The sequence below is a fragment of the Pelodiscus sinensis genome, chromosome 9, assembly GCF_052426305.1.
Source record: "Pelodiscus sinensis isolate ZL-2025 chromosome 9, ASM5242630v1, whole genome shotgun sequence".
Taxonomy (NCBI): Eukaryota; Metazoa; Chordata; order Testudines; family Trionychidae; genus Pelodiscus; species Pelodiscus sinensis.
This window is the reverse complement of record NC_143060.1, coordinates 21,363,929-21,419,565: the sequence shown is the minus strand read 5'-3', so window position 1 is coordinate 21,419,565 and position 55,637 is coordinate 21,363,929. Positions and strand designations below refer to the sequence as shown.

At 41.2% G+C, this 55,637-nt stretch overlaps 1 protein-coding gene across 3 annotated transcripts; it reads right to left on the bottom strand.

The window, feature by feature from the left end:
- Positions 1-9,361: 9,361 nt before the first annotated feature.
- IL12RB2 (interleukin 12 receptor subunit beta 2) lies at positions 9,362-55,284 on the bottom strand. 3 transcript variants are annotated; one of them, XR_016350253.1, is made up of 18 exons: positions 54,664-55,284; positions 54,240-54,401; positions 47,141-47,231; positions 44,892-45,107; positions 43,315-43,429; positions 40,438-40,616; positions 40,014-40,156; positions 36,854-36,998; positions 34,625-34,704; positions 29,684-29,891; positions 27,097-27,288; positions 23,562-23,663; positions 23,319-23,474; positions 17,864-18,001; positions 15,812-15,899; positions 13,283-13,376; positions 10,086-12,967; positions 9,362-9,787 (listed from the first exon to the last, which is right to left on the bottom strand). XR_016350253.1 is itself a non-coding variant. In XM_075936190.2 (17 exons), the coding sequence occupies exons 3-17, from the start codon at positions 47,196-47,198 to the stop codon at positions 12,434-12,436; spliced, it is 2,448 nt and encodes an 815-aa protein (XP_075792305.2). In that variant the 5' UTR covers positions 47,199-47,231; positions 54,240-54,401; positions 54,664-55,284; the 3' UTR covers positions 9,999-12,433. The 3 variants fall into 3 exon arrangements, 1 of the variants encoding a protein (XP_075792305.2); XR_016350254.1 differs by lacking the exon at positions 54,664-55,284 and having other exon boundaries at positions 54,240-54,489; XM_075936190.2 differs by lacking the exon at positions 9,362-9,787 and having other exon boundaries at positions 9,999-12,967.
- Between the last annotated feature and the right edge of the window lie 353 nt (positions 55,285-55,637).

Below are 55,637 nucleotides of genomic sequence, written 5' to 3'. Positions count from 1 at the left end.
TGGTAAATTTTTTTTGTTCCTGGGTCAGATCTTCTGACACTAAACATGTTTTATACAGGTGCTTAGCATTGAGGTATTCCTGTTCCTGGCACCATGAGGGAATCCTTCATTAATTACTTTTGCTCCCTTGCAGTTGTACATTTCACACCATGGAATGTGTTGAAGATTATAATAGCATCTGTCAATTAGGAACATCCCTGCTAATACAGCTGTGCAAATACCTTGATGTCCAGAATCACCTTTATTGAAAAGTTTTTGCTGTAATGAATCCCTTCCACTTAAACTATATATGTGTGTTCTTCACCATGAATCTTAGCTCTTTATTCAGACTACTCCTGTGCCAGTCAAGCATTTTCAGCCTTGCTACTGACTTTGTCACAAAAGTTGTCTGCTTCTTTGCATATCAGAGTATAAAGCAATACCTTGAATAACATGTCAGATATAATACACCTTTTCAAGACAGCCTGTACATAAAGTTGGTCCATTTGCCGTTCTTCTGATAGATGTAAATTTGCCTTTTAGTTCATTTGTCAAAAACTAAAACTGTGAACTTCTCTCTAATAGTATTGGGTGTTGACTGACTTAAAGGTTTATTTTCATGCTCTTTTTTTTTTTTTTTTTTTTTTTAAATGTTGAAAACAGATATTATATTAGAATCCATTTAAGTTGAGACATCTCTTCTGGTTTCTGTCCCAAGTATTCTAAGTCTTACGGTAGTAATGCCCTGGCATATCCATTGTCAGCAATGGATTTTGCTCTGGGTAAATGTCTCCCTCCATTGATTGATTCCAGTATTTGCTGTTGATGAGCTTCTTTTTGGTAATGTCTTGTCCTCTTGCTCATCATGTTATCATGCTAAGACCAGAACTTGTTCAAAATTTAAAAAGATGGGTCAGAACAGAAGAGTTCACTCAGTGTTTGTGGAAGGAAATGAACAGATTCTCACACAATACAAATTGGCTTATGATTATACAAATTCATAGGCTTGAGCATGAAAGTTCATCTTATAAACTGAATACCATTGATCCTGGTAGAAAATATTAAAGATTGATAGTTAAATGCAAGTGTTGGCCTCATGGAAAAGGGCATAAACTATTTTAAAGAAAATTAAACAAGGATAAAAAGCCTGTGTGGATATGGTGTTTGCACCTGTTACTTTCAAAGAGAGGAGATTACTGTCATTTGACCTTTTGCTCATTGACATTTGATTCGTATACTCATATCCATTAGTAAGTGCAGTATCTATGCTTAGGGCTGAAACTTTTAAGCATATAGTGTCAATCTCATTAACTTAGTATCCCTCCCATCTCTACATTTACTTGAAAAATTGCTAGTTGTAAAGTTAAAAGCTGCCGCTTTTGTGTGATGTGGTAACACACAATGCAAGTCTGCATAATGCTCTACAACAGCACTAATAGATTAACAAATTCCTACTGAAGTCTTACGAACCTGGTACATTGCTCCATAAGCCAAGACAGCTGTGTTGGCTTCTTCAATAAAAACGGCAAAGTAACGTTGCTTGTGAAATACAGAGAAGTTGAGGAAAGAAATATTATATTCTCACTTGAGCATTTCTGCAGACTATGGAGTTTATGTACTTTATCTCTGGGTCTGAATGTGGAGTTTATGATTGATGCCAATCAATTTTTCAAGCTTGAATTGAGACTTTTTAAGCAAGTTTCACATTGAAACTGACTACTGGGTCAACAGACTTCATAGATCTAAAATTCTATAATATCAAAGAATATATTAGCTGATTAATTACAATTATTGATGCTGAACTTCTAGAATCAGCTAGCTGTCCGTAAATTATGTGCAGCAGTATGTAAAGCCTAGGTGCAGGAAGAATGGAAGTCCAAACACAGTTTATTCAAGTGATTTATGATAGAGGCATCTAATTTGGTTATGGGAAGATGCCATAAGATACTTAAAAGGTGCTAATTTTAATTTGATAAAACCCTACCAGAATTTCTAACGAAGTTATGTGCAGTTAGATGAAATATGTGGCTCTTGAAAAAGGGAGATTTCTTAGCTGGCATAGCCAAATAGGTTGTAATGTATGACTATCGAATCTAATGAGAAACCATTGGACCTATACAACTGATGATGATGATGATGTTTGCATGTGCTTCAGGCTCTGTGTTGCTGGCAGTCATAGTAGAGCAATAAGCTTCTGGGACCTGAAAATTAGGCAGAATAGAAAGCCAGTAGTATTTTCTTAGGGAGAAAAAATGTTGGCAGTGTTTTGCTGAGCACTTTCATTAGGAAGTGGCCCTGTATAAATCTGATAAAATTCATATATATTATTGGCTGCCTGAAGCCCATGTGGCATGACAGTTCAGTCTTTGTTCACAAGTGAATTTTCAGTTCCACTGGAAACATTGCTCTTTGTCCCTTTAGAACAAATTTTTCTCATGACTTAAAGCTAGCTTCACTTTGTCTTCAGCAAGCTTTCACGTTTACATACAGTAAGAGTACAAGAGCAGTGATTTCTGTTCTTGTCATTGGTGAAGCCTAGTAAGCACTGCTCTGATAAACAACTGACCATCTACTTGGACTCCCTGGGACTGATACTAGAGCTCCTCAAGGGTAAGGTGCATTGGCAGTCAGAAGAGGCTTGCAGAATACCACACGCTAGGGATGTTAATGACTAGTTGCTCTCCCCTCCCCCCGGCTGCCTCCATCAGAAAGAGGCAGCAAGGGATGGGGGAAATGAGAATGCTTCAAAGCGCCTTCTCGGGCCCAGGCTGCACACAGAGTTTCAAAGCAGCAGTGCGGCATGGAGCCTAAGGTCAGCTGGGGACTTTCCCGCTGACCACCGGGTTCCATGCAGTGCTGCCGCTTTGAAATGCCGTGGGGAGCACAGGGTCAGCGGGGGACTGTTTGGCCCTGTGCTCCTGGCAGCACTTTCTCCTTTGAAGTGTAGCAACAGCCCTGGCAGAGGCTCCCATCGACTATTTGATTAGCCAATTAATCTAAATTTAACATCCCTACCACACACCTGTGCTGCTAAGGCTACAAAAAGCTTGGACTTGCTGTAGCCTGACAGCACTTTCGTGTGAGAAATCCGTGCACTCTATCCAAATTTCCGTTTAGTACTGGCAGGAGAGTCAGTGGAAGCTGTGGGTGCTTAGTGTCTATGATACGCATTTCAGGCACCCATATATGAAAATTTTGACCTCCGGTTGAGACTTACATTTCAAACACCTAGGTTAACACACAACAACTTCCTTTCATGGATCAAATCCTGTTTTCTGGCTGCTGTGCCTTTGAGCTGAAAAACAACTTTAATGTGCTGTGTCTTCATATACTTGTCTTTAAACTATTTAGCAGTGACAAATACTAAATATTTTTTCCAGCTCTGCTGCAAATAGTGCTGGGTGTACCTGTTCGTATGTAAACAGTTTAGTATTAAATTAAGCCATTCTTTATTAGATAGAATGATAGAAAATCACTGCTTTGTCAGAACTTGTCTATGCACTAAATTCAGTAAACATATTTGAATTGAGATTGGCCCTCTTTTTTAGTGCCAAGTGTGGGTGGCTTTATTCTTGCCAATGTTAGCAGTTTCACTTTTCATAAATGCTGGATTTTTGCCGGTTTTAATGGTGGGGAGTATGCTGTTGACATGGAATTGGTCACAGTATATTGCAGTTGAATTTAATTCAGAGAGTTCACATTTCCTTGTAACTTACTCTTTATACAGAACACTGAATAAAAATAAAGACTTCACTGTTCTCTCTCTAATCACAAGGAGAGATTCTCCCAGTTTTTAAAGTCAAATTCAAAATGAAAACAGAAATGAGAAGGTAAAATTGGCACCACCTTCTACAAAATGGAGCACTGAAACTTACATTGCTGCATAGAAAATTAACTTTAGCCGTAGATGGTTCAGGCAAGTGAAGAGAAGAGACTCAATTGTCCATTGCTGGTGGTAGTAGTAAAAACATGATTTTTTTTAAATTTAAATAAAAAATTCTCCTTGAAGGTTCTTCCACGTAGTATCATCACATGTTGCCATCGTTTTGTTTTCTGTGTGTGTGTATTAAAATGGGCTCCTGCTCCTTTACTTGGTTTCATAGGTGATGATACAAATATGCCCCAGAGTTCAAACAACTTTATACTATACTCTACCAACTATGCATCAGTAGCAGCACAAAGGTGAGAATGGTACTCTTTCTCATTACAAGTATTTGAAAATTCATGAGCAAGCAAATTCTTTGGGAACAAAATGACTAGTTTATTGCTACTTTCATTTTCAGTTGCTTTATCTCCATCCTTAGCAATGTTTTGGCCATGCTAACTACAACAGTAAAATTAATAATGAAAGTGCTCCTAGAGATCCTAAAAAACACTTGCCAATCGACTCCCAGGATCAAATGGTTTGGAAGTGGGGTGGGGAGAGGAACTGTTCCTCCCACTGATATTTGTGGGGATTAGAGAGTATATTCTGATCAATACTAATTGGTTTTGTGCATAACTACCTTGAATGTGAGTGGGAGTATATACCCCAATACAAATGGTGGGCCAGTAGTAACTAAGTGGATACAGTGAAATAGTTGGGAAAAATTGTATACTGTGGATAATTTATACATGTTTCATGACTGAAGTGTTTCGATAACAAGGGTAAGTAGCAACACTGTCTTGATACTAATAGCCCTTGCAACAACTGTGAAGTGTAGAAATAATCCAATTCTACCATGCAGAAACTGGCTAAGGGACTTAGCCAAGGTGACATGAGTTTGGGATAGAACTCATCTCCTACCTCCCAACACTTGACTTTAAGTTAGTCTTAACAGATTTAAACTCTGTGAAGCCCTTGTCACAGAAAATTAATGTCAAGTTGCATAATTCCTTTGCTAAGGCTTGTGATTGCAAATGAGCCTGAGTGCATTGAGATTTTTGTATTGGAGTGATGATGGAACTATGACACAGTTTTGTGAAGATTTCCCCAGCAATAAAGCAAATCACTTTTATTTTCACATTAAAAAGCAGACTGGAATAATTTTTTAAAACTGGCCTGCCCCCATTTTTTATTGTAGAACAACATACAAATGCATAGGAAAGGCTTGTTTGTATTTAGTTTAACAACTCCACACTATTCCAATGTGCCTTTTTGTAGTAGTTATTTTACTGAAAAGGCTCTGGAGCGTCTAACTTTTATAATCCATTTTCCTGTTCTCAGACTTCCTTCTAGCTCTGAAATTGCTTCTTCAAATGACATACAATCCTACCTGTTAAAGGGCAGAAGACTTCAGATATCCTGAATATCCACTTACACACAAATTAGGTGTAGAAGGGAGACGAGGACAAGATTACTTATTTTTGCTTCAATGGCAATTGACTGATGCTCAAAATAGGCTTTAGAGTTGCTAGATAAGCTTTGTAATATATTGGATTCAGTTGTCATTCGTAGATCAGGTATTAAAATCTTAGCTCAAGTGTCTATGGGTAGAAAAGATTACAAGTAACTTAAAGAGGCTTTCAATATTGGGGGGTGGGAAACTAAATCACGCATTCTAATTTTAGAAATTCAGTGACTTATTTCTCTATTGCAGAATAGAGAAAATAGCTACTACTTGTAATGCTTGAGAAGAGATTGGTTATTTGTGAGTAGGCTTACATATTTTAGAGATGGAAAATACCTCATGGAATCATTCAGGCCACCCACTGGAAAGGTAGGTGATAGGATAAAACAAACTGATGTAAAAAATTAAATCGAATGTATCTAAACATCTGGGCGTCATGCTTGAAATACCTAAAATTTAAAAAATCTCGCTTAAAAAGTCACACGATACAGTACATAATCAGCATTGTCCCAGTACAGTTTAGCTATTAATGAACAAGCATTTGGGTACATCACTCGTGGGAAGTTTTGGAAAAGCAGGTATGTTAATGAGTAGACATAGCCCCTCAATTTGTTAGGATTTGGGGTAGGCTGTTGAAAAATAGTCAAAGTATTTGGGCTACTTCCCTGTCTGCATCCCTCATTGATGGTCCTCATTTTTCTTGGTACTGTTGTCCCATGCATTCTGCTAGCCAGAGGGCCAAGGAGGAACAACTGTTGAGGTAGTCAGCTTGGTCACATTATACCTTCCCTACACAAGGGAATTACTGATTTAATTAAATAGGGTTAACTCCCTTGCAGACACACATTTATTTCAGAGTTCAGACCTAGAACCCTGTAGGAACCATTTTAGAGGTGATCACAATTTGGCTTTTTAAAATTCTAAGACCAAAAAGAACCATTTAAAATGTTTTAGAATAAATATATATATAAAATCTGGATAGAACATCATTTTATTGTTTTGATGCTTAACTACAGGAGAATGTGATTGTATTTTATAGAAAATCCACAGGAATGTCATGATAGTCGTAGACAAAGGGTTTTCTCCCAGATCTATAAGAGTTACTTGAGTTTAAGTCCTCTGCTTCTGAGTACAAGACCCTATGTTGCTCTGTGAAAAAAGCTATGGCCAAATGCAGCAGTCTTGTGCAATAATGGTACTTTTCTCCTACATGGAGAGTGTGTTCTCATTGTTTTGAGAGTATAGATATTAGGGTTGCCAGATGATTTGAACAAAAATACCAGACACACTTGACATTACATCGCAATCTACATTACATCTTATTTAGAAAATACCGGACATTTATATTTCCTCATTTATATTTTCTCAATTTGTTTCCTGAACAGAGAGCTCAAATACTGAACTGTCTGGTTCAAAACCGGACACCTGGCAACCCTAATAGATATGTGTTTATATTCATTGAGGATCATTACATCAAGAAGTTAGAAAATAGCATTTCAACAGAGGCAGTTTGGGATATTATTGAAATGGTGCATTGCTACTAGCTAATAGTTGAATACATTTACTGGAGTTTTATCTGCCTTGAAAGAAACTGTCATATATGGTAAGTAAAGAAGGAAGGAACCCAATCCAGGTAAGTTCAAAATCTGATTTTTTCACATCGGTTTGAAATGCTTACATTTTAAAAACCAAATGCCTCGTGTTAAATGTGTGATTGCAGCCTAGCCCCTCAGATCGATCGTATAGTAGCTAATAAATCAATCTTTTCCATTGGGTACTATGTGAACAAAACAATTTAGTTGTCAAATTCCAAGACGTTAAGTCAATAAAATCATAGAATGTATAGAAAATATTTAAATACTTGAAAACTGTATCTAGACTATTTTAATAAAAAGTCAAAAGATTTTGCTCTTGCAGATTCTTGTTGCCTGCTGCTTCATTCCTGGCAACTATTCTTGTCTGTTTTCCTGCCGATGTTTCTCCCAAAAAGGCAGGCTCATTTTTGCTTAGTGATCTGTATAACCTACTGCAAAAATGTACTAGGGTGTTCTCTCTGGCTATTACAGATGTGTACATGAATATAATGGGCAAGAGCACCACTGTAGTTGCATTCTGCTTGACTGGGGCAGAAGAAAAAATCAGCTAAATGTTCTCAAATCCACATGCATAATTAGTGACCTGTGTCTCTGCCACATATCAGAGTATGGTCTAAAGCTGGAGTTTGAATGTGGCATTTTAATGTCCCTTAAAAAAATTAAATGTAGCCTCAATTTTAGTTTTTTTTTTTTTTTCTTCCTCTTGGGCTCAAAATGGTGACTGAGTCTCAGTCTGGTCTCTGCTAGTGTCAGGCACTCTTCTGGCCCTTTGGCCAAGGAAGCTATTCAGGGAAAAAGTTAAATTTCAGGTGGCAGCAGCCAAGTTGAGATGCCAGTCATTTTGTGCATGGCGCAGCAGGACAGGGATTCTTCTGCAAATATGTCACCAGGCTCTTGACACCTGAGTATTTTGCTCATGGTGACGTGCTGCTGCCATTGAACCTGAGCAACACCCATATAGTGAGTTCTTGTCCAGTTGATGTGACTAGTCTGCCTATATTCTAAATAAAGGGCTCCTCCTGCACTGGGAGCTTTAATAGTCTCATTTTTCAAAATGAGGGGCTCTGCAGAAGACAACGCCCAGCCCAGTCCTGTCTACATCAGTTAGGGTGGAATAGGTTCTGAAGCTAAAATAGGGAAAGAACAAGTTAAAACTTAGATGTCTTCAAGTTGCCAGGGCCTGATGAAATGCATCCTAGTATACTCAAGGAGCTGATTGAGGCAGTATCTGAGCCGTTATAGTCATGGAACACGGGAGAGAGTCCAAAAGACGGGAAAGGGCAAATACTGTGTCCATTTACAAAAGGAAAATAAGGACGCCCCAGGGAATTGCAGTTCAGTCAGCTTATCTTCTGTACCAAGAAAAGATCATGGAAGAAATAATCCATTTGCAAATATCTAGAAAAGGTGTTAAGTAACAGTCTGCATAAATTTGTAAAGAACAAATGTCAAAGCAACCTGATAGCTGTCTTTGACAGGGTATCAAGCCTTGTGGATGGGACAGGGAGTGTTAAGTGGTAGATGTGGTATGTCTAGACTTTAGTAAGGCTTTTGATACAGTCTTGCATGACCTTAATAAACTAGGGAAATACAACTTAGATGGAGCTTCTATAAGATGGGTGCATAACTGGTTTGATAACCATTCCCACGGAGTAGTTATCAATGGTTAAGTCATGCTAGAAGGGCATAATAAGTAAGGTTCCCCAGAGATAAGTTGTCAAGTTCTGTTCAATATTTTCATCAATGATTTGATAACGACAGAGTATATTAATAAAGTTTGGACGATACCAAACTGGGAAGGGTTGGAAGTGCTTTGAAGAACACAATTCTACTCAAAATGATCTGGACAAACTGGAGAAATAGTCTGAGGTATATAGGATGAATTTAAATAAAAAATACCAAGTACTCCAATTAGGAAGGAACAAATCAGTTCTCCCCACACAAAATGGTGAAATGGCTGCCTAGGACGGAGTACTGTGGAAAGGGATCTGAGTCACAGTGGACCACAAGCTTAATATGAGTCAGTGAGACAACTGCAAAAATAAAGCAAACCTCATTTTGAGATGTATTAATCGGAGTGTCCTAAGCAAGACATAAGTAATTCTGTTGTGCTCTGCTCTGATTAAGCATCTACAGGAGTATTATGTACAATTCTGGGCTCACTGATAGACGTAACCTCCATGAATCTATTTAGTGCTTTTTGCAACCCTGTTAAAGTCCTAGCCTTCACAACATCCTCTGGCAAGAAGTTCCACAGGTTGACAGTGAGCTGTGTGAAGAAAAACTTCCTTTTGTTTGTTTTAAACCTGCTGCCTATTAATTTCATTTGGTGACCCCTAGTTCTTATACTGTGGGAAAAATAAATAACTTTTCCTTATTCACTTTTTTCCACACCAATCCTGATTTTATAGACCTCTATGATATCTCTTCTCCCCTCCCCCCCCCCCCCCCGTCTCCTCTTCTAAAATGAAAAGTCCAAGTCTTTTTAATCTTTTAATATTAAATATGGGACTCGTTCCAAACCCCTAATAATTTTTCATTCAATCTTACCCCCCAATCATTGCCCTTTTCTGAATCTTTTCCAATACCAATATATCTTTTTTGAGATGAGGGGACTACATCTGTACGCAATTGTCACATTATTGGATTTTAAAGTGAGCAGTCACTGTTGCACCCACGGGTGGTGTTTGCCCCAAATTCTACAAAGGGGTCCATGTGAGGTGTCAAATGAAAGCTTTATGCTCCGGTGATTCTATGTATGATACTCATGTACTTGTATGAGAGGTTATGAATGTGGGCTCTGTTCTTGTATTGTAAATGTTCTCTGGGAGGGAGCAATGGGCCTGGACTGCCTTTTGTGAGGAAGGATTGTTCAGTGAATAGCTGTGCTAATTAGCACTGTTCCATGGACAATGGGGGGAGTTATAATTGGAGATCAAAGCCAATCAGCACTCAAGTAGCAAGAAGCTATAAAATAGGAAGATGAGATCGTGAATGATCCTGATGAGATGATAGAGCTCCCCCTATCTTCCCCTGCCCTGTCCTCCCTCCTCTCCCTCCCCCCCCCCCCCCAAATCCAACAACTTGCTCTGTCACGTTCTGGGATGCAATCCAGGTCAGTGAGGCATTGGCTCCTCCTACCCTGTAGTGTGGGTGCCTCATGATGCCTTGCTACTGTCACTCCCAACCTTGGAGGTCAATGAATATCTGAGCATGATTGCAGCTGGTCCAGCAGTTCTGACTTCAGCAACCTGCCAATAACATTCCAGTCATTCTCTGGCTTCCACCAGCCTTAGTTACTACCCCCCCCCCCCACACACACACACACAAACAAACACACCATCCTGCCAGTCCTGGATTTTCCGCAAAACATGTTCTACAATGACCAGCCCTCTCCTGTGCTATTCAGATACTGCAGTCTGTTGCGCTCTGTAAAGAGTCAGTACTCAAAAGTTAAACTGGAAGCCACCAGGTAGTTCAGTTTACATGCAGCACCAGATTGGTTTAGATTAAAAATAAAACAAGCTTATTCACAAAAGATATGATTTTAAATGAATTCAAGTATGTAATAAAGTTAGACACAGAAGCAAAAAAATGAAACCCTGTGTCTAAAACTTAATCTAGCAAATTGTGGTTGAAGGCTGTGTGTTAAGGTAGCCTTTTTCACCTCCAGGATTGAATGAAGTTTTATTGGTTAAGCTCTCTCTGAGAGGACCAAAAGTACTGGTGCCTTTGTTGTCTTAGGTGGAACATATAGCTTGGGCATATCTGCCCCATTCTCCTACAGTCTGATGAACCTTTTGAAGTGGATTCTTCCAAGAAAAGTTTATCCAATCGGTGAAGGTGAGATGGAGTCTGGTGGCAAAAGAGGCTCTCTGCTTTCTTTCCCTACTTGTTTTTGATAAAATCCAAATTATTTCCTGCCCCTTCCTTCCCCTTCTATCTTGAGGACCCTATTTACATCTGATACATAAACCATGGTAAACTCACTCTTCTTTACTTAAGACAGGCTTGTTTAACAACTTTTGCCTAGGGCCTAGGCGGAGCTGGCCGGTTTTGAACATGTGCTAATATTAGTCAGAGGGAATTCACAACTTTACATATAATATAGCTACATATTTCACCATATTTGACCAGTGAGTTATTAATTTTCAAGTGACACCTCATATGTTATTATTTTGTACACAGATTACTCCAGTGATATGTAGAGTAGGAATATAGGGACCCTTGGTCATGCTTTCCCTCCTCTAAAATAGTCTGAGCCCTCAAGGGCAGAAGAGGTACCGGCTATTGGATCTGCCCTTTGAAGTTATTTGCTTTCAAAGGGTTCTATTTAGCCACTCCCCATGTTTTGCAAGAGAACAAGGCAGTGATTCTTAGATTTATTTGATCACTTCCCCCCCCCTCCAATTGCTTTTTCTGTAGACATTCTCCCACACCCATATACTGATTTTAAAAAAATGCAATTCTCATTCAATATTAAAAACAGTAAGGCACTGATTCAAACCATTCCATTTAAGAATAGAGTAATCATCCCATGACACCCATACTTCAGGGCTGTGTCTAGACTAGCCAGTTTTTCTGGAAAATCAGCCGCTTTTCCAGAAAAACTTGCCAGCTGTCTACACTGGCCGCTTGAATTTCCGCAAAAGCACCAACTTCCTACTGTAAGAAATCAGTGCTTCTTGCAGAAATACTATTCTGCTCCCGTTGAGGCAAAAGTCCCTTTTGCGCAAAGCTTTTGCACAAAAGGGCCAGTGTAGACAGCTGAGATTTGTTTTCCGCAAAAAAGCCCCGATCGCAAAAATGGTGATCGGGGCTTTTTTGCGGAAAAGTGCATCTAGATTGGCACGGATGCTTTTCCGCAAAAATTGCTTTTGTGGAAAAGCGTCCGTGCCAATCTAGACGCTCTGTTCCGAAAATGCTTTTAACGGAAAACTTTTCCATTAAAAGCATATCCGGAAAATCATGCCAATCTAGACACAGCCCTATTCTAAGGCAGTGCTGCCACCAGCAGCAGCGCAGAAAAGTATCATACTGAACAGCTGACAGAGTGTAAGATAGATGCCCTGTCTCCCTCAAATCTCAAGAGTTATTCATTTCTGTGGTAAAATGTGCACAGTAATGTTTTTTACTAAAGCTACTCGTGTCCCCTCCTGCCTGCCAAATACATTCAGTGCCAACACCACCCCTAGTCTGAGAATCTCTGGTCTAGATTAAAATAAAGCTCTTGGCAGTTAATATACAAGTATGCTCCACTGTAAGAACTCTAACTTCTTATTAGTAGGAACATAGCCCCTACTTCAAGAGTAAGTTCTCATAAGATCCACACAAGAAAGAGATGCAAACATACTGTCTCACAAAGACAGACACAAAACACAATTCTAACTCTTCTAATGGTGTTTGGAATTACACTTAAATTGAGAGCTGGTAACATCAAACAAATAATAATGTTGTGGTTTGTGTATGTGACTAAAGTGCACAGAACCTGGCTCAAAAACAAAAGCGCAGATCTTCAAGCTTGACAGTTTACTCTGTGAAACAACTGCCGTCAATTTTAACTGCATCCAAGGTAAGTTTTCCTCCATAAGAAAACACTGGCATCAGAAGAGAAGTTGTTGGGAAAATGGAGAAGGATTTACATTCAAATTCATTGCCTTCTTCATTCGTGTCCATAATGGGAGACAGTATGTTTGAAGGCAAATAGTTCACAGTCATGTCCGTCAGTGGATTGGCAAGGTACTCAGAAATTTGTTCTGTTTCCTCCACTATTACTTTTTTGTACAAGTAAGGCAAGTGACACTTATAATTGTCTCCATCCTCTGGTGTGCTGGCAACTAAAGGTTTGTACTCAGAGTTCTGTTCACCAGACTCGGGTTTCTCAAAGCTGTTTCCTATTGTTGGCCAGTGGTGATCTTCACTGCTTTTAATATTGAAGATGGATATGTCCTTGAAAGCTGCTGGTTCACTTTTTATGAAGACTTCTTCTACTTCTATAGTTTCAGGCTCTTCAAAACTGCTCAAGTAGCTTACGAACTGATTGGAATGCAAGTTCAGCTCATCCTAATAGATGAGGGAAAATATTCATTATTCAAGTAGTATCTTCTACCATGTCAAATACAAATGACTTTCACGCCACATCCTTTTTAATACTGCTACTCTTAAAAGCAAGTTTCTAGACCGTCCTTATATCCGGAAGATATACGATGATCTTAATAGGCCATAAGATTCACTAAGTAGTTTGCTATCATCCCACTGACCATAAATTCAACTTTTTTTTTTTTTTTTGGTTCTGACAGTTTAGACATGTATGGCCAAAATCATTTTTAAGGTGAAGATGACAAGCTTAGTATAAAATAATTTTAAAAGGTGACTTACCGCTACGGAGGAGTACTTTTTAGCCCATGTAGAGTTAGCTGGATCTGGAATGGCTTTTCTGTACCACTTGGGTACAAGGACAGCAAGGAGGAAGCTTAATTTACAAACAAATTAGCATTAAAATCAGAATTGCTAATAAAATGGCTTCAAACTATAGTGCGTACCTCCTCATAATTAAATCTGGCATTAAACTGGGATGCCCAACAATGCAGATTAAACTAAATACAAGTTCAGCCTCTGTGGTCCAGTTTAGAGGAGTCCCAGCAGCCCTGAGCCCCAGTGGCCCCACAGCCCTAGCATACAAAGGGAGCCAGATCAGCTGGCAGCAGAGCTGGGTGGGAATCCCAGTGCGGTCTGTTGATGGACCCTGGGAGAGCCTGGAGGTGACCTCTCCTGGTATGGAAAAATCCCTCCGACCAGTCTCGAGGGTACCAGATCAGGAATGTCCCACCTGTAGAATTTAGCGGAGTGTAGACTGCTTTAGTTGGGACCAGTAGAAATTCTAGCCTGGCAGTATTTGGTAGCTTGCAAATTACTTCATTGGACCCTGTACTAAAGCAATTTAGTTTAATATCTGGATAAAACTGCTGTGACGTTGACTGGTAGTTTCTCATAATGCTTCCTTTTGCTAACATCTATGGCTGCACCTTCAGGTGAGGGCACCTGACAGCCTACCTTCAGATGGTTTGCAGACTCGGGCTTGAGATTACATATAATATAATTAATTAATATATATATTGCTGCTCCTGGATTCTCCGGTTGGCAACAGTGATAGGAAGTCTTATTTAGCTCGCCAAGATGTGCACTTTCCCCTCTCTGACATGGACCACAAGTATTCACATCTATCTGCTTCAAAAGAGGACTACGGCAGAATGCTCTTCCTTGAGTTAGCCTGGAAGAAGCTAGTCTGAAATACAGCTGCTTGACTTGTCAGGAAGAAAGACAAGCAGGAGCACTCCTCCACCTATGTTCTACCCCAACTGCCAGTGACTTTCTAAACCCATCTATGATTACATTTAACCCAACGGAAGATACCTCTGCCTAGGCTTTCCATTAGCTGGACTCTCAATCTAAACCATGCCCAGTGTACATGAATACTGAATGACATACACTTCTACAAGCCAATACACAGTCTCTTTCTAGCCCTGCTCCCCTTCTGGTTTTAAAAAAAAAGGTCCTCAAGCATGTTTTTCTTAGCCCCAGTGACTGGAGCACCTGACACAGCTTAATTTTCACCTTATTACAATAGCTTGCAGAGGTTCCGATCAGGGAGTGAGGGCCCCCGGTGCCAGGCTCTGCAGGTGGGTGTGCGTGTGCGCCCATACAAAGAAAAGACTATTTTTGCCCCCAAAAGTTTAGAATCTAAACTTCTGGCTAGTTCTTCCAAGGATGGCAACTCAACTCTACATTCTGGGCTGCTGTTTTTATAGCCTATCCAAATTCTTCATAGCTGCAAATGCTACTCTCGCTCCAGTGGCCAAGAGGGCAATGACTGTTTGAGACACTGATTCTACATCATAATTTACCATTACTGTGGCCAAAGCACAGCAAGTAGCTCCTACCTGTATTGTCTCACCTCTGTGATGCTGCTCCATTAGCTCTGTGGGAACTGCCATACTGCGTCAGACCAGAGGTCTGTCTAGCCTAGTGTCCTGAGTCTGACAGCAGCCACACCAGATGTTTCAACAGAGAATCATGCAGTAAGCAATAATGGAATAGTCTGTCCTTAGGAAGTTTCTTCCTAACTCTGATACTAACAGGTCAGCTAATGCTCCGAAGCATGAGGATTACATCCCTTCCACAGCTCTTTTCTTAAAAAATCTTTACTAAGGTAATGCTGAATATTTTTGTTAACCATGTAGACTGAAACTTGCTAAGCTGGAGGCTCAGATAATGACTCTTCTGATGGAGCTCCCAAATGTATCTGCTGTTAGCATTTTGTGATGGTCTCTGAGTCAACAGCCTAGTACATAATCTACTTTTACCCTTTTAAATATGTCAAAGTCCCCTCATGTTATTAAATCTGGAAAGTAGCTAATATACCTTGTGGTATCAAAACTGTGTTCTGTAATAGCTGATAATTAGAAAGCACTTCTGCTCTATGTACTATATTTTGTTCTGGTTTTTAGAAATCCATTTCCGTTGAATGTGTTCCTTATGAAGATAAATCCTTGCTCTTAAGAGTTTTCAGTCTAAAGGGCCTGATTTTGTTTTCAGAGAAGTTAGCAGGAGTCATTTCAATGAAAGACAGAGTAGGCACTAAGAGTTAAACTTAAAAATATTTTATATAAATATACAGGGAGTGTGTGCTTATTTTTGATTAGTGTACTTCTGAACTTGCATCTATAATGTTCAAAACCTCACGCTGTGCTCTATTTTTATTTAATATCATTTATATACTTTGGCATCTTATACATTTAGGTAAAATTTCAAAGACATTTATAACAAGTTACAAAAATATATTATACATGCTAAAGAAAAATCTACTTTATTTTTGGAGTTCAGATATGATAAAAATAATTCACTTACTCTTTTTGAGCAGATTGCACCAAGCAAATGAAGACTGAAATACCGAAGAAGATGCAAGCAGCTAAAACAATAATCCATTCAGAAGAACCTGTAAATCCAGCAAAACATGTTGAGAAATAGCAATAATCAGGTTTTAAATATGCTAAGACAACTGTGTACTGGTTGAGCTATGACAGTTCTGGGGTATACTTTCTTACCCGTAAACTAAAAAGAACTGAGTACATTTAAGAACTGGAATTTGGCATTGCTGAAATTCTAAGAAAAAAAGAGTACTTTATAACATGGGACTTTCACCATTTGGCAACTCTACCCATGACTGACTGACTCTAATATGTCAGCCCCTTAACCTTTCTTTTGGGCCACTGCGCTTAAGATCAACATATGCAGCAAATAAACCTACAGTCAGAAAGATGACAGTGGCAGTGAGCCCTAATCAAGACAGAAAAGCTTTTAGACAGTAGGTCTGTCTCTACATTGGCATGATTTTGCGCAAAAGCATGCTGCCTGTCTACACCGGTGGGGAGTTCTTGCGCAAGAACACTGACGTTCTAATGTATGAAATCAGTGCTTCTTGCGCAAGAACTATGATGTTCCCGCTCAGGAAAAAGCCCTCTTGCGCAACTGTTCTTGTGCAAGAGGCCAGTGTAGACAGGAAACATGAATTTCTTGCGCAAGAAAGCCCGATGGCTAAAATAGCCCTCGGAGCTTTCTTGTGCAAGAGAGCGTCTACACTGGAACGGATGCTTTTGCGCAAAAGCACATCTCTTGCGCAAAAGCACATGCCAGTGTAGACGCTCTCTTGCGCAAATATTTTAACGCAAACACTCTTGCGTTAAAAGCATTTGTGTAAAATCTTGCCAGTGTAGACGTAGCCGAGATGTACTATGTTGTATCTGTGAAATAATCAAAATTAGAGCTGGTCAGGAATTTTTCAAAGTTTTTTTGACAGACAATTCAATTTCTGCAAAATCAAAACTCACTGTGGGAACATTTTGATTTTGTTAGTTTCAAATTTTTTGTCAATGAAACAAAATATTTTGGTTTAGATCGACCCAAATCTGGAGACTTCAGTTTGTTAACCTGAATCAAAATAGTTTATTTGGGGTCAATTCACCATGCATTTGTGTCTGCCTCAGATGCCATAGTGCCTCATGGGAACTCTACTTGGGGAGCTAAATACCCCCATTCTCTACAGGCCAGGCTCCCTACCTGGATTTCTCCCATGATGCATCATGGCCTCTCCGCTGAACTGCTGTAGTGCATGATGGAAGTCACATGACCACTATGCTTTCTAGGAGAGTGAGTGGACAAGGCTAAAGGAAATGTTTTGATATTTTCTAACCAAACATTTTCCGAACTTTCTGTTTTGTAAAATTTTATTCTTTGACTTTGCCCCAATTTGGAATGAAAAGAAATTTCAAACTATGGGGATTCCCCAGGGGTTGTAAATTCTGATTCTCTACTAGCTCTAGTAAAAAAATTTAGAAAAGGGTCTGACCTTGTAACTGATATTACAGGCATAATTGTGTGGAATTCTCCCATTGTGTGTGTAACTTTAGAATATAGGAAACATCAGAAATAGCTGAGAATTACCAAATGCAGGAATAATACTATCTTACTTGGGAGTCACTGGGAATTTTGCCATTTGTTTCAATGGGAACGTGATCAGGCCCCATTTTATACCTAGCTTAAATATGTAAGTAGTAATTTGAGACCCAAGGGACTGTTCACATTGAAGTCTGTGCCAAACTCCTATTGCCTTCAGTGAGGTCAAACACTGCTTGCCTTACTCATGTGAACAGTCCCGTTTGCCTCAAATTACTGCTTGCATATACTACTTGTTTATACAGATGGCTTGGGGGAAGGTGGGCAATTGGAAGGAAAAAAAATGCACAATTTTATAATCGGCAGAAAATGTTCAATTATTTTCTCCTTAAGTATTAAAGAGTAGGCACACTCCAAATCTGTGCAAGGGGCTAGGGTAGGCGATATGCTAAGGTATCTTTCTGCTGGCTCCTCACACAAAGGTCTTAAGATGAAGTTATACGTTACTTTCTAGGTAAACCAGTTCCTCATTCCCCTTAGGGCTTTCTCCAGCCATGGTTGAAGCTGTCATCCATAAAACATAGTTCACGTCATGCTGTAGATCTGTGATTAAAAATGAATTTCTGGAAGTCTCTATGGGGATGTCTGAAAGGAAACAAAGAAGATGAAATCAACAACTAATCCAGTGTTTTTATTTTCTTGTTTAATTCTGAAGAATTGAACCCTCAATACAACATCTCTCTTCCTTCCCTTCCTTATTCTTCAATTCTTGTTTTCACCACTTTCGGCTGTTCATGTTTTTTTTTTTATTTTACTTCATGCCCTGTGCTCTGAATAGTCTTTTCCTTTACCAAATGCCCTACCTTCTCCCCTTTAAATATCCATGCATCTTCTCTCATGAAGCTTTTCCAACCTGGGTCTGAGCCTTTTCTTGTTACTCTATTTGTCAGAATTAGATCATACCCTGCTCAGGGTAGGGACTGAGATTGCCATGTTTGCTTAAAGAGCTTTGCAAATAACCATGTCCTCTACATAAAGAATTTAACAGCACCACCTTCTGCCCTACTTTAACTGGTGTGATTTCTAAATTGTAAAGGAACCCTACGCATAGATAAGTAGTGTTCCTATTTTAGCAGCTACTTTTACTTTCTAGGGGTTGCTCCTTGCAATGAGCTGAGCTGCAAGAAGGTGGACCCAAATCCCCATACTGAGCCCTACTTCAAGTCAGTGTAGCTCTATGTGACCTCAGGGTCTGTAGCATTTGTAACAAGATGAGGGGGACAGATTTACCCCAATGTTTAAGGCTACGATTCAGTCACGGATTCTGTGACTTTCCAGGTTCTCCACAACTTCCTCCGGGGCTGGGCTGGAGCAGCTGTCTGTCCTGGGGCTGCCAGAACAGCTGACTGAAAGCTCACCCAAAGCAGCTTTACAGCTGATGAGCAGTCATTCCCAGGGCCACAAACAACTGACCAGGGGCTCAGCCCAGGGCCACCAGCTCCCTGGCCTGCTGCAGCAACAGCTGGGGTTGGGTCAGTCTCCTGGGGACTGCAGCAGCAGCGGCCAACGCTTGCAGCATGAACAGGGGCAAGGCTAGAGCAGCTGCAAGCCGCAGCAGCACTCTGTTTTTTTGCTCCTCCCCTGCAGAGTATTTTTAGTAAAAGTCAGGGACAGATTGTGGGTGTCCATGAATTTTTGTTTATTGCCTGTGACCTGTCCCTTTTACTAAAAATAACGGTGACAAAATCTTACCAGTGACTCATACATAACTGGTGGTTCTGAATATGAAAAGTCCCTGCCAGTAGCTCCACATGGCTCAGATCACAAGCTGGTTTGTTCCTAGGATTAGGAGGTAGCTCATCATGACTTGTTAAGCAGATTCCCTAGTACTATCATCTCAGCTTTTATTATTTTATTAAATCTCATTAAAATCCCTTTTGGCAGCAAAACAATTCCTCCAATTGTGAATGTAAATCAGTGCAGATGTTGGCATATTTTCTTCTATATACAATGGCTATCTTGTACTGCCCTGTTACAGTAATACATGAACACCTCACAGTCTTTTACTGTATTTATCCTTGCAACACCCAGTGAGAGAGGAATATTAGTTAAAAAAAAAAGAAAACCTGATAGCAGGCCTGCCAATGAGTTGCAGGGGCTGGGGTAGGGAGAAATGAGCTTACCTCAGGGCCCAGTGAGTTAAAAGGGTCCAGGACTCTGAGCTGCTAGTGTGGTAGTGGTTGGTACCACAGGCCCTTTACATCTCTGACTGAACCAGGGGCAGCGAAGATGGGGAGGAAGCTCTTCCCCTTTTAGAGGACTGGCACTACCTGCCACCATCTCCCCACACCTCCCTCCCCACAAACACATAAAGCTTGCCCATGGCCTGGCAAAATTTGTCGGGAGCCCTGACAGACAGGGAGTTGAGGCAGAGAGACTAAATAACTGCCTCAAAGTCACACCAGGATTCTGCATCAGAGCAGGCAACTGCACCTACACATCTCAAGTCCTGACCTAGTGCCCCGAGCACTGTCCTTCTCACCTGTGTTAGCAATTTGTGTTGAAATAACCTGTGTTTACATAAGGAAGAACAATGACTTTATAAAGCACCGAGTACAACATTAAACACTGAACTTGCGCTTATTGTAAGTGAATACGAGTGTGTTTTCCTTCTTTCCAGTATTTTTTAATAAAAGGCCTGAATGCAATTTGTGGGGGTAGTAGTTAGGGATGTTAAATATTGGTTAATTGAATAGTCAAGTAACCTCATGAACTCTTATAGCGATGAGGAATCCTGTGGCACCTTATAGATTAACAGATTTATTAGAGCATAAGCTTTCGTGGGCAAAGACCCACTTCATCACCTGCATCTGATGAAGTGGGTCTTTGCCCATGAAAGCTTGTGCTCCAATAAATCCGTTAATCTATAAGGTCTATAAAGTGCCACAGAACTCCTTGTCGCTTTTGCAGATTCAGACTAACACATCGACCCCTCTGATACATGAACTCGTATAGGTTACTCGACTATTTTACAGTATCCAGGGGTGGGGCCAGCAGCCAGTGCACCTTACTCCCAAGGGAGCAATGTCAGAGGCAGCAGTGTGGAGTGCCAGGCAGGAGCTGGTCTGTGAAAGAAGCGAGCTTAAAAACCAGCTCCCCTCACGGACCGGCTGCCTCTGTCACCCTGTGCTGTTGGCTCTGGGGGTTGGTCTGAGCTCCTGGACGCAGCATGAGCCAGAACTGAGCTGGGCTGTCCGCCTAGCTCCCAATGCACTTTAAATGCAGAGCCACAGCAGGGGTAGGGCCCAGACCCAGTGTGAGCCAGGACTGAGCCGGGCTGCCTACCCAGCTCATAATAAACTTTAAATGCAGAGCCACAGCAGAGGTAGGTCCTGGACCTGGCATGAGCCAAGACGGAGCTGGACTGCCTGCCTGCTGAAAAATTTACTGGTGGGGAAAGAGGGGGAGAAATGTGAGTAGTCTATAGCATTAACCTATAAGCTTTTGCACTATTACATCCCTAGTGGGAACTGGCTTTTGTTTGCTTTTTAAGTGTGGAAGGGATTTGTGCTTCTCCTCCCGCCCCCCAGAGAAGCAATAAACCTTCCCTCTCTGTTGACAGGCTTCTTGGGTGATTCAGAAATCTGGACTGTGGAGGATCCAGTGGGCCGTGCCCTTACCAAAAACATTTTCTCCAACTTTAGAAAAGAACCCCCACCCAAACAATTTTAAGTAACTGCTTTCTCCAGGCTCCAATCCAAACACATTTTAACTTTACTACTGTGTGCAGTCCCACTGGTTGTTATTGTGCGTGGTTCCACAAAACTTAAACATATGTATAAGAAACACCAAGGTCTTAGCTTCCTCTGATGCCATAAACCTCCTTCTTCTCTGGATATCCAGAATGCCTGGATAGATCAGACCTGACTCTCAATTAAAGAAAGAATAAGAAACATGCCTTGTAGGCCAGCTTCATACATACTTAATGAGCAGAAAACCCACTCCAGCCTGAGATTTGCCTCCTTCACACATTGATTAATTGACCTAATTCCACAGGTGCTGTGAATTTCAAACCTACCCATAGGTACTAGCAATAAGATTCTTGAGAGTGGGGGAGGGAGTGGGATTTAGAGTTTCTTTTGCTTGGTTACAGCATAAAAAGTGAGTCTATATATGAGAGGCTTGGATGAAGTAGTGTGTAGATCAGTAGGATAACAAAGTTTGCAGCAAAATAAAAAAAAATAATGAAAACAAAGCAATGTAAAGATAAGGATGCTTAACTGGGGAGCAGCCATGTGAGCAACATGAAGATATAAAAATCTAAAGGACCTCAGGTGAAGTGAAGCAAGTAGGAGAAAGGAGAACAGCTGTGCATGTGTAGTTGCAACAGAGGTAAGGCCTCCCCTCTATTAATTTTGAGAATGTAGAAGGGACAGAGAAAATTCATCCCTGTTGGAGTTGCAGTAAGACATATTGTCTTGTGGTACAATGACTATCAGAGGTTGCCTGAAGACTGAATATTTGTATCCTTTGGATGTCATTGGTTAGCGAGGAAGGACACCCTAGCCCCAACAGGTGTCTGTAGGGTGACATTTTGAAAGGCATGTTTGTGTGTCTTAAGAACTCTGTTATTGCAGTGCCTGGATACAATTGAAGAAAAGTGTATATGTGGGTCTGTTTCTGCTGGGAGGAAGTAGTGGACATATGAGTTAGTGTTCATGGGATCAGTGCTTTTTTTATACATATAAAAAAAGTGCTGGTACTCAGGAGAAAAGTTGTTGAGCTCTGACTGGAGGTGCTGGTACTGCATCTGGAGGCGCCGTTACAAAAAAAGCACTGCATGGGCTAATAAATGACTTGCACAATAAAAAAGTGGTGTGTGTACGTACTTCATTGGTGTGTGTTTACCCTGTATTACTGCTGAGTAAATCAAACTGACTAAAAGGGCCAGTATCATTTACTGTTTAAGTAGATAATTCAAGGGCAACAGTGGGCACAGGTATCTAACTGCATTAGTTTGTTCTATTTTTTTCTTGCTAGTATAAGCAATGCATTTTTAAAGGGTGACTCTCTAGTCCCTTCTCTTCCAGATACTTTTAGCAGAGAGGGGCGCAAGCCAAAACCTTGAATCTGTTTGCTCTTCAGAGCTGGCAGGTTTTGTATAATTTTGGCTGGTCCAAGTCCCATCTCTTCCCCCTCTCCCCCGCAACACCTGCTGTGTGAGGGGGCTGAGGACTCTGGAGTGGGGTTGAGGGGTTTTGAGTGTAGGAAGGGCTCAGGGCTGGGGAAGAGGTTTGGGGTATGGGTGGGACTAGGGCCCTCATCTGCTTCCCCTTTTTCTCCCCCTACCCTTTACTCTCCTCCATCCACTCCCAGCATCATACACACTCACCCAAACCTCAGGCAGGAAGGATTCTGCAACAGCAGTAGCAGCCCACAAGGGAGAATACAGACGCTCCCCGAGTTACGACCACCTCCGCTTACGACCATCCGCACTTACGACCAAAGCGGTCGTAAATGCAGATCTGAGTTACGAACGGCGATCCACGCTGACAAACAGCGCGGTCGCCATGGAACTCTATGGGATCCGAGTTACGAACAGTTCGTAACTCGGGGAGCAGCTGTACTTGAGGTAAAGCTGTTTGCTGCATGAGTCTCTGAGGTCTGGCAGCTGGTGGGAATGCTCAGGGGCCAGCAAGTGGAATCAGTGGAGAGACCTGCCCTGACATTGGTGGAGCCTGGCTGCCAGGGTCCTGAGATTGGTGGACCCCAGCACCATGGGCTCATACAATTTGCTGCCTTTGTGGCCCTTTGCTTTAGAGCCAAGCCTTGTGACTCTAGGCTCCGTGTAACTTTCGGAATGAGACTTTTTTTTTTTTAACCCGGAACAAGCAGGTTCATATTTTCTGTATCCTATACAAGGACAGGGTTTATCTTTTGCTCCTTTTTACCAGATACCTACCATAAACTTTAAGGCCTGTCTCAGAGGTTTTCTTCTGCAAATATATCTTGTAGCTAATGATACAACCCATTTGCTGGTCACCTGGGATTTCTTCCCATGATACCCAAACACCATTTCCATTTACTGCTGTAGAAATCTGGGGGCCAGCTGAGGGTGCTGCAAAACACAAGATTTTATCTTTTAAGGACAAAAGTTTAGGCTAGTTTTAAATGAAATGTTTCAAGCTAACTAGCCAGAGCTTGCCTTTCTGTTTCGAGTATCCTCTGGCTGCAGCCGCTCGTCCAGTTCTCTTGCTGTAAAGTGCAAATACGTGGATGTCATAGCACGCATCCTGCTTTATGCTCTCTGAAATGAGAGATGTTGGATATGTAGTCAATGGAAATATTACTAACCTTGCTACCCAACCATTTAAGTTGAAACAGGTTCAATTTTATTACAAACTTCACAATGAGCACAGATCTCTTTCTGTTCGCTCAAGCAGCCCCTTTGTATTACCTGGCTGCGTCTACACTGGCATGATTTTGCGCAAATACTTTTAACGGAAAAGTTTTTCCGTTAAAAGTATTTGCAAAAGAGAGCATCTACATGGGCATGTGCTTTTGAGCAAAAGATGTGCTTTTGCGCAAAAGCGTCCATACCAGTGCAGACGCTCTCTTGCGCAAGAAAGCTCCGATGGCCATTTTAGCCATCACGCTTTCTTGCGAAAGAAATTAACGTTGCCTGTCTACACTGGCCTCTTGCGCAAGAGGGCTTATCCCTGAGCGGGAGCATCAGAGTATTTGCGCAAGAAGCACTGATTTTGTATATTACAACATCAGCGTTCTTGCACAAATACTCGCAGCCAGTGTAGACAGGCGGCAAGATTTTGTGCAAAAGTGGCCGCTTTTGCGCAAAATCTCGCCAATATAGACACAGCCCCTCTGTTTACATAAGCAACTTCAATGTTTGTGAAATATCTCAAGGTGACAGTCCTGAAGTCTTCCATACAGCCACAGAGTGGGGACAGCATGGGCCATCACAGTGAAAGAAAAGTCAAAATTTTAAAGCGAACCTCTTCAGCCATTTTTGAGTAACAGGAAAGCACAGGAGGAAACAAGCTGTCTCTCAGTTCCCAACACTAATATATACAATAAATGGCTTTGCTATAGCAGCCAGTGATGGTCTCCTATCCCACATTCATAACCACAGGATAGGTGCCTATTCCCACCAGAATGGCTTCTGGGGATTGTGATATGCTACTAGTAACTCCTCCTTCTGATATAAGCTTGCTGGTTGTTTTCTGTTCTACTCCAGAGACAGCAGAGTCCTTACTCCCTAATAAGCCCACAAGGCACAATATCAGCACAGTATGTTGGAAAAGACTATTTATAGCAGTAGTGCCTAGATGGTGCTTCAGTGTATAGAATCACAGAGCTGGAAGAGACCTCAGAAGGTCATTGAGTCCAGCCCTCTGCCCAAGGCAGGAACAATCCCAAATAAATCAACCCTGCCAGTGCTTTGTCAAGCCGAGACTTAAACACCTCTAGGCATGGAGACTCCACCACCTCCCTAGGTAACCCATTCCAGTGCTTCACCACCCTCCTAGTGAAATAGTTTTTCCTAATATCCAACCTAGACCTCCCCCGCTGTAATTTGAGACTATTGCTCCTTGTTCTGCCATCCGTCACTACTGTGAACAGCCTTTCTCCGTTCTCTTTGGAACCTCCCTTCAGGAAGTTGAAGGCTGCTATCAAATCTCCCCTCACTCTTCTCTTCTGCAGTCTAAACAAACCCAAATCCCTCAGTCTCCCCTCACAGGTCATGTGCTCCAGCCCCCTAATCATTTTGGTCACCCTCCGCTGGACCCTCTCCAATGCGTCCACATCCCTTCTCCAGTGGGGGGACCAGAACTGGATGCAATACTCCAGATGTGGCCTCACCAAAGCCGAATAAAGGGGAATAATCACTTCCCTGGATCTGCTGGCAATGCTCCTTCTAATGCACCCCAATATGCCATTAGCTGCCTTGGCTACAAGGGCACACTGTTGACTCTCATACAGCTTCTCATCCACTGTAATCCCCAGGTCCTTTTCTGCAGAACTGCTACTTAGCCATTCGGTCCCCAACCTGTAACAATGCTTGGGATTCTTCCGTCCCAAGTGCAGGACTCTACACTTGTCCTTGTTGAACCTCATCAGATTTCTTTTGGCCCAATCCTCTGATCTCTCCAGGTCAGGCTGGAGGGCAGGGATAGGGTCCAGAGTATCTACCTCTCCCCCATCTTAGTGTCATCTGTGAACTTGCTGAGGGTGCAATCCAGCCCCTCATCAAGGTCATTAATAAAGATATTGAACAAAACTGGTCCTAGAACCGATCCTTGGGGCACTCCGCTAGAAACCACCGCCAACCTAACATCGAGCCATTGATCACTACCCATTGGGCCTGACCTTCTAACCAGCTTTCTATCCATCTTACCGTCCATGTATCCAATCCATATTCCCTACTTGCTGGCAAGAATATTGTGGGAGACCATATCAAAAGCTTTAGTAAAGTCAAGGTATATCACACCCACTGACTTTCCTACATCCACAAAGCCAGTTACTTCATCACAGAAGCTAATTAAATTGGTCAGGCGCGACTTGCCCTTTGTGAATCCATGTTGACTATTCCTGATCACTTTTCCCTCTTCCAAGTGCTTCAAAATGGATTCCTTGAGGATCCCCTCCATGATTTTTCCAGGGACTGAGGTAAGGCTGACTGGTCTGTAGTTCCCTGGATTGTCCTTCTTCCCTTTTTTAAAGATGGGCACTACATTTGCCTTTTTCCAATCATCCGGGATCTTTCCTGCTCTCCACGAGTTTTCAAAGATAATGGCCAAAGACTCCGCAATGACATTTGCCAACTCCCTCAGTACCCTCGGATGCATTAAATCCGGGCCCATGGATTTGTGTATGTTAGCTTTTCTAAAGAGTTCCTAACTTGTTCTTTCCCCACCAAGGGCTGTCCACCTCCTTCCCATACTGCATTGCCTAGTCAATTGTCTGGGAGCTGACCTTGTCCATGAAGACAGAGGCAAAGAAAGCATTGAGTACTTCAGCTTTTCCCACATCATGTCACTAGGTTACCTCCCTCATCCAATAAGGGCCCCACATCCTCTCTGATCACCTTCTTATTGCCAACATACCTGTAGAAATCTTTGTTATCCTTCACATCCCTTGCTAGCTGCAATTCCAATTGTACTTTTGCCATCCTGGTAAGTCCCCTATATTCTCGAGCAATATATTTATACTCCTCCCTAGTCATCTGTCCAAGTTTCCACTTCTTGTAAGCTTCCTTTTTGTGTTTAAGCTCACCAAGGATGTCCCCGGTAAGCCAATCTGGTTGCCTACCATATTTGCTTTTCTTGCTGTGCATCAGGATGGTTTCCACCTGTGCCTTTAATAAGGCTTGTTTAAAATACTGCCAGCTCTCCTGGACTCCTTTCCCAGTATGCTGCACTGATTCAGTGTTCAGACTTTGTGTAGTACTATTCTTAAATCATCTGGCTGGGATTATTACTTATGGGCCACGAGGGAACTGACACAGAACAGTCCATTTATCAGTTAAACATACATGTAGTCACTGACAGTTTAACCTAGCACAACTAAGATTATTACATGGCTGGCACTAATTTATTTTTAAAATGTTTTAAATATTAAAACTTCTCAGTTTGGTCTAGTAGAAATTAACAGTGAATCAGATGATTCCTAACAGAGCTTTCTAATTAGAAGGATAATTGACTCGTACACTGTACAATTACCTGATATTACTGTGGACAACTGGGATGTTGAAAATTTTATCCAGTTCAGATGGGGCCCAGGGCTATTTGTTTCTGCCCATTTCACTATATACCCATTGATGAAGGCTGCAGATTCAATGGGAGGCTCCCAAATGACAAAGATGCTGTTGTTCTCCATTGGTGTAAAAGAGATATTCTGAGGAGGAGGCAGATCTTAAAAAGGAGGAAAAAAACACAACATCCCTGTAATGCTTCCTTAAACAACACCTCTTATTTGAATCTGTTGTTTGCAGTCAGTTTTATTTTGATTTAGTAGAATGTGTGCCCTTTCACTGTTGCTGTCTTTCTTCATCTTAGTGCTACAAAATACACAGAATCCTTCATCAGAGGGAAAAGCTCTTTGTGCTAGTCCGATTACAGCTATGCAGCTAAAACTGTGGGGTTGGTTGGCTGTTTTTTATTGCTCTCCTGTATCATGGAATATCAACAGGTTCATTGCTAGTTTTATACCTAATGCCTGTCCCAGGGCTCTTGGATGCTCTTGGGTTGGTAGGCAGAAGCCATGTATTCTAATAAAGCCTGTCTTTTTCCACCCATAGTCTAGAACAGTGTTTCTTAAACTTTTTAAGACCAAGGAACGCCAAACAATTTTTTTTTGAGGAACACAGGGGGGCTGTGTCTACACTGGCCACTTATTCCGGAAAATCAGCTGCTTTTCTGGAATAAGCTGCGAACTGTCTACACTGGCCCTTGAATTTCCAGAAAAGCAACGATGCTCTACTGTACAAAATCAACCGCTATTCCGGAAAAACTATTCTGCTCCCGCTCGGGCATAAGTCCTTATTCCGGAACACTGTTCCAGAAAAGGGCCAGTGTAGACAGCCCAGTAGTCTTTTCCAGAAAAAAGCCCCGATCGCGAAAATGGCAATCGGGTCTCTTTTCCAGAAAAACGCGTCTACATTGGCCACAGACGCTTTTCTGGAAAAAGGGCTTTTCCAGAAAAGCAGCCTGCCAATGTAGACGCTCCTTTTCCGGAAAAACTGAAAACGGAATAGTATTCCGTTTTAAGCATTTCTGGAAATTCATGCCAGTGTAGACACAGCCAGGATGTTTTGTTGAGCAAAAAAAAAAAGGGGGGGAGGAGGTTATTGAGCCAAAAAAAAGTTCTTTAAGGGTGGCCATTTTGAATTCTGTTGTTCTCCGCTGCACACCTCCAACTGCCTCGCAGCACACCGATGTGCCATGGAACACAGTTTAAGAAACACTGGTCTAGAACCTAGATGATCCACAGAAGTATAAAATGTTGCTTTCAGACACAGGGCCAAAAAGCTGTGGGAGGCAGACTGATGCCAACTGGTGAGTTAGTAAGTTGTTTACCACTGTAAAGCCACTGCAGATCTGACCTTGGGATAGCCAACATGATTGGGTTGTGTCCACACAGCAGTTTTTTTCACAATACAGGCACTTATCAACTGCGTCTCTATCAATTCTACTTGGGCTGCCCTTAAAGGGCCTACATCAATACTGTCACAGTATCTAGGCCATACTGTCTCAGTTGGGGAGAGAATGCCTGGAAATAATCATGCAGAGCAGAATAAGCAAAACATGGAGCAATGTACCTTATGAATGTTCTACTGCACAAACTTAGGCCCTGGTAGGGGATGCTGTCCTATCCATAGTTCAAAAACAAGCATTACTATTGGGCTACATGAAGGCAACTGTGGGCCAGCCTACACTGCAGAGAGGAGTGACACTAGGCTAACTGAGACCTGCTGCTGAGTACTAATCATGATGTTAGGACACAATGTGCTTAGTGCCAATCATATTGCTCTTTCATTCTAAACTGTGTGGCAAATTATAGCATAAGCAGTAAGCTTCATTAGCACTGTATACAATTAAGATATATTGTATACTCATAAAGTCATTCTGCCGCTCTACTCTGCACTACTTAGGCCTCAGCTGGAGTACTGTGTCCAGTTCTGGGTGCCACATTTCAAGAAAGATGTGGAGAAATTGGAAAGGGTACAGAGAAGAGCGACAAGAATGATTAAAGGTCTAGAGAACATGACCTATGAAGCCAGGCTTCATGAACTGGGCTTGTTTAGTTTGGAAAAAAGAAGATTAAGGGGGGGACATGATAGCGGTTTTCAAATATCTAAAAGGGTGTCACAAGGAGGAAGGAGAAAATTTGTTCCTCTTGGTTTCTGAGGACAGGACAAGGAGTAATGGGCTTAAAGTGCAGCAAGGGAGGTTTAGATTGGACATTAGGAAAAAATTCCTAACTGTCAGGGTGGTCAAATATTGGAATAAATTGCCAAGGGAGGTGGTGGAATCTCCCTCTCTGGAGATATTTAAGAACAGGTTAGATACCATCCCTGACAGATGTCTGTAGACGGAGCTTGGTCCTGCCTTGAGGGCGGGGGGCTGGACTCGATGACCTCTCGAGGTCCCTTCCAGTCCATGATTCTATGATTCTATAAGATCAGGGCTTTGAATGACCTAGCTTAGGCTGCAGTAGCACAAAAGCTGACTACTTCAGAACACTGTTCTGCTCTGTTCAAAAGCAAGAGCTGCTGTTTCTCATAACTCAAGCAGCAAAGGTATTTACCTAAAATACTCAAATCAGTAACGATAGACGTCAGAGGTGAGTTTCCTTTCGAGTTATGAGCACACACTGTTATATTGTAATCCACCTTGGGAAGGACCTGAACGTAGTGCGTTTGTGTGGTATCATACACGTTTGTCTTCTGCTTTAGAGCTTGGAAAGACAAGGTGTAATGCAGGATCTTTCCTCTTGCTTCTGACTTGCTCATAACCTACAAAGAAATATACCTTGTTACTTTCCCAGCAAAATTACAAATATTCAAAAATAAGAATCTGTCAAACAGTTAAGAGCACCTTGTACCACCACTATTCAACAGAGATTGATTAAATGAAGCACTTTGAGAGACTTGGAAAGATTTCACATCTGCTCTTGGATAGAGATGGTGTTGGCTGACCTAAAGCTATGGCTAGCTGTTCACAGGAAGGTCTGGTACCTTTACAATGACGTGTGCATAATGCACATACAGTATAAAGGTTCACTATAACCACTAAGTGCAACAGTAGATGGTATGATAGCCTAAAAATACATGCTAGCAGATGGAGGAATAACTTCTGATGAGAAATCCTGTCTAGAAATGACATGCATTCAGGTCAGCTATTTGTAATAAAATGGGTATGGTTTTTGTTTCATAATAAAAATAGCAGCTCTTAAGAGATCAGCACTGCATGTTAACTCCACCAGTGCTGGTCCCAAGCCCATATCAGAAAGGAAGAGGGTTAGTTGTCGGGGCAGGTTCCCTTCACTGTGTTTAAAAAAAAAAAAATTGTGCTATGGAAACTACTCACATTAAAATAACAGGAGGACTTGGTCACATGGCAGCTGATAAGCAAGCATGGAGAATGTGGGTAACCCAATGTGCTGAAAAGCATGGGACACACTAAGGTGTTATGCTACATCTACGCTTGCAGAGTTCTTGTGCAGTCAGTTTGACTGATAGGACACCAGTAAAAGACACGCACTGATTTGGGTATTCACTCACTTCCACGGGTGTCAAAGTGTTTACATGTGCACTTTGCTTCCAGCACTTCACGATAGGCCTTGTGGGAAGGTGTGTGTGTGGGGGGGTGATTATGTGGCATACTGGGTCCCTGCACAGCCCCCTTTCCCCAAACACTGGTCAGCTCCAGTAGCTCAGCATTGCTACAAGCAGGGGATCATTTGCTCCACGGGGCATGCATTGTCACCTGGCCAGATGGTAAGTGCTCACTTGCCAAGAAAACAGGAAGGAGAGCTTCAAAGTTCCCAGGGCTTTACAAGGGGAGGGGAAGACATCTGTTACCTGGTGTCAGAGCAGCAGAGCTGCTGGTTGGAATGTCACCTAGGCACTGTGGAATATTGTGCAGAAGCAAAAAAGCTCTGTAAACAGCAAGAGCATCTCTTCACTTGCACATCACTGCAAAAGCACAACCAGCAAGAGCTGTACGTGTCTCGTGAAGGTGGTTTTCTTTTTGCGGTGAAACTAAGAAGTTTTGCTGCAAAATAAAAAGTCACGGGCAAGTGTAGATGTTCCCACGGTTTTTATGCAAAAAGGGACTTTTTCCACTTTACATGACAAGTGTAGACATGCCCTTAGAAATGGTATTGAGAAGAATGGAGAAAGTTTACCAGGATCCCTGCCCATTTCTACTCAGTATCAAAAACTGTGATGAGCCCTTCTAGCAGAAAGAGATGGAGCAACCCCTAATGTTGAATGAAAGTTTGTTGGTGCAAGCCCCATCTACTGATGGAGAGTGCTGGAGCTATACTGACCCAGAATCCTCCCAAAGTAGCATAAAGCTTGCAAAGACAAAAAAATATATATCATAAACGGACTTCCACAGTACTTTTGTTATGAACCATCTGCAGGTTTTTTAAGAGTCTGTTTAGATGCCATAGGTACATCTTGGCGATTTAAAAAAAAATTCATATGCAGACACTATAGTGATCAAAGGGACACAACTCTAAATTTAGGGTATTTGGTATCTACGCTACAGTCTTGCACATTCTCTAGTTTACTCATTTTTATCATTGTTCATAAACTCATTGCAATTAATACAGTACACTAAAATAAAACAAAATATATAGCAAAGAAATGCTAGCTGAAGTTCTATGGCCTATGTTAGATGGGAGGCCAGGCTAGAAGATCTAGGGGTTCCTTCTGACTTTAAAATTTTAGCCACAATACATACACCTTAATAATAGTGCAACTGCAGAGCAATCTCTCTATGCAACTATTATTGCTACCACTTTGAAAAACTTTTAACCCATAGATGAACTATTTAAGAAGCGATTACACCTCTGAGGAAAAGTCTTATAGGTCTTATATCCTTGGTACAGGATTTTATAGGTTGGTTTCAAATGCTATAGAAAGGTTATAATTCTGTAGAACTTTTCCTTCGGAGAAATAAACAGATAAAATGTTAATCCACCTTTCGCTCTCTGTAGAGGGGAGGGGTGGAAAGCTGGTATTTGTGGGAGCTGTGGTAAAACAATGGCTTATATTCTTATCCTGTGTGGTGGTTCTGTGGAGGCTAATGCACTTGGTTTCCCAGAGATGCCTCTGTAAGCTAACAAGCATGACTCCATTTAGAAATCAGGAAAAACAATGCAATTATTTGCTAGCTAACTTTGTGTGCATCTAATTTTTTTTTTCTTTTGCTCAGATGCATCTTCTACCAGATAGTCACTTGTAATCAAAGTAATGTTTATGGGTAGCAAGGTCAAGCAGTTTAAGATAGTTAGGCACCTAAATTCCATTCAATCAAATCAGTTCACTGGGAATCAGTCACCTAACTCCCTCCCCTTTGAGAATACCCATTGCAAAGTTATGCTACTTCAGCTACATTTCAATGCTAAAAGGATCTTTTCTTCTGAGAAAATGACTCTTAGGTGCCACTATCCAGGGACAAGGAAACGTGGAAATCCTGTCAGTGAGAAATATTCAGGAAAAAAATCACTGTTCATATAAAACCTACAAAAAGAGATTCTAAAGGTGTTCCCTCTGCTGTGGAAAATCACTCATGAACACCATCTTGGGATCTGTCATGGTTCTGGAAGCACCAATTAGAATAAAATAAACAGTAAATCTTCGATCTGACTGGTTGACTAATACAACAAAAGAAAATGGATTATTTTGCGGCCTCAAAAGTTTTTTATAATATGAACACATGAGAAATGGGCTACAGTTTGTCCATTAAAGGCTTGGTTTCAAGCCCACTGACCTCCTTGTCTTTCTATACATGCCAATGAGCTTTGAATCAGGCTCTAATTCAGAATCTCCTCTGACAGCAGTTGGGACAGTTGTCATTTCCTGGAAAAAATACACCAATCCCTCTCTTCTCCTTTCCAGGAAGTGTATAGTCTGATCTAACGGTTCTCTTAAGTGTGTGTATTCCTTATGAGAATAAAGAATTGGAAAACAAATTAGGGGAATCTGAACAACTTCCAGAACAGCTGCTGTGGCTACTAATCGTCTAACTAATCTGAATGACAAGGCACTACCTGTTTGTTCAGTGCTTTTCACATCTTCCACAGCTTGCTTCAGACTCTCAAGCTGCCTATTTTAAGTAACTCAGACACTATTTCTTTCAATAACCATTTCAAGGCAAAGTAAAAATAAATTTCTGAATCAGGCAGCTATTTATAGTAATAGTCCTCTTTGCTAGAAAATGACACTCATATCAATAACTGTTCTTTAATAACAAATTCTCACTTCCTTCCTACCTCTGTTCTAGAAACTAAAGGAAGTACAGTAACAACCTATCATTTGAAATCTTACTGAGACTGGTTAACTTTACCCCTCAGTATTGGAAATTACCTGGCCTGCAGTGTTAGAGGTAGGGATGTGAAAGTGTAAATGTTGACATGATTACATGCAGCCCTCTCCCCCTGCATCAGAGGCAGCAATGCGGGAAGGGGCAGATATGAGGGAGCTGGCTTCCGCACGTGCACCAGCTCCTATTAGAGGTGACAAGAGGTAGCAGCTGCTATTAATAATTTACCCAATACAAAGAAGTGTTCCCTACACCTTTTATATGAGACATTAACTGAGGTCACCCAATTAAATGAATAAGCAGCAGATTTAAAACAAATCAAAGGAAGCATTACTTCAACGGCACAGTCAACCTATGGAACTCTTTTGTGAAGGCCAAAACTACAATGTGGTTCAAATAGAACTCAATAAGCTCATGGGAGGTAGGTCCATCAATGGCTATTAACCAAGATGCTGAGGAATGCAACTCCACACTCTCCAATCCTCCCCTCTAATTGCCATATGGTGGGAGTGGATGTCAGGGGATGGATTAATGATTGCCTATTCTGTTCATTCCCCCTGAAGCACCTGGCATTAGCCACTGCTGGATACAGGATCCTAGGATAGACAGACCATTGGTCTGATCCATTCTTATTTAGAAATGCCCCATGAACTTTCTGTATTTTAAAAGTTCCCCAGATGATATTCTAAATAACACCTCGAAAGATTTCAAAATGTCTTTTCCCTAGCAGGGGTGAGAGCTGAAATGTTATGGGGAGGGGGAGGGGGAGAAATGTCTCCCTCTGGAAGGAAAGCTGATGTAGTGAGAGAGAGCATCTTTTTTTTTTTTTTTTTTTAAAGAGCTGGGGAATCCTAGCTGGGACACTTCTACTCCCCTGATCAGGTGCTGCCACTCTACTCCATCCGGTGACAGGAAATGAGGGGACTCCAAAAATTCTTCAGCCACGAACGGATGCCTCTGACTGCTACCAGTTCACATTCCCCCGCTTAGTGAGTCGTTGATGCACTGACCAGAGGATCAGAAAACTTAGAGGTAGCTGAGTTTTCTCTCCTCTTTGAACAGCTCCCTTAGAGCTCTTAGCAGTGTTTTTTCCTTCATTTAACTGTTTTATCTTCAAACATATGGCAAGAACTATCTCCTGCCTCAAACTTAACTATACGCCTTTAACTTTATTACCGTAGTAAACTCTTACCTTCCAAAAAAGAGTGATATTCTGTTTTTGGGAGTCTATGTCCTGCCTTATGTACCAGACATCTAACAATCCAGTTGGAGCTGATTGGAGGAGAAAAAAATATGCAGAGTTATTGATTGCACTTGGATGCACATCTGCAAAATGTTGAAAGGTACGAGGGAAAACAAAATGAAAGTGAAATAGAAAAGTGCCTTAAAGAGACACAACCATGCATCCTGGAAATCTTGAGGAGACCCTTTTGAATTTTTCATCTATGTACAGTGCTAAGACTTGGAGGCTACAGGGAGAGGCACTTTAGAATGTTTGTTTCTAAATGAACATCAATGTAAGTGCTAAGATAGGTAGGTTATGTTAGTGGCATGATTTTAAGTACAAATAAAACAAGATTCTTAGGGCATCCATCTAAATCATAAAACTCTTAAGGGTACATCCTGCTCATCATTTGGTTGGTTGTTTTTTTTAATAACGGAGTTCAAACAAGCTCAGCCACTAATAGGTGTATAAAACTTGGAGAGAGTCAAAACCATTTTAGTACTAAACCATTAAGTTCCTTGTGGTTAGGCCACAAGCACTCAAGCACCGGACGATTTTTCTTTAATCCTTACTGGCTCAAAGTCTGCAAACTGTGCTGTGGCTACTCAAGAGAAATCATCAGCTCTATCGATAACATTCTGATAATGTTTTTCTTTTAGTTAATATCTGTGTGACTTTCATTTTCTGTGGAAAGAGCACTAGATCTAAACTCAATGGGAATATACTGACACTGAAAATAAGTGCTCCTAATGATCAATAGTAATAGAGATGTAGTCGTGTTAGTCTGATCTTGCTGAAACAAAAGTGCTGCATAGTCCTGTCTTTCATAATGATCAATGGCATTTGAAAATTGCAGTTTAGCCCAAGAAAGAAAAAATGTTAATTATTTTAAGATCAGAAATATATCGGATAAGCTTTGGGTACAGTTTTTAGTAAACCGTACCGGTAGCAACAATTAAGCAATTTATGAAGAAAAGTCAAAAGTTGGTGGATGACTTGCTCAAGTAGTTCAAAATCAGGAAGAAAACTAGTAAAACAACAGACACTCCAGCCAGGTTCTTCAAATCCGTCTTCACTAGTGCAGGTTGAAAGAGAAACACCAGAACTCAAGAATTGTTACTAACAACCCAAAAACAAAAGCCAGGAGATCTTGGCTAAATCTGACAGGAACTGTAGGCAAGGAGGAGATAAATCCTAGAAAGAAAACCAATGCTAAGAACTGTCACTCCAATCACCTATAGCCTTATTCATTTTAGCTAAAGATGGGAACCAGTAGCCCTGGGAAAACTAAATCCTAAGCACTATTAGAGGATGAGCTAGAGGGCGGTTTCAAAGAATCACAATTCCACATGTTGCTTTCATATTTTTTTTTATCTCTCTGGGTTTATTAACCCCCAAGTCTTCCTTCTTCAAGGCTCATTTTACATACATTCTATACCAGATAGTGCTTAAATGTAATGTCCATGGCAGGGCCAGACACTACGGAAACCTGATAAGTAGATTTTTTAAAATGTATTGTATCATTAAAAGCAGAGTGTTGAATTCTGCACATAGGCAATTTTTAGTTTAGAGACATAGCCATTTTGTATCTCTGACTTTTCACTTTCTAACTGATCTCGGTGAGAGTTGTAAGAGGCTAGAACATACTCATTGATTAGTTTGAGATTCTTATTTCACATGTTTAGCAGGAAAAAAACCTAAATGGTGAGATTTCAGTTGGGAGAAGAGAGGAAACATTTAACTGAAATACTATAGCAACCCAACGTGCGCACACAGAGTTACAAGAAGGAAAGTGCTGGCAGGGGAAGGGGAGCAGAATAAAAAGTTCACACCTTTTTTGAATCAATCAATGTCTCATACAGAAACTGATGCTGCGAATGGTAGTAAATAGCATGAGTCATAGTAAGATACTGTAGGCTTTATAATAACTTACAAATATATCAAAGGCATGTGTTATATAGAGTGGAAAGAAGGGAAGGCACGTAAGGAATGAACAAGATCTGAGCTAGTGACAATACACAAGAAAGGAAGAGCGTTGGAGTGCAAGAACTACAGAATGATTTCCTTAAGTCATCGAGGCAAGGTGCTGATGATGATACTGATGGAGAGATTGAGATTGACACATTAATCCATTGTCTACACCCTTCTGGGTGTGGTGTACTGTCCCATTTAGTGGCAAACTGCACATTTTCTTACCTGCTTCTGGAGTCTGTATTCGAAATGTGCTCCACTCGCTCCATATTCCTCTGTTTGGGTGAAATCTGCAGCAAACCTGAAATTCATACTCTGTATGTGGCTTCAGCTCATGTAGATAGTATCTGGTAGCATTTAAAGTTTCAACCTTTAATGACATTAAATGGAAAGCATTAGTGTTAAATATAAGAGGAAATAAATCTTGAATGAAGCAATGCTCTGATTTATGGAAAATGTATAATAAGTCTGAAGCCTGTACTGTTTACCTAGGATTTTCAGAACCAAAAGCAGTGGTAACTTAACTGTCTCTCTTAGGTGCTGTCAGGAATAACTTAATGGGGACACAGCTCCTCTACATGATAAATTGACACAAATGAATGCATTTATCAAAACTGACCTTTTCATTAGGTCTTAAGCACACACATAAGCCTTGTGGATAAGAGAGAAGCATAGTTGTGGTATATCTAGACTTCAATAAGACTTTTGATGCTGTCCCCCATGATTTTCTCATTAATAAATTAGGGAAATACAACCTAGATGGAGCTACTATAAGGTGGGTGCATAACTGGTTGAATAACCATTGCCAGACAATTGTTATCAATGGTTCATGGTTATGCTGGAAGGGCATAATGAGTGAGGTCCCACAGGGTTCAGTTCTGGATCCAGTTCTGTTCAATATTTTCATCAATGGTTTAGACAATGACAGAGAGACAATGACAGAGATTAGGCTGGGTGAAATTGCTAATGAAGTGGGGATTTAAATATCCCATGCTTCATTAGCATAAAAATGGCTGACGCTTTTTTCCGGTACGGAGCTTTGTCAGGGAAAAGCAGCAGTCTAGAGGCTGATCTATCGCTAAAGAAAGCCTTTTTGGATAGATCCCTTATGCCTCATAAAACAGATCTATCGGAAAAGGCTTTTTTAGCAATAGATCAGCCTCTAGACTGCCGCTTTTCTCTGACAAAGCTCCGTGCCAGAAAAAAAGCGGTGACCACTTTTATGCTAATGAAGCATGGGATATTTAAATCCCCACTTTGTTAGCGCTTTTGCCCAGCCTAAGCTGCATCCCTCTGCTGGCAGAGGGGTGCAGCCCAGACATACCCTATAGCATTAACCTGTAACCTTTTGCTTATTGGTTAATCTGCTACACTATTACATCCTTACTAGAAAACTTAACTTATGAGGGAAGATTGGAAGAATTGGAATTTGTTTAGTCTGAAAAAGAGAAGACTGAGAGGGGACATAAAAGCTTCTAAGAATCTAAAAGGAAACTAGCCAATAGGAGCTGCCTGGGCCATGCTTGCAGGTGTATGTAGCGCACACGGAGACAACCCCTGCAAGGGACACGCTGCACAGAGACATGCACACACACACACTGCCCCAAGCAGCCTGCTCTTTGAGTAGCACATGGGGAATACAGCTGGCAGGGAGCCTGCCCAAGGGTCCCAGTGGGCTTCTATCAGGAGCCATCTACAGTAAGCACCTCCCTGCTAGAATCTGCAGCTGGCTCCTCATCCTGCACCCCAACTTCCTGCCCCAGGTCATGGCCCAAACCTTCTGCATCCCCTTCTGTGTCCCTGCCCCTAGTCACAACTCCTTCTCAGACTCTCCTCCTACAACCAAATCCCCTACCTACAGCGCTCTCCTGTAGCCAACTTCCATCCCACATCCCACATCGCCTCCATTAATATAAAAGAAAAGAGTGAATCTTGACCTTAACTTACCAAATTCGTGGAGTTGCCACCCTCCCATAAAATTATTGCCCACCCCTGTTCTATAAACCCAAATATATAATGCTGTTGTAGGTTTAGAGCACCTAAACCCCAGTTAGCCAATACTGTCATGTTCTGGAGTTACTTGCAGAAATATAGATTTGTGGGTTATAGTAACAGCTATCCTCATGCAGGAAAAGAAATTTAAGACAATGTTTCAACTAATGGCAAACTTATTCAGTGCAACCTTAAATAACCCTTTCAAACAAAAAATGTAATGAAAACAGTAAAAGCTCTGATATCCAGCACTTTACCAACTAGAAATCTCTGTCATTTCTGGTATCTCTCACTACAACTCTTCAGTCTAGTAACAGGGATTAGTATGGTGCCCAGGAAATTATGCAGCTGCACATTCTGTACTCCACTGTCTTCTGCCTCTTTTGCATAAAAGTGCTTTCTGAATCAAATAGATTAAATTACATTCAGTATAATTTTAGTGTTTAAGTGTAGTTAGTGATCTGGGTGTGTGCCATGTGCCACCCATAGTTATATGTTGAATCGCAAAATATCCTATTGTATAGAAAAATTTACTTGACTACAAATAAGTGCTTCAAGAAACCAACCACTTTGCAGTGCAATATTACTACTGGACTGGTAACTACCTATGTACTATTTTATACTTCATTTTATTGTATTCTAAATATTTGAAAATTAGCTTTCCATTGGTAAGTATAACTCCGAACTAACTAGAATATTTGATTAACTGTCAATTACCTCAACATGCTGAACTACAAAACTTTTTCAGTATCCTGCTTTGCAGTTTTTTCCTACAAAACTCTCACTAAGTTAACAACCTGAAGATAACTGAATATGTGAACGGAAGAGTTTGTTTAATACTATATATGATTTCTACTTAAAAGAAGTCCTAATATGCTCATTTTGAGGTTTGACTTGGCTCCTGTGAAATAAAAGGAGACTTCTATTACCTTCAATAGAATTTGGATGATGTCTTGGTTCATCTTAACAAGCATGGTAATTCATGTTTATATCCTATAACTCAACAAGTATGAGTAGAAATTTCTGGATCTTGCTGAGGTGCATCAAGTTACTTAATATGTGTTTTGACCAGATAGCTGTGTCAGACGTTAGGACCTTGATTCTGAAAAGACCCAAATATTTAACTTCACTGAGGCTATTCATGTGTATAAAACTATGTGCATGAGTGTGTTTTTGCAGGATTAGGGCCTCACATACAGAAAAGTTCAGATCAAAGAGGGTGTTTAAAATGGATGCTTAATTATATTTAAGTTTATTCTGGTATAAATCACTGCATTATCTTAAATTTGATGCCAACAAGAAGAGAAACAAATCTGAAGAAATAAAATCTGGTAAAAATAATTAAACAAAAGCAAACCAACAACTTCCTTTATTTTCTTGAAAGAATTATTACCATATTCCAGACGTGATTGTTAGCTGGTCGATATCTTAGTCTACAGCTTTGTGTCTGTTGCTGATCCTGCCACAAGACAGTGCAATTTGTTGCAGAAAAGTTGTCAAATTTCACTAATATATCTGTTGGAGAATGAGGTTTCACTAACAGAAAAGACAAAAAAGAAAAAGCCAGTTAGACAGGCAATATTAGAAATTGTTCTGCTATGTAAGAAATAATGATGGGATATTTATTTCAGGTAAAGTATACTAGGTCCCATTATTTATTTAGATTGCTGTTACTTTACATTAAGAGTTCACATCCAAAACTATAGGTGCATTTGACAACCTCATGAAATTGGTACACTAAAGTTTATCTAATACTATATTCCAATCTTCTTACCAACTCCCTAGCTCTGCTCATTTCAGAGATAAGTAACACTTACCTATGTCTATGAACATGAAAGTGAAGGGTAGGGAAGAAGCATTTCCTAGTCTATTTGAGGCAGCAACCACAGCTGTATAATTAGAATAAAAGTTCAGCTTGGTCAGCTTCAATGAGCCATATTTAGGATTTTCCACATTTTCTTCAAAAAAACTTAAGCATTCTGTCTCATTTGTTAGCCTAGGACAAAAGAGAAAACTGCAATTAAAATCTTAAACACACACTCTGTGGGCCAAATCCTGAGATGATAGATTGGTGTAGCTCCAGTTATTTCAATTAAGTCATACTAGATTATACCAGTTGAGAATCTGGCCCTAACAATTTTCTTTGAACAACAAAATATTATTAATATGGAGTTGTACCATCCAATTTATGGGCAGTTCTGCTTGAAAAGATATACCTGGTGTACATGTAGATGAAGTGTTTATCTGTAGCTGCTCAAGTGTTTTAAAAATCACAAAGCAATGCAAGGTTATAAAGTAAACAAATTATACTAAAATATAGCACAGGTTATGTGGTATTTTTTTTTAAACAAAATTATTCCCAAAACTATACATTTCTGGATTCCTTCTAAGATGCAAGGATTTGAGTGGGTTCTTTTTGTAACAATAGGATAACCTACATCATAGGCTGTGTCTAGACTACATCCCTCTTTGAGGAGTACAGGATCTTTCGAAAAAGCCTGCCATTTTCCAAAGAACCGTGTCTAGACCGTGGTTTTACTTTCGAAATGGCCCTTTTTTGAAAGAGCGCCATTACGTGATTATGCAAATGAAGCGTGGGATATTTAAATCTCCACTTCATTTGCAATTTCAAAGTGTCTAATTTACAACCCTCTGTCGAAAGAGGGATGTAGTCTAGACACAACAATACTGCTTTACAACAGTGAGAGATGTGCTTCCCTCATAGTCTATAATTTCATATCCTCTTATCAAATTAGACACTCAATAGCAGATTTCCATTATTTATACAAGCACCAGTGATATTCCGGCTAAGAGAGCACAGCACAATTGAGCCCTTGCAGGACAAAATGCCTTATTGGTGTCCAAAGCCTTTTTAAGCAGCATCTGAGCCTGTCTTTGCAAAGGACAAAAATAAAATACCCCAACTCCACGGCAGGTTCAATAGGGCCACTTGGGGCAAGGAGGAGGAGAGTTTTTGTTAAAGAGTTTCTCACCACCTGTACATTTTGACCTAAATGATGTAGTTCTCTTCCTTTTAAGTACCAAGGTGGGCAGCCTTTGTGGGATGAGTATAAGCTCCCTGGGCTTCTACAGCAGGATATAGGGAAACCTAGACTCCAAGGGAGGTATATATTATGGGTCCTCAATAGGATCATAGCAGGGAGCTTACCTGGGGTCTGAGCAGCAAACTTGGGTAATACATTCTGAACAATGGCCACCCTCTGTTTCTCTAGGGCCAAGTCTACACTAGGACCTTAGTCTGAAATAAGCCCCCCAAAGTCAATTTTTAAGTGATGTGTCCACACTACCTAGCCCATTATTCCAGAATAAGTGGCCGCACAATTAGAACTCTGTAGTACTGCTTTTCATAAGGAATAACGCTATTCCTGAACCTGTAAGTCCAAAATAATATTAGCATGGATGCTCCGGTGCCATTAATTCAAACTAATCGGCATCCAGGAGGCTTCCTGCAGCTCTCCAGAGTGCTTCCTGGGGCTCTGAGTCCAAGGTAGAATAATGGAGCCTGCCTCAGACTACATTGGATTTTTCCTCGTAGTGAGGACATGGAACTTTGAATTTGTAAAATCAGGTGACCTAAAGTCAAACTAATACATTCAAAATAATCTCCTAGTGCAGACATGGCCTAGCAGAGTGCCATGTCAAAGATACAAACTATGAGCCTCTTACTAAAAGTACTTCAGATCATGCCATAACAGAGCCGAGAAGTACCTGCCCTGGACCTGTATTAGGACACTGGACAGTTTGTAAATGTTTTCCCAAGAAGGGGAAAGCTTACGCCGCTGTCTAATATAGGTCCAAGTATTAAACATCTAGCTTCAAGGGGCAAGCATTTCTAGAAACAAGGTACAGTTTTCTACCTGCCTAGTCCAGAATATGCTGTGGTATTGTGGTGTAGCCTCTACAAGAAAATAGTGAGCTAAATAAGCTCTGTATGCAACTAGACTCACTTTCATGAACCTGAGTCCTAGACTGTCGTCTTTGTGCTTCTCATCAAATGGCTTAAACATAAATGGGGTCCTATCAAATTCTTGGCCATGAAAAACACATCTTAGACCATGAAATCTGGCCCTTTGCTTGCTTTTACCCTATGGAATACAGATTTCACGGGGAAGGCCAGCATTTCTCCAATTGTAGCTTCTGACCCAAAAGGGAGTTGCAGGGAATGAAACGTTATTTTAGGAGGGATCACCAGTATTGCCACCCTTACTACTTTATCGACTTTACAGCTGAGTAGATGGACAGCTGTGGTTGTTGGCCTGGCACCCAGCTCAGAAGGAGGTGCTCTGCCAGTAGCAACACAGAAGTAAGGGTGTTAACAGCATGCCATGCCACTCTTAATTCTGAATTTTGCTGCTGGTGGTGGCTCTGCCTTCAAAGTTGTGCTCCCACAATCTCCCCTACAATAACCTTGATATGCCCCCCCCCCCCCCACCACCTCCACCCAACAGCTTTCTTCTTTCTGGACAGAACCTCATAAATCACAACACTGACATTTCAGATTTAAATAGTGGAAATAATGAGACAGGATTTTTAAAATCCTATCTGTGATATGGCAGGGTCTTAAACATAAGCAACCTGACTTTTCAGGGGCAGCTCAATTAAAAAAAAGAAATCTTAAGTTTTCAAGTTATTTATCTGTAGGCTTAAAAGCACCTTGTCCATCAGTTACTTACTGTATCACATATGTAGTTTCTATGTGAGTAGGTCTTCCTTTATCCCAAGTACAAGTAATATGCCCATCTCTTCCATACTGAATGCAGGATACATTTCTTGGCTGATCTGGAGGATCTTAACAGACACTCTTGTCAATATTTGAGGTAAAAACAGGTAACAGAGGTATTAAGATACCTTCTTCTACATGAGTACTACATTTTATTTTGTTGCCCACGTTTTTTTAAAACAAAGAGATCAGGGTTCAGATTCTCCTTTTGGCTAGCTCTTTTATGGGGGACTGAGTTTTTAGAACCAACTAAAGCCTCAATTTCTGCAAACTGTTTTTGCATGGGCTTACCACTACACAGAGACCAAGTGAAGTCCATATGGATATACAGGGACTCCATGTGCACACTCTGTACACACTTGGGGCCTAAAAGCCTGCCTACAGCAACTGACAACTGCTCTTAAAAAGCGTTTTTTTCACAAGAGACAAAAGAAATGCAAGCCAACCCACGTCACAAGAACTAGCTCCTACAGGCTACTAGAAACTATGTGGGATTCCCATTACGGCTCCCTGTTCACAATAGGATTCACAGGGGAACTACTGAGAGTTCATAACGCATCCCACAAATCTTTAGATTTAGCCTCCAGCAGATCTGTTCTAGGCTCATGTCTAGTATATGCATTTTCCTTCAGGGGAACCCTGCATCCTCCACAGGAGCAATCTTGTTAGGGATTTTTCCAGCTACCATGACCTTCAACTCTTCTGCCTCCGTCACACTAAGGGTATGTCTAGACTATATGGATCTGTCGCCAGAGCCATGTAGATTAGTTTACATACCCAAATGAAGCGGTGATTTAAATAATCACCTCTTCATTTAAATTAAAATGGCTGATGCGCTGTGCCAATCAGCTGTTTGGCGGCACAGCGCTGTAGTCTGGACGCTCCGTGGTCGACATCAAAGGCATTTGTTGACCTCCCTGGTAAATCTCATCCCACGAGGCATACCAGGGAGGTCAACAAATGCCTTTGATGTCGACCGTGGAGCGTCCAGACTATAGCGCTGTGCCGCCAAACTGCTGATCGGCACAGCGTGGCAGCCATTTTAATTTAAATGAAGCGGTGATTATTTAAATCGCCGCTTCATTTGGGTATGTCTAATAAACTAATCTACATGGTTCTGGCGACAGAGCAATTAGTCTAGACATACCCTAAAAGGGGCATTCCACTGAAGAGAGTTGAAGAGACACACACTTTATAAAGGCTTGTGTAATATTTTACAAGAGCAATGATAATCAATGTGTATACAGTGGGCTGGCAATCCATGTGTCCACTCCCTCCCCAAAGTAAAGCATATGATATTACAGTGGTGGATACCCATACATGCATGTGAGGAGATCAGTGATTGAGTACCTCGATGAATAAATCTGGGCCAGTGTAAATAATTCATTCTGACTAAAATAACCTATCCATCACCTAATGGACTTGCTGAAGTAGTTATCCTGCTACTACTTTGTGATGTGCTTCTCGGAGGCACATCACAGCTGATACTCTAGGAAGAAAGTATTAGAATAGAAAATAGCTTCTCCTTACTTCCAACATAGATGTCAACTCCGCAGATGAGTTTTTCATTCGATTTACATTTGCAAATAAATGTGTGTCTTCCATATGTAAGAACCATTTCAGAACTATTGAAAATTAGCTCCTTGCATCGTTCACCCTGTTTTAGCCGGCACAAGAAGGTAATGTTTGATCCAGGAAGGACCACAGAATCTGTGCTAGCAATCATGTCTCCTTTATCACAACTTTCTACAATACAATGGGGGAAACAAACATTATATATAATTACATTATCCCTTCATAGAGTACGCAAAATCCTTTGTTGGTTTTAATTTTTTTTGAAGTTTTCCAGAATTGTATCAGTATTTATTAGAAATCTTTTTAAAGTGTGAAAAGTGGCGCAAAAAATCAACTTGAGCACTGATGAAGAGAGTATGGTGTGCACGCTTCCTTCAGTACACTACCTTACTGGATCAGTCTCACATTTAAATTCAGATTAATTGATTATTAACACAAATACATCTGCCTACAGTAGTGTATTGAATTTTCTTAATATAATCAGTATTTTCATGTATTTGAGTGATCTAAAACTTGCATCAAAGTTGGCTCCCCCCAATAGCTTTTCTATTTGGGAATTTTGGAGGGGAAAACCTGTTAAAGAATAAACTGTTAAAAACTGAAAATGAAGGGTGTTGAGTATAGGGTACTTCACAAGGCAAAGGTGAATCCTTTAATAGTAGTAAATTAGGACTTTGGATAATGACTTGTGCATGGCAGTAACGTCCCTTGGTTTAAGAGACATAATGAAAGAAAGCCTAACTATTTTCTTAATGGATAAAACAAGCCAAGGAAGCACCTGATAAAACTTTATTTATCTTCTCTCTCAACAAAAAAACACTATGCAGAAATAGTGAAATGCCAGCAATCATTAAAGTTCTGTGTGGATACAAAATGTGTATCCATATCTGCATCCACAGATGCAGTTACTCACAGATATCGTGCATCTACTGAATGGTAAAACTGCCTCTGAATAATACCATGGGGGACATTCCTTATTTTTCTTTTCATAGCTCCTGTGTTGGGGCAAGACTAGGAAGGCAAAACACACAGCTCAAATAGAGGTGCCTTTACATTTAATATTACTTAAGAAGACCCTTTGAATCAACACACACCTATGAGAGAAGGAAACTAAATATTTTATAATTAACTGACATTGGCAGTGGAAAATGATGGAACAGCATTTCTATTTATTTCTCGATCTAGTCAAGTCAGCCTATTTGGAAATGGAGTGTCTGTGAAAGTTTCCTCTCATGTAACCCGAGCAAACTTCTAACTTCAAATTAAAAAAAAAAAAACTTACTAGCAGTTATTTCCTGTATATAGCCTTAAATTCACACATCAAGCAAAAGTGAAACTTTAGCTATAAGCAGTATAAACAAAAGAGAGATAAAGTTGCCAATGGATGCGTGGCTCTTATCTTTTGCACTATTTGGCTCTGGATTCAATAAACACAAAGCCTGATCCTCCATTTTTTGCACGTTGTAGGTTTGTTTATAGTTGTATAGTGTGGGTGCAAAAAGCTCCCAATTCAGAACAACAGCATCATATATCCTCTGAACAGTTGTAAGTGACAAGGCAATAGAGAGTCAGAGCCACTATTCTTAACAGCATTATCCAATTAACTGAAAATGAATTTTTATAAGAAAATTACTAAGGTAGACATCAGAATTACAATAGTGTGATGCTCTGCAATTTAAATACAAGGAAGGCATTTTCTCAAAACACTCAGGCTACGTCTACACTACCTGCTTCTTGTATAAGAAGCCTTTTGCGCAAGAGTTTTTGCACAAAAACTACTTGAGAAAAGAGCACGTCCATACCTCAAAGCACATCTCAAAAGCAATGTGCTTTTGTGCAAGAGATTGTCCACACTGCATGGACGCTCTTGCACAAGAAAGCTCTGATGGCCAGTCACAGAGTGGCCATCAGAGCACCTGTGCTTTTTTCCCTCTGGAGCATCCACACTTGCCTTCTTGTGCAAGAACTCTTGCGCAAAAGGGAGTTATGCCTCGTAAAAGGAGGCTTACCTACGGCAGAAAAAGCCCTCTGTTCTGCTATTTTATTCTTGATTTCCTTGCACAAAAGCACATTTGTAGTGTGGATGCTCCACAGGTTTTTACACAAAAACCTTGCAGTGTAGACGCAGCCTCAGACAGAAGGAGAAATAAATTAGACTGCTGAAGATTTTCTAAGCAAAGTTTGTTTAAAAATTAAACACTTACCCGTTACTGCTTGTACCAAACACCACATTGCCACATGCATAATCCACATGGAGAACATTTTGATCTCTAATGTGACATGAATGCCTTTTCCCTGTTTTTAAAAATAAAAGTCAACATTTTGGAATGTTACATCTGTAAGTTGGTGCTTGCTGCAATATTTAATACAAAAAATTCCTTTCATATGCAGGGATACAGTATGGCTCTCTCTCTACTGCCCCCAGAATTAGGCTTACTGGGAGCCCTGGCTAGAGAGCTTAGTGATTTGCTTCTGGCAGGCCTGGTATTCATGTAAACATAGGGACTAAGTGTGCTTCATTCTACAGCACTTTAAAAGGACATAGTAAATGCTTCTGTTCCTCATCACCCTTCTTTACCCGTCCTGCAGTCTGAAAGTGCTATGCGGAGAGTAGCATTACTGCAAGTGTTAGCCATTGTAGTGTTTATGGTTAGGAACCACAAGGAAAGACTGTGATTAGACCCTGTGTAAAGCAAGGGCTTTGATTCATACTCTCCTGCTCTTTCTTCCACTACTTTGTATTTCTGGTCAGGGATAGTCATCTATTTTTTTATCTTAAGAGTAACATTCCCCAGCTCCCTGGAGTTCCGCCCTATTTTAGTCCTTAAGAACATAAGAACAGCCATACTGGGTCAGACCAAAGGTCCATCCAGCCCAGCACCTGTCTGCCGACAGTGGCCAATGCCAGGTGCCCCAGAGGGAGTGAACCGAACAGGCAATGATTAAGCAATCTCTCTCTCCTGCCATCCATCTCCACCCTCTGACAAACAGAGGCTAGGGACATCGTTCCTTACCCATCCTGGCTAATAGCGTAACCTCAATGAATTTATCTAGTTCTCTTTTAAACCCTGTTATAGTCCTAGCCTTCACAACCTCCTCAGACAAGGAGTTCCACAGATTGACTATGCGCTGTGTGAAGAAGAACTTCCTTTTATTTCTTTAGTTTCATTTGGTGGCCCTTAGTTCTTATATTATGGGAACAGATAAATAACTTTTCCCTATTCACTTTCTCCTCACCACTCATGATTTTATATATTATATCCTTCCTTAGTCTTCTCTTTTCCAAGCTGAAAAGTCCTAGTCTCTTTAATCTCTCCTCATATGGGACCCATTCCAAACCCCTAATCATTTTAGTTGCCCTTCTCTGAACCTTTTCTAATGCCAGTATATCTTTTTTGAGATGAGGAGACCACATCTGTACACAGTACAGGCAGTCCCTGGGTTACGTACAAGATAGGGACTGTAGGTTTGTTCTTAAGTTGAATTTGTATGTAAGTTGGAACTGGTACATATTGTAGGGCAAACTCTAGCCAAACATTTCTCCAGAGCTCAGTTTTATTCTCCCACACCTCACTTCCCTCAGTCCTTTATTCTCAAGCTGAGGTGTCTGCTGAGAAAAGCTGCTCTGCGTCTTCCTGGTCTGCTGGGGTGGGGGGGCCGCTAGCTTTGTGTCTCCCTGGTCTGCTGGGGGGAAGCAGCTAGTGCGGGGTTGCCTCACCCCGTTTGTAAGTAGGGATCCGATGTAAGTCGGATCCGTGTAACCCGGGGACTGCCTGTATTCAAGTTGTGGGCGTACCATAGATTTATATAAGGGCAATAAGATATTCTCCGTCTTATTCTCTATCCCTTTTTTTAATGATTCCTAACATCCTGTTTGCTTTTTTTTAATGATTCCTAACAGCCTGTTTGCCGCTGTACACTGAGTGGATGTCTTCAGAAAACTATCCACGATGACTCCAAGATCTCTTTCCTGATTAGTTGTAGCTAAATTAGCCCCCATCTTATTATATGTATAGTTGGGGTTATTTCTTCCAATGTGCATTACTTTACATTTATCCACATTAAATTTAATTTGCCATTTTGTTACCCAATCACTTAGCTTTGTTCTTAACTATCTTGAACAGTTTAGTATCATCAGCAAACTTTGCCTCCTTGCTGTTTACCCCTTTCTCCAGATCATTTATGAATAAGTTGAATAGGATTGGTCTTAACTGACCCTTGGGGAACACCACTAGTTACACCTCTCTATTCTGAAAATGTACCATTATTCCTTCCCTTTGTTTCCTGTCTTTTAACCAGTTCTCAATCCATGAAAGGATCTTCCCTCTTATCCCATGACAACTTAATTTACGTAAGAGCCTTTGGTGAAGGACCTTGTCAAAGGCTTTCTGGAAATCTAAGTACACTATATCGACTGGATCTCCCTTGTCTACATGTTGTTGATCCCTTCAAAGAACTCTAACAGATTAGTAAAATATGGTTTCCCTTTACAGAAACCATATTGACTTTTGCCCAACAAATTATGTTCTGTGTGTCTGACAATTTTATTCTTTACTGTTGTTTCAACTAATTTGCCCTATACTGACATTAGACTTACCAGTCTGTAATTTCCGGGATAGCATCTAGAGCCCTTTTTAAATACTGGCGTTACATTATTTTCCATTCATTGGCTACAGACGCTGTTTTAAAGGATAGATTACAAACCATAGTTAATAGTTCCACAATTTCACATTTGAGTTTTCAGAACTCTTGGGTGAATGCCATCTAGTCCCGATGACTTGTTACTGTTAAGTTTATCAATTTAATTCCAAAACCTCCTCTAATGACACTTCAATCTGTGACCATTCCTCAGATTTGTCACCTACAAAGGATGGGTCAGGTTTGGGAATCTCCCTAACATCCTCAGCTGTGAAGACCAAAACAAAGAATTCATTTAGTTTCTCTACAATGACTTTATTGTCTTTAAGTGCTTATTTTGTATCTCAAACATCCAGGGGCCCTACTGGTTGTTTAGCAGGCTTCCTGCTTCCAATGTACTTAAACATTTTATTACCTTTTGAGTTTTAGGTTAGCTGTTTATCAAACTCCTTTTTGGCTTTTTCCTATGTATTTTGTACCCCGGTATGATTGTGTCCCATTGATTGTCCTCACTCCACCAGGTTTCTGTGTTGCCTATTATATCAACATCCTCCTTTAACATGAGCCATTCTAGTTTACACATCTTATTATTTAGACTTCTAGCATTTGTGTACAAGCACTTTAAAAACTTGTCACTGTTTATTTGTCTGCCCTTTTCTGATATGTCAGATTCTTTTGTATGTGAATGTTTCTCGTCTGCTTTGGCCCATGCTTTATCCTCTTTCATCCTCTCCTCCTGACTAAAACCTAGAGAATCTCTATCAATAAATTCTCCACTAAGAGAAGTCTTTGTCCGATCCACATGCCTCTGCACCAATTGGCTGTCCCCCACCTCTGCACTGCTAGAAGGAAGAAGACCTGCCAGGTAAGGTATTTTGCAACCCTGGATGCTACAGAGTTAAACTGCCATCTTTCTCTGTAGGAGTCCCAGGGGAGAGGGAGTTAGTGAACAAGTTAGGTGACTAGTAAAGAGAGAATAGTAAGTGGTTCTGCAAACCGCATGATCCACTGGCTAGAAAGCCCATGAGACAGTGGGGAGGGGCTCTGAAGGGGCACAGTGTCTTCCACCACTGACTCTGGGTTGTAGTAGTACTGCTTACATGTCCCAGGAAGATTCTATCCCTGTTGGTGCCCTTTCCAAAGTGTGTGTGTTGACTTTTCTTGGGTGACCCAAAATCTGGCCCTAAAGTGAATGATGCTCATTAAAAGGATGTAGTCTTCCATACATAGAGCAGATGGGCAGAGGCAGTGAAAGCTTCCTAGCAAATGTATTCCAAGCTCTTCCAGGGTTAGAATATAGTCCAGCCTCACCACTGAGGCTGTGTCCAGACTCAGGGTTTTTTTCGAAAAAAGTAGCCTTTTTTCGAAAAAACATCACCTGCGTCTAGACTGCAGCCACGTTCTTTCGAAATTAAATCGAAAGAACGCGGCTTTTCTTTCGACGGCGGTAAACCTCATTTCGCGAGGAAGAACGCCTTTTTTCGAAAGTGCTCTTTCGAAAAAAGGCGTTCTTGAATGACAACAGGGCTTTTTAGAAAGAGAGCATCCAGACTCACTCGCTGCTTTCTTTTGAAAAAGCGGCTTGCTTTTTTGAAAGTACTGCTTGCAGTCTAGACGCTCTTTTTCGAAAGAGGCTTGCAGTCTAGACATAACCTGAGAGCCACTACTGGAAATGCTAATCCAGAATGAGACAATGAGTTCACTTATGCCAAATTCAAAGGATGAATTATAAGTCAAAGTCTCTGAATTCCCCTCGGAAATGATGTCACAGACTCCAAGAAAATCATAAGTCAAGCCTGGCACAAACACTTACTTATTAAAGATAAATGTGGTATGGTTTTTATTTGCTGTCTGGTTTTTGAGGCTTTAGGATTCACCTTTTTAGGTTGTTCTGAACAAACATGAGGGCCATAAACAATTTTTTTTAAAAGAAACCCGAGACTCTCAAGGATCTGGAACTGTACAGAAAATGCCAAATGATACAAAATTTGTAATAAAATTGTAGAAGTTACCAATACCGCAATTCTCTGATCCACCCACTCCCCCCAAAATGAAAAGCAGCACGTATGATAAAAACATTGACTTCCAAACTGTTAAAGTCTACTCTACACTTAAAAAAAAATCCCTGTAGGATCAAACACTTAAAAAAAAAAAAAAAAGACAGATCTAAGTATCAAACTTCAAAAGGATTATTTTTAAAAATAATTATGACTAATATCTGTCCAACTGCAAACCTGTACTAGTTCTGGTCATACTAAACACAACTTAACCATAGATCATGTTGAAGTATTTGAACTTTGATCAGAAATATTCCCAGAAGGTGCCTTTTAAATATTTCAAGTTCAATAAAGATTAAGACCATTTCTCCCCTATTTTAATGTTTGGCATTAGTAATTGATCATCTTTATCCTGTAATTATGCATGTCACTTTGCATATTGGAGGAGTGAAGGCATATCAGGCATGTTACAGTAGAGTGAATCTTAAAACCTGTTATAGTGAACACAAACATTTCTCTTGAGATGTCTGTTTGAAGTAAAGCATTAAATCATGAAACGTATTTGTGCTGTTAGAAATGCTGTAAATCCTGATCCCTTTTTATGATATTTTGGGGGACACTGTCCTGGAAAGACCAGTCTTTGCTAATTTATTTTTATGTTAATATGAAGTTTGTTTTCAGAGATTTTTTTTGAGAGGTGAGGAAATGTGAACTCTTCCTTTATTGAAAGGTATCGAAGGACGAAAGAGGGAGAAAAGTTGATACATAGTGTTATGTAAGTATTGAAAATATTATACTCAATACAGACTGTATCTTTTTAAACCTGTAATGATAAGTCCCTCAAACTGAAATCCTAAATCTCACTATCAAATTCTTCAGTTTCTGCACAAACTTTCTTGATTTCAGTGACTGCTGTAAGTAATCCGCTACCACAGTGATGAGCAATCACAGCACTAATGTGCTTCAAGTAAATGGTGTGTTTTCCAATAAACTGAAATTGCCCCATAACAGTAAACATCCTTCAGACAGTTCGCTTTCTGACAGCAAAATCATACCCTGAGTCAACGTGCCATCAAAGCCTCTAATCATACCCTTCTTTGGTCAGTTACTTATTGCTTAAGTTCTAGACACTGAAAGCACTATAAAATGAACTGACCAAGTTACATATATTTTGTATACATATTATATAGAAACCTTGAGAAGTCTTTCCAGTATAACATTTTTTACAGTGGCATTGAAGTCATTTGTATGCATGCATTAGTGTATGTGCCATATGACACATCACAAACTATTTTGGGATCATAAAAACATATGGACAACACGGGACTGTATAATAAATCAAATATTTGTTTCAGCACTAGCACTGGTACTAACATGGACACCAAAAATAGGAGTGCTTACTATTGTATCCTCAAACAAAGTAGGTGGTCTTTAAAAAAACCCACCTGCTTCCAATCTATAATGGAGCTTACGCTGATAGTAGCATGATTGAAGTTGCACTTTTGCTGAAGAAATTGTATAGATAAGATCACTAGGAGTCACAGAGTTGCAACATTGATGGAATGTCCTGGCTTTTTGTAGATTGGCAGGCTTTAATATTGAGCAAAGAAAGGTGTGATTGAACATAGCTGCATGTAGCTGTTAGAATGACTGGAACTATATAATGTTTATATGACTGCCTAGCCATTCTGTTGTTGGGTAAACATACTTTAAATGACTTTTTAAAAAATACCCAAACTTATTTAATACAATTATATGGTCTTAAAAAACTCCAACTGTTTTGAAGGTAGCGCTTTCATTCAAAATATTACATTAATAATTTCATTTGGATTACTGACAGCAGAACCCATTACAGGGTATAATGGTTCGGTGGCGAGTGCTGGGGACTTGGAGCGGCTGAAGCTGGTAATGGCATTAGGTCCTGTGACAAAGCCTGCCTGCTGTTATAAAGTTTGTCTACACTGTCAATTGAGTGACAACTTCATTGGAAACCATTCCAATGATTATTAATTTTTCTATTTAACAATAGTTATGCAAAGGCTCTTTGGGGCTTAGACGGTCTCTTTGTTTTGACTGTACACTAACTACTATGCTGGGATTTTTGTGCCTGCAGTTCTAGGTGTGATGGTAATACAAATAATAATGGTTAAAGTATTTTGCATATTTAATATAATCACTCTGGGCTTGATCCTCCTACTGAAGTCAACAGCACAGCTCCTGTTGGCTTCAAGTGGACCAGGACTGAGCCCATTAAGTACTAGTGGTATCTTAGTCTCCTATGTATAAACGGCTTGCAAAAACTTATTTAAAATAATGCATACTAAGGAAGGAGATCCTACCTTTTTAATAGAAGTGAGCTATTGAATCACTTGTAATAGCATTCAGTGTGGGTTTAGCATCAGTACTTAATATTCCACACTATCAAGCAAAAGCTGTAATGAGATCAGGCATTTCAACCTGTGGTCCACTATCCCAAAAATGTTTGTGAGCACTTTCTAAGAGTAAAGGTGTGTATGCAGATGAACTGCAGTTTGTTACCAACTGTTTCCCTACCAATCCCTTACTAAACCTTCTCAGCTACCTTGAAAACGGGATGCTGATCCAGCTGGGCCTTTCCACCTCTAACTCCTGTGGATAAGACACTTCTCTGGTCACTGACTAGACTTACCTGGGTTCACGGACGTGGCTGCAGTCACCGGGACAGGGTTCCTAGTGAAGGCCAGCTCCCGCTCCATGACTGAGGCAACATGACACGTCCTTGCACGAGGGAGGATGCCGGCTGAGGGCGAGCACTGGCAGTGTCTGGGGTGGCACAGCTTTTCCTGTTCAGCTAGGAATCAGAGGGAACGTGGACACCAGAGAGGTGGCATAAAGTCTGACCTCCCCCCACCCCCAGAACCCTCAAAGCCCAGCCTGTAGGTGTGTTGCTCCCTCCAGGCCCCCCTAGACACCCAGGACGTGGAGTCCCCCATGCATGGTTGCACCGAGCGGCGTGCAGGTGGGGGGGCACAGCCCCACCCCCTAAGTGAGGGGCCCCTTGCCCAGGGAAGAGGCTGCAACCCCCCCGCACAGCTCGGGGACCACTCACTCACCTCTGTGCACGGCTTGTGCCGCCCTGCGCGCGGGGAGCCGCGTGCGCCGCGCAGCACCAGCCGGGCTAGGACAGCGCTCCGCCCGCCCCGTCCCCACGCCCCCGGCGGCCTTTCCGGTCCCAGCCTGGCCGCAGGGCCCGAGCGGCGGCGCTGGCGGCGGCGGCTCCGGAGCGCGGGGAAGGGCCGGGCTCAGCCGAGCGGGGCTTTCCTGCTCCCCCGGCCCGCGCGCCCCGCAGCCTGCCCGGGTTCTGGGCAGCCCGCGCCGCAAGGCCAGCTCGGTGCTTCGGCAGCCCCCGCCCCTCGCTGCCCCGCAGCGCCCACGGGCAGGGCTGGCCGCAGGGCGGGGCGCGCCGCTGGGTTCCATGCCCAAGCCAGCCGCGCTCCGGTGGGTTTGTCCAGCCTGGCAATTGAGCCCGGAGCAGGAGGCAAAGGCGAGTGCGCGCCGCAGCCCAGCAGCGCTCCCCTCCTGCAAAGCAAACGCGGCTGAGGGGGGGGGGGTTGGCAAAGAATGCGGAGAAATCCTGTTTACTTGGCCCGCTGGCTGTGTCGCTAAAAGCACGAAGGAGCGGCTGTGCCCAGGGCCAAAACTTTGAACCCTGTCTCAATTCTCTGGGTCCTAGTGGTGCCCCTTCCCCTCCCCCCCCCCCACAGCCTGGCATCTGAGATGGCCACCTCAGTTCACCTCATGGTAAGGCCAGCCCTGGCTGTGCCCCTTGCTTTGCAGTGCTTTGCCTCATGCATAATTTGTGCTCTGGCTCAGTGGCTCTCCCCTCCCCCATTGTTTCAGCACCCTTGGGTGCTTGTGTTTATTAACGCAATCTTTAAACTACCTTCCCCCAGTCTGCCCTGCAGGAGCAGCTGTATGGCCCAGGACTGTCCTGCCCCTCCCCCCCTTTGGCTCCTACCTTCCACTCTTCCCCCTAGCACCACGGTTTTGGGGGATGGTCTATGCTAAGCTTGTTATTTTAAAGTCT

What these genes read in the sequence shown, in the direction of transcription:
- IL12RB2 (XM_075936190.2), bottom strand. Translation starts at nt 47,198, where the DNA reads ATGTTCTCCATGTGGATTATGCATGTGGCAATGTGGTGTTTGGTACAA. An exon ending in ACAATCACGTCTGGAATATG is followed by an intron (nt 36,999 to 40,013) that starts GTAATAATTCTT and finishes ATGTCATTAAAG; the next exon opens with GTTGAAACTTTAAATGCTAC. An exon ending in AGGATACTCGAAACAGAAAG is followed by an intron (nt 23,475 to 23,561) that starts GCAAGCTCTGGC and finishes TGTGTTTTGCAG; the next exon opens with CACCCTCAGCTGGCCCCCAG.